This window comes from Eublepharis macularius, chromosome 13 (genome assembly GCF_028583425.1).
Source record: "Eublepharis macularius isolate TG4126 chromosome 13, MPM_Emac_v1.0, whole genome shotgun sequence".
Lineage (NCBI taxonomy): Eukaryota > Metazoa > Chordata > Lepidosauria > Squamata > Eublepharidae > Eublepharis > Eublepharis macularius.
The window spans coordinates 21,725,843-21,797,662 of record NC_072802.1 but is presented as its reverse complement, the minus strand read 5'-3'; the positions used below and the strand labels follow the sequence as shown (position 1 = coordinate 21,797,662).

The window sequence follows — 71,820 nt, the reverse complement described above, 5'->3', positions numbered from 1 at the left end:
CCCATATGTTTATCAGGACCCCTGCTTATATAATTGATGATGATGATTGATGTGGCAACCCAGGTGACAACTGAATTGAGGGAAAAGAGACTGAAAAGATAACAAAATTTTAGGATCTAAGATTTGAAGTTCAGAATCTCTGGGAGAAACATAGAACGGTTATAGTGATAGGAGCGCTAGGGGCGATTCCGAAAAGATTAACTAAACATCTAGGCAATATCGGCGTAGGCAGGATAACTGCAAACAGCCACACTGCTTGGAACATGCCACATACTAAGGCAATACCTCACCGAGTCCTAGATTGTTGGGTAAAATCCAAATTGGTGAAGGACCAAAAAATTCCAGCCCCAAACTGTGGAAAACAGAGATAATAAATGGGGGACTCACAAGGACTTTGGGGAGGGTATCTCACTTTCTCCTCCCCCGCCAGGTCCTCTTTCCCTTCCCTGCCCCCCACATCGGCTTCCCCCCCTTTCCTGCTTTTTTCTCTCCTTCCCACCTACCTTTGCCTACTCCCCTGTCTTCACCTTTCCCCTTTCCCCTTCCCCCTTTGGCAGCCTCTCCCCTAAGGCTCAGTTGCAGGGTGCTGGCCAAGCTGAGCCCAGTTTAGGGTTGCCAGCCTCCAGGTAGTGGCTGGAGATCTCCTGGAGTTACAACTGGTCTCCAGGCCACAGAGATCAGTTCACCTGGAGAAAATAGCTACTTTTGGGGGTGGACTCTATGGAATTATGCCATGTCAAGGTCTTTTCTCTCCCCAAACCCGTCTTTCTCCAGGTTTCACCAGGTTTCACCCCCCCCCCAGAGCTCCAGGAATTTCCCAACCTGGAGCTGGCAACCCTAGCCCAGTTGCATCGTGGGGAACCTACATAGACTTGCAGGGGGTACTTCACGTCCCCTTGTGTCCCCTTTCCCACACTACAGAGCAGCCTCCGTACGCTCATCTTTCCCTGTGTCCTTCTCTCCTTCAAACCCACTAAACAATTTAGCTTTTATCTGCTCCCCATCTTTATTTATATTTACTAATTTGCTTCATTTGTACCCCAACTTTCTCCCCAATGGGGACTCAAAGCAGCTTACATCATTCTCCTTGCCTCTATGTTATTCTCAAACAACCCTGAGAGGTAGCTTAGCCTGAGAATGTGTGGCTGGATCAAAGTCACCCAATGAGCTTCCGTAGCAGAGTGGTGATTTGAACCTGGGTCTCCCAGATCCTACTGTGAAACTCTAATCACTACATTACACAGGCTTTTGTGTATATGCGTGGGGGTGGGGGCTGCTGTTGAATAGTGGCAAGCCAGGCCTAGGTGAGTCAAGCAAGTCTTGCAGTATCAAGTAGTCTGGTGGTTGCTTCTGGGTCCGGCCCCAATGCATCATCTCTCAAAGGCCCAAACAGTCCTGGGAAAGGCCCTGACCCCCTGTCGCTACCTTTAAATGACAAAAACCAACCCTGGAATACTGGCTAAACTGTTATGGTAGCTTAGCAATAGCCACTCAGGGCATCTGGTTAAAGCTTCAGTTGCTCCTCTTATCATTTTTTTAATTGTAGATTTCAGACTTTTCTGCAAACCTGGGGCATTTTCCAGGTATGTAGGAAGATCTATCTTGTCCGTTCATGGCTTCAGTCTCTAGATTTAAGTGTCTTCAGACCAGGGCCACTTGGCAATAAGTATATAACATTATTAAAGGTTTATTCACCAACCCAGTCACAAAGACTAATTTTCTGTACAGAAAAAGGACCAAAATTTCCAGCCCAAACATTTGGGGGACTGTGATAACATATAACAACAACAACAAGTAGTAGTAGTAGTAGCAGCAGCAGCAGCAGTTCATGTGAAGTATCAGTGAGCTCCCCAGACATACAGGCATTCCTGAGGCATAATCATCTATTGACTGAAACACAGAGAGTGGGTAGATGACTAACACCCTCCCTTCCTAAATGGTGCCCCTAGATCTCTCCTCTCTGGAAAAAAAATCATAAGTACTTCTTCCCTGCCCTTATCTGCTCCTCTGCTTCTGAAGAGGCCCCTGCCTTGTATTTATTATTTACGGAGGGTCATAAGCAGCCTGTGCAAGGTGCAACAGCAGGTTAATAAGATGGGAGCATTCCCTGGAGAGGCTGAAATTGCTGTATATTTCAATGCAGTTATGGAGGGAAAGGCTTCCAAAGGGAGATTCAGGTCAATGGCATGGAGAGGCTACTTAGCTCTTGGTCTCAGCAAATGAGGTTCAGAGACTTGGTTCAAATTAAGCCTGCAGAACAAGTTAGTCCAACTCAGTAAAACAGACGCAAAACTCTTGCTGGGCTGGGGGGACTTGGGTTCAAATCCCAGTTAGGGCAAATTAGATATGACGGTGGGGGAAATGCATGTATAGTTTATTTGCTTGATCATCTAGTCATGTCTAAAGCAGGGAGGGGGTGGGGTCTATTCTGTTCTATTAAGCCAAAGGATGTTGGTGACAGGAGCTAAACCCTGCCCCCCTCCTCTCTTTGCTTTGCTGTGTTTTGTCACCCTAAGGGGCATTTTTCTAGCCCAGCTCCCGTACAGGAAATGAACTAGGCTGGAAGAAACTTGCTAAAAGCACCAGAGCACAGCATGATGAACGGGGCTGATTCGCAGCCCAGCAACTTAGCCACTATGCTACAGACAAGGGAATAGCAACTTGGCCACGGTTGTATGGATTGGAACTGAGATTTCCATTAGATCTATGAGATAATCCGTTCATATGTTCACTCATCATGCAGGGAGATAAAGCAGACACGGGCATGCCGGCCCCGCCTCCCCCACCTTTAAGTGATCACCAAATGGTCTGCACAGGGTGCATGTGCAGAATAAGTATGTGTATGCCCCCTCCCCGTGATCAGTGCTGCTGATTTTGGAATGCAGCTGATCATGGAGGAGATGTGTGCCTCTAGGCCTTGTGTCCGCTTGTGCATCTTGTGCAGACCATGTTAAGCGCCTTGCTAACAACAACAACATTCGATTTATATACCGCCCTTCAGGACAACTTAACACTCACTCAGAGCGATTTACAGAGTGTGTTATTATTATCCTCACGACAATCACCCTGTGAGGTGGGTTGGGCTGAGAGAGCTCTGAGAGAGCTGTGAGCGACCCAAGGTCACTCAGCTGGCTTCAAGTGGACAAGTAGGGAATCAAACTCAGTTCTCCAGATTAGAGTCCTGCCGCTCTTAACCACTACACCAAACCAGCTCTCTAAATAGCTATCGTTGCCAAGTCACCAGTATGGTTTGTCTGTAACACTGAACTCTCTCCGAAGGTACAAGATGACTTGATAAAGAACTATTTCATGCTAAACCCAGGTTCAAAATACAAACAGATTTATCATCACAAGCATAAAGAAAGAAGGAAATAGGGACTCCACTTTGGCTCATCTTAGAGCCCACATTGTGAATATTTTGCCATTATCAGTACCAAACCGGGAAACTCCAAATTGTCAAAGGAAATGGATGAAAAACAAAGATGAATGGCCTGCACAAGAAAAGCCCTCTGCACAGATGTTTTATTAACACCACTCCACAGCGGGGGGTGCATTTCAACATTCCTTTCACCAGTGATTAAAGCTACATGGCCTCCAGCATGCCCACAAAACCTCTTGCTTTGACTCTGTGCACATGACTGTTGTTGGTAGGAAAGGGAAGGAGGTTCACCACAGAGGGAGGACCGAGTCAGAGTCCTCCAGCCAAGTGCCCCAAACTTTGCAAGCATCAGAGTTTAGTGGCTAGGACCAGGGAAAGTATTTCCAGCCTATGTTTTAGAAATAAACACCCTGTAATGTATTTAAAATGGGCAGAAAATGACAGGTGCCGAAGTATCTGCAAGGCTTTGTGGTATACTGGCAAAAGTTTCAGCCACACGCATTACTAAGCTTAGTGTATTGGCAAAACAGTGCATGATTTTGAGAAAAAAATGTTCCAATTGCTGGCATCAGGCCCACGTTCCATAGCATTCTTTCTGGGTGCCATAAATTACCATGTGATGAAGAACTGGAGCAAACTCTGCCAAATATTTGGTCGAAGGCTTTCACGGCCGGAGAACGATGGTTGTTGTGGATTTTCCGGGCTGTATAGCTGTGGTCTTGGCATTGTAGTTCCTGACGTTTTGCCAGCAGCTGTGGCTGGCATCTTCAGAGGTGCAGCACCAAAAGACAGAGATCTCTCAGTGTCACAGTGTGGAGAAGATGTTGGCAGGTCATTTATATCTACTCAGGAGGGGTGGGGTTGAGCTGAGTCACCCTGTAAGAGTTTCCCAGGGTGTGGAATGCTAATAGAGGGAGGCTTCCCTCCCTGGGAAACTCTTACAGGATGCTGCTATGCCTCTGAAGATGCCAGTCACAGCTGCTGGCGAAACGTCAGGAACTACAATGCCAAGACCACGGCTATACAGCCCGGAAAATCCACAACAACCATCTGCCAAATATTGTTCCCTTTTGAATTTTGGGCAGAAACTATCCATTTCAGTGTGACAGAAAGTATGGACCAGATCATTGTAATGGTTAGAGCACTGGACTGAGATGTGGCTAACCTGAGTTCAACCCCCCCTCCCCCACCATTCAACTATGAAACTTGTTGATCTTGGACTAATAGTCTCTCTCTCTCTCTCTCAGCAGAACTTACCTCGATGGACTGATGTGAGAACAAAATGAGAGAGCTCTCTTTGAGCTGCCCATTGACAGGAATTACATCCTAGTCTCGACTCTGGCGCAACAGGATAGTGGGTTCCCTTGGGTGAGGATGGACCCATTTCAGTTTGGGTTCAGACATGGTTTTGAGATGAAAACTACTTTGGCAGAAGGTGCATCTTCGCTGATCCTCCCAGATCTCTCAGCAGTTTCGATCCTTATGGACTTCTTGACTCATCTTGGAATGGGAGACACTAGAGGTGGGCACAAACTGAGAAAAATACGAACCGTGCAGTTTGTGGTTCATCATGTTTCACGAAACACAAACCATGGACTTTCACGAACTTGCCCCAGTTCGTGAACCGGTTTGTTTGGTTCATGAAAACATCACTTCCAGGGCGGCAGAAGGTCACTTCTGGGGCTGCAGAAGCCCATTCTCCCCTGTTGCCTAGGAAACTGATTGATCGGCGCCAGGCTGCTTGCCGTGACAAACCGAAAAATGAACCAAACAAACCAACCTAAAGTTCATGGCAGTTCATCAGAAACGGACTCTGATGAACCGCCAGTTCACGAACCACGAACCGGTCTGCTTCATGATGAATTTTGGTTCATATTTCAGTTTGTGCCCACCTCTAGGAGACACTGATCCATTTTGTTCTGTTCCTGCCATCTCAACAGGCTCCAGAAGATGGTGCTGGGGGCTCCGTTTCTGACCCATTGTACGATTCTACAAGGTTCTGTATTTTGTCCTGTGCTTAACAGCACCTCAAACCACCAAGAAGTTGACCACAGATTTGGATTCTGTCATTGGTATGCTGGTGATACTCAATTATATCTTCCCTTCTCCTTAGATCTTAATGGGGTGGTGGAATCCTTAAATCTATAATAGCATGATGGGAACCATTTAACTGAAGTTCAGTTCAGATAAGATAGAGGGAATGGTAGGAGGTGAACCCTTAAACTGCAGGTGAATAACCTATTCTATACAGATTCGTAACCCAAAAGTTCTTCTAGATCTTGATTTGATCTTAGATTCTCAGGTAGCGGATGAGAGACCGTTCCCAGCCTCTTTTGCTATGCCACCTCTACCTTTCATTTGATTATAATGACATTGTCACTAGAATCCACTATGTTGCAATCTCTGGTTTAGACTACTTTAAAGCACTCCATGTGAAACTGCCCCTGAAGACATTTCAAAAATCAAACTACAGACGACCCATAATATAGCAGCCAGAAGAATATACTGCAGAAAGCATATACGTCCTGAAAGATCTTCAGTGTGGTTACTACTTGTGATATTCTGGACCCTATTCCAGTTCTGGTTTTGATCCTTAAAGCCTTTTCATAGTCTAGCTAAGGCTATCCTCCCATCTATGGCTTCCTGTGCTTTGAAACCATTGGAGGATGCTCCTCTGCAAGTGTCCCTGTCATTATGAAGAATAGTGGGTCATGCATAGCAAGCTTCCCAGTGATGGCTCTTTCTTATTGAACTCCTTGTCTTAATGGATTTGTTTATTGTCCTCTTTATGGGATCTTAGAAGCCAGTAAGACCCATACCTGGATGGCCCATGCTAGTCTGATATCCTTACATCTTGGGAGCTAAGTAGAATCAGCCCTCATTAGTACTTGGAAGAGAAACCAGCAAGGAAGCCCAGAGTTGCCATACGGATACAGGCAATGGTCAAACCATTTATGAATGTCTCTTGCCTTGAAAACCCTACAGGGTCACCATAAGTTGCTTGTAAGTAACTTGGCAGCACTTTCCACCACCGCCAGACTATTTTAATTCAGAGCTCCTTTCACTGAAATTGATGTTTATTTTAGGGACTAACAACACATTACTTGCCAAAACACCATTTAATAAATTAAATCATGCTAAGGGGAGGGGAATTTAGAATGGAGAAGCATGTGCACGCACGCACATGCATGCTTGATTCTTCCCCACCTACTCTTTCTCTGTTCCAATCACCCCTCCCCAAAAGTATCTCATATTGAACTGCCCAGACACCTTGCGCCCAGTCTCCTAGATGCAATGTGACTTCATTTGCCTATTTCTTCCAGAGCTCTCTTCAAGGCCCTATCTAACATCAACCCCTTGGATTTGCAGACAGTATGAAGCCTCTGGAATGGATTCAATACCAGGAGGCCAAGCCTCTCCTTTTGCTGAATCAATTGCACCAATAGCTTCTACTTCCTTCTGTTTATTAATCCGTAGAACAATCTTTAGCTTCTTTAGCTTGAGACTGTCTTGTTGCTTATTTGCAGGGTATACAGTGTCACTGTTCATGTTCCCCATCTCTGCTTGATGCACTTTCCCCTCCTCCTTCATCTATGCCAGAGTGAGGGCAGGAACCATTGCCGTCACTCTGATTTGGCTTTGAACATAATCACATAGCCGTATCTAATTGGCTATGTGGTATCATCTGAGTAAGAGTGAAGTTGAAGCCTCCGTACTCTCCATGATTGGCTGTGTGGCATCATCAGAAAGTCAAGTCAGAGTGAAGTTGATGCTTCCTATCCTCTCTCTTCATGACTAGCTACATAACTTCACCATGACGCCAGAACAGAGTGACAGGAATACTTTTACCCTTGCTTCAGTGTACCAGAAGGAAAATCATGAAAGCAAACAGTTGCATGGAACCTGAGCACCACCATCAATGCTTCTGGGAAGATGGATGAATCATTTATCTTGTTCTCAGCCCCCACCCCCGGCAATCACTAAAAAAGTATGTTCAGCACTCCAGCCCTACCTCTGAGCAAACATATAAGTCCAGCTCCAGTTCCCCCATGGCAGTTTCAGCAGTACCATCTCTAGATGAACATAACACAGGGAAGGTACCACCTTGTCATTACAAGAACTTTATAAAGCACAACTGGGAACAGGTGGGTGCAAATGCAGCAACACCCCCCCCCAAGTCACCACTGTCCTGTGTCCATGCTATTAAATATGAATTATTGGAGCTAGGAGAGGCTGTGAACCTGGCTGCAAAGGAAACATCTCTGCTCACCCGGAGGCCTGAAGACGCTAGAAATCCCTGTGCTGGGAAGGTCTTCTTTAAACTCCCTGTATTTGGGGGCAAGAGGTTAATTAGGAAGCCAGGTAATAAGGAGTCATTAAATCTGCCAGCACAATGCTGTTAGCATAACAAGGCCAAGCTGAGAAGGTGAAAGCATGGGCTCTTGTTTGCCCTGGGCCTTCAATTAACCTCTCCATGTTTTCAGGATGCTTGAAACCCCTGAGACGCTTTTCCTGGTCTCTCTCAGAGGTTGCTAATTAGCAGGACACAAGAAGGCTTGGCAAACAAAGCCCCTGCTTTAGACACCATTTGTGATGCCAGCCCTGGAGTAAAAAACGTATTCCCCATCTCTACCTTCTTCCTTTTCTCCTTGAAATCTCTCCTCAAAACTAACTTCTCCTGCAATGTCTTTCTGGGAAAGGTGATGGCACTACTTGCGGGCCAGTGGATGAATTCCAAGAGAGAATTCAGCAAGATTCAGCACCTTGGGGAGCTTGCACTGCCTTGTATTGGAGGAAGAGATGCACCAGTAGAGGAAGAGATGCACTAGTAGAGGGAATAGGGGTATATGGCATTCCTTTCAACTGGCAGGAATTGTGATGTCTCCAGAATAACCTAGGCAGGAGATATACCAAGAAGCCACTTTTGTACCCTTCGTTGGAGTAGGGTTGCCAACCTCCAGGTGGGGGTTGGTGATCTCCTAGAATTACAACAGATCTCCAGGTGACAGAGGTTAGTTCTAGGATTACTAGGTCCCCTTGCCCTCCCAGTGGGAGGGGGGAACCCAGCATTCACCTTTTGCATGAACATGCTCCTGAGCCTGCATAATGACGTCACTTCCGGGAAGTGATGTCATTGTACAGGCCTGGGAGTACGTGAACTTTGCAGCAGTTCTATTTGAGCCCAAACAAACCTGATTCAGACCATTTGGGGCCCAATCAGCCCACTGTGAGCATGGGAGCACTCTTGGAGTGGCACGGTGATGTCACTCCCAGGAGTGATGTCATCGCACCATCCCAGGAGTGCACCCAGGAGGCCTGTTCACCCACCCTTTCTGGAGATTTGGAGGGTGGGAGTAGAGCATCCCCTGCCTGCACCGGGGGACCTGGGATCCCTAATCCCTGGAGAAAATGGCAACCTCGGAAGGTGGACTCTGTGGTATTATACCTAGTTGAGGTTCCTCCTCTCTTCAAACCCTGCCCTCCCCAGGCTCCACCCTCCAAATCACCAGGAATTTCCTAGCCCAGAGCTGGCAACCCTAGACTGGAGGGCAGTACACGATTTTTTTTTTTGCATAACATCATTCTAGCATCAAGTCTCCAGTAGAGATTCTGTGCATGTCTTAGCCTTATCAGGTTGCCCACTGTGGTCAGCAAACTCCCACCCACCCCCATTCTGGACCCTGCTCTTCCAGAGTGGAGCAGTGGGAGCAAAACTGGAAGGGGAATGACTGCACATGTTGCTATGTTGTCACTTCCACATAAGTAACTGGAAGTGACATCATGGCATCCGTGATGTGCTAGGAATTCCCTTCATCTCTATGGTTTTTACTGGGTACTTCCAGATAATCCCAGGTACTCAACTGGAAGTGTTGACTGGGTGTCACATGCTGCCATTTCCCCCAGTCTCTGCTAGCAAATGTTCCCATCTGGCCACCCTAGCATGCCTAGATTTGGACAAGGATACAGCCCCTGCCTGATTCCTGGCACAGAGGTGGAGGGGCTGTGGCTCAGTGACAGAGCATCAGCTTTGCATGCAGAAGATCTCAGCATCTCATTGAAAAGGCCCAGGTAGCAGGCTTCAGTCTGAGGCCCCGGAGAGTGGCTGCCAGTCAGAGTAGGCAATATTGACTTTGATAGACGTGGCCCTACTCAGTATAAGGCAGCTTCATGGGCATTCATGAGTGAGCTGTCTTTTGCTTATCTAGTACACTCTGGCCCTGCTATTTGTCAAAGAGCTCACTGGACATGGTTCTCCCCTTGCCCGTTGTATCTTCAGAACAATCTTGTGAGGTGGATAAAGACAATGACTGGCACAAGGCCACTCAGCAAATGGGTGGGGATTGCAGCCTAGACTGGCATAAGGCCACTCAGCAGATGGGTGGGGATTGCAGCCTAGACTGGCACAAGGTCACTCAGCAGATGGGTGGGGATTGCAGCCTAGACTGGCACAAGGCCACTCAGCAGATGGGTGGGGATTGCAGCCTAGACTGGAACAAGGCCACTCAGCAGATGGGTGGGGATTACAGCCTAGACTGGCACAAGGCCACTCAGCAGATGGGTGGGGATTGCAGCCTAGACTGACACAAGGCCACTTAGCAGATGGGTGGGGATTACAGCCTAGACTGACACAAGGCCACTCAGCAGATGGGTGGGGATTGCAGCATAGACTTACACAAGGCCACTCAGCAGATGAGTGGGGATTGCAGCCTAGACTGACACAAGGCCACTCAGCAGATGGGTGGGGATTGCAGCCTAGACTGGAACAAGGCCACTCAGCAGATGGGTGGGGATTGCAGCCTAGACTGGAACAAGGCCACTCAGCAGATGGGTGGGGATTGCAGCCTAGACTGACACAAGGCCACTCAGCAGATGGGTGGGGATTGCAGCCTAGACTGGAACAAGGCCACTCAGCAGATGGGTGGGGATTGCAGCCTAGACTGGCACAAGGCCACTCAGCAGATGGGTGGGGATTGCAGCATAGACTTACACAAGGCCACTCAGCAGATGAGTGGGGATTGCAGCCTAGACTGACACAAGGCCACTCAGCAGATGGGTGGGGATTGCAGCCTAGACTGGAACAAGGCCGCTCAGCAGATGGGTGGGGATTGCAGCCTAGACTGACACAAGGCCACTCAGCAGATGGGTGGGGATTGCAGCCTAGACTGGCACAAGGCCACTCAGCAGATGGGTGGGGATTGCAGCCTAGACTGGCACAAGGCCACTCAGCAGACAGGTAGGGATTGCAGACTAGATCTCCTCAGTCCTGGTCCAAGTTCTAACCACTATACCCCAATGCTCCTCTTGCATTTTTTTCTACAGTACCATATAAGGTGGGACCTTGACCTAGATAGCCCATGCAAGCCTTATCACATCAGATCTTGGAAACTAAGCAATGTTGGCCTTAATGGGAGACTACCAAGTAAGACCAGGGTTGCTCTGCAGAGGCAGGCAATGGCAAACTACTTCTGTTTGTCTCTTGCCTTGAAAACCCCAGTAGGGGTTGCCATAAGTCAGCTATGACTCAACAGCACTTCCACCACCACCACCAAGTAGAGAGGGAAAAATGAAGGATCAGCCCCACCTGAGAATTTTTTTCATTTAAAAAAAAAGGCCCATGCTTTTTAATTTGTGACATGTCAGTTCTCCTTTAGGAATATTGACATGTTTTTAGAATACAAACATTTTTATTAAAATCAGTAGTTGGTGTTCCCCCAAAACAGTAGCCTATCACCCTGAATTTTCCAAGATTCTGTACTTTCCAAGATTCTTGTCATTCTTGTGTTTTTTAAAAAACAAAACTCTTTGCTTTTATGAATCTGAGTTTGACAGGGTGATCAAAGGGGATGAGGAGCAATTTAAAGAAGTTGTGTTCTTTATAAACAGGTAAAATGACTTTAAAATCAGAACTTGAAAATGTTCTGCAGAGGGGAAAGAAAGGAACATGATGAAAATCAGTATCAGTACAGAATACCACCCAATGTTTCACCAGTTTTTGCTTGTGGAAGGTGCCAGAAAACAGCAGCTGTCTGTTGTTTTCTGGTACCTTCCAGTATGGGTGCAGTACATGGCATCAAAATGAAAGTCGAATCTTTCCAAGGGAATTTCACAATCTATGACAACTAGGGTTGCCAGCCTCCAGGTAGTGGCTGGAGATCTCCCAGAATTACAACTGGTCTCCAGACCACAGAGATCAGTTCACCTGGAGAAAATGGCTACTTTGGGGGGTGGACTCTATGGAATTATGCCATGCCAAGGTCCTTTCCCTCCCCAAACCCCACTTTCTCCAGGTTTCTCCAGGTTTCACCCCCTAGATCTCCAGGAATTTCTCAACTTGGAGCTGGCAACCCTAATGACAGCACCTGTGGATGTGGAATGGCCTGTATTTCCAATGATTCTTCTCTATGTTTTTTTGCAATGCTGTTCCAACTCGAAAACACTTAGCGCTGGCCCCTCTTCACGGTAAGCATGCTGCTGCCCCTGGAACAAGTCCCACAGGAAATCAAATCTCTCAGACGTCCTGACCCTCCAAAAACAATTGTTGCTCATGTTTCTCCCGTTGTAGAGAAAATTCTGACAGGATGTCCGAGCAGATCCTGGTTCTGGTTCCACCACAATCCAGATCTCTAGATACCGTTTCCTCAATAAGAGCCCTCAGGGGGGTTGTGACGGTTCCCCAGTCACATGCCCCACTTGTGACTTGCCAGCTGCTGTTGGGCCTGCTTGAATCCACACAGAGCCCCCTGTCCTCTGAGAAGAAGAGCTCCATTCAGCCGCTTCACATAAAGCCAGTCACCCTTAAGCTGCATGACCAACTTTTACCCACAAATCATGCTTCGTTTACAGACAAGACCTAATGTTTTTTAGAGCTTTTGTGTTCTCTCTGACACAATTAAAAAAAAACCCTCTTGGGGCCTCCTAAGCAATATCTTATCATTTGACTTGCCGTAGGCTGAGGCATCAGCTTCTTTCCTGCAAATCTTAACCCCCCCCCCCGCCCCTGCAGAAAATAGGACCTCTGAGAGCCACCACGGTTTGCCTGTCCCGGACAAAGATCCCTTCTGAACCATCATCACACCAAACAAAGTCGGCCCAAGCATCGGAGAAAAACACAGCACATGATTGCCTGGCTCCAAGGGCCCTTCATGATGAATGGGGCCTTCACCGTTTAGCCCCCCAAGTCCTACCCAAACCATGCTTGAAAGCTCGCTATACAAAATCTATGGATCCTAAACGGAGCAGGCTCAAGTTACATCAGGGAATGGTTCTTCCCAAACAACCTCCCCTCCTAGCAGGGTTGCCAACTTGGCATGGAGTTCTCCTGGAATTACATCTAGGTTACAGAGATCAGTTTCCCTGGAAATGGTAGCTTTGGAAAGTGGACCCTATGGCCTAGCTCACTCAGTTTCCGATTCTTTGTCCTTCCCAGGCATCACACCCAAATCTCTAGGAATCTTCCAAGTCAAAGTTGGCAACCCTGACTGTTAACTGAGAGTCTCTCTACACGAGACGCCTCGGTGTATGTTCATCAAGTGTAGGGAGACACAAGGTTAGCCAGGAAGCGTAGTTTAAAGACAGAGCCAGCAGAGATTGCTCCTCAGAGGGTTTGTTAATTTCATCTTCACCGCCAAAGGTTCTGTCAATTTCACCTCTCCAGTCTAAAACGGTGTGGGATCGCAACCAGAGGGCAGCGAGAAATGGAAATGGATTACAGCTGTTTTCCAAAGCTGGGCTTGAACCTAGAGAGGTTATAATGGGCTGAAATTTCCCTTCTGGCATTTCACAGCCCCTTCACACAGCTCCAGTGTATAGCAAAGCCTTTGCCCTGCTGCTGGCTCTTTTTAAACTACCCTTCCCGGCTAACACTACATCTCGTGACACATGTTCTTCATGTGTCAGATGTTTCGTGTAGAGAGACTCTGAGACAAGATGGTTTTATAAGTAACAACTGAAGTAGCTACTGTATTTGGTAGCTCTTTGCTTATAAAATCTGCTCTTTTCAGAGCCTGCTTGTAAAAACACTATAAATAAGCACCATTCATTGACATGAAGTATAAATCCAAGAGTCCAATTAAGTGACTAAAGTGCAACTTTTTTCTTTTCTCATTTTTAAGAGCTCCGTGTTTTTATCTCCATTAAGAGTATTTATTATGCTCCAATACTTATATTGTTCATGCTGAATTGTGACTCTGTAATTGGATGCAAAACTGAATGAATGTAACTGAATGGTTTCTGTATGATATACACTATTGTATTTATTCTTGTATGAGACCTTACATTTAACTAGTCAGTTACAGTGGGGCTTCCTGTTTTTCTAGCTTATTGCTGTGACTCTCTCCTTTATTTGTAAGATATTGTAGCCGTACAAGAGTTCATTCAATGCATGTACACCAACACACATGAACCAGAACCTGGGTTTTTCCAGGTTCTGGACCTCTATGTGAAATCAGAATGCACATGTGTTCAGATGTTCATACAAACTATTGCACACGCACATACATGAATGTGTGCATGTGTAGTGTAGCATGTGAAAAGCTCGAGGTTTTCCAATGAATGTGTATTTTTTATTTTTATTTTTATTTATTTATAGTCCCCCTTTCTCACTGAGCTGCAAGGCAGATTACAACAGTGCAAGTGAAAATACAATATAATTGACAGCTAGGACATTCACTGAGCAACACTGAACAACAGTTAGGGCATTCAGGGAAACAGATACAAGAAGATATGGTGGCAGAAAAAAATTTAAACAAGCAAAAAAGCCGAGCACAGAGATGAGATCTTGAGGGCAGCTTGAGGGCTGCAACAATCCCACTCCTCGGCCGATTCCAGATGGCCAGAAATTGCGGTTTTTCTGCGGAAATAATCGCTTACCGGCCATGCGTTCACTTTCGTCTCCATCCGCTTTGTCTCGCAGTGTGCCATCCCACTTCCGGATGTTCGCACGGCCAACTGAGGTACCCGGGATTGGTTGTTTCCTCCCCGTCACAGTTGACGTTGGGGGCCTTCATTGGTTCACATTTCGGTTTTTTTAAAAAAAATTTTTTACGTGTTTTGCACAAATGCGCAAATGTGCAAGTATGCGAATATGCAACATTGACTTTTGTGCGCTTTTGTGCATTTGTGCACATTTGCGCAGTTCGATGTGCGCAAATGTGCGACTGCGCAAATGGCGCCCGGTTTTTTTTAAAAAATTAAGGGAATATTGTTGCCGGCTGGCCGGCAAAGGAAGGAGGGAAAGGGGAGGGCCTCTCCGCGGCGACGAAGCATCCAGATGTGTGCAAACCCGCAATACCGCGTTCACACCGTCCGCTTATAGAGCGCAACTGAGCGCCATGGACCGCAGGTAAGCCGGGATGGGAAATTGTGGGTTTTTACGAGTGAGGTCACTGAAAAAGCGAAAGCCCTCGCTCTATTTGTGCCCGTCTGGAATCGGCCCTCTTCTATGCATGTTCTATGAATGTGTGAAAGGGACTGATGAAGTTTCCATTCAGCTGCTACTATGGCCCTTCAAAGTTTTTTATCATTTTTTTATTCCAGCAGCCAGTCACTGTATTATGGCAAATTCACTCACTGTTTGATCAGACCAAAATTCTGAGCAAGTCTGATTATCTCTGCATACATGCGTCTTTTGCACTATGTCAAGTTTTGGCTGGACTTTGCACATTCAAAAGAGATTTTGCTGTTCATCCTAACAGAACCACTGAAGACAACTACTTCTTTCTGCTCCTTTGATTGGACAAAATCATGTCCTACAAGATCTACCACCCTTGTGTGCCGAGTGAACCATGTTCACGGACAATATCTACCCAATTCCTGTTAATGTGGATGCTGTATCAACAATTCTAGCTAATCGCAAACAATGAACTGTTTTAAATTGCTTCTTCTAATTTCTTTATTAGTGAAATGATGTATACCATAATGATGTACACTGTGATGATGTATACTGTGATGGAAAGGTGCTATAGCTGTGTACACATAGTATGGGGAGCTGATAAAGACAATGGCTTAGTAATCTACGGCCATATTGAAAAAAGTCAGTTCAGCGGCCACGCACATTATAAAAATGCATACTTGTTTCTGAAGAAATAAAGCTCTGTGTGGTTAAAAAAATACTAGTATGATGTAATAGACCAAAAACTGCATTTCAGCCAAGGAGAACGGCTTTCAAATTATTGCTCAGTCAATAAAGCTCGTGGCCTGGCCTTGTCCAAGTAACCACCGCTCACAATTTTGCCAGCTTCTTAAAACTATTGAGCAGATAAAAGGGGGTCACCTCATGTGTTCTGCTACAAGCACTTCAGAGGAAGTGTAAGAGGTTGTGTATAAATCACTCGAGAATTTTTTTGCTAGTTGAAAAGAGCAAGAGTCCAGTAGCACCTATAAGACTTAGTGGTAGGGTATGAGCTTTTGTGAGCCACAGCTCACTTTTTCAAATTTTTTACCACTTATGCTAGAGTAGAAAGAGTGTCAGAACAGGGAGACCCAGGTTGAAATCCCCACTCGTCATAAAATTCACTGGACGACTCTAGGCAGGGCTTTTTTTCAGGGGGAACATGGGGGAACGGATTTCCGGAACCTCTTGAAAATGGTCACATGGCTGGTGGCCCCGCCCCCTGATCTCCAGACAGAGGGGAGTTGAGATTGCCCTCTGTGCTGCTTGGCAGCGCGGAGGGCAATTAAACTCCCCTCTGTCTGGAGATCCTGTCTGGAGATCAGGGGGCAGGGCCACCAGCCATGTGACCATTTTCTCCGAGGGCAACCCACTGAGTTCCACCACCTCTTTTCCCAGAAAAAAAGCCCTGACTCTAGGTCAGTCATTCTCTTTCAGCAGAACCTGCCTCAGTTCAGGAAGAAAAAAAATGGGAGGGAGCACAGAAGGCACCATTGGTGGAGGGGCACAGAAGGTGGAGGGGCACAGAAGGCTCATTGATGGAGGGTCAGGATAAAAATGAAATGCATATTTTTTATTCCTCCTGAATTCCTCAGGTATTCCTTCCAACTGGGATCCTTTCAAATTGGCCAGAAACCAGAAACGCAGAAGTGTGTGCTGCCATCCTAAGAAATGTAATTATCTCAATGAAAACATTTTTTCCTTTCTTTGGAATTTCTTGGAGAGTTCTCCTTTGCCTCCAAATATGTTTCAAAAATGTCTCTTCGTGGTGACACGTGGAGGCTGCTGAGAATTTTGTCTATCTCCCTGCGAGAATTTTTGTAAGTCTTGTGGAAACTCTTTCCTTGGGTATTGTGTCCCGGCAGTAATCAGCACAAACATTCATCACAAACTTTTCTCTTTAGCAAACATGTGGCATCCTTAGCACAAGGAAGGAGGATAATAATTCCAGAATGAAAAGAAGCGTGCTAACAGCCCTGTGATTAATAGTTCTTCAAGAAAGTAGGAGATGGGCCATAGCAGTAAATACGTCTCTTTTTTCCTGTTGGCAAACAACGTCAGTTTCAAACATGTGATAAGTACATGGTTACACAGTCAGCTCTTCCGAGAATGCTCCTTCTTATGATGAGTCAACATGTTTGTGCTATGAGCATTTGATAAGCTAGAGTCACTACAAACCATTTGCCTTTTATTACTTCTAGGAATTACCCCCAAACAGCAACAAGTAGAGCAAGAGAGGCACCAAAGTGTTTTTGTCTAATCTAAACTCCCCTCTGTCTGGAGATCAGGGGGCGGGGCCACCAGCCATGTGACCATTTTCAAGAGGTTCCGGAACTCTGTTCCACCGCGTTCCTGCTGAAAAAAAGCCCTGTATCACACAGATTGGGGGGGCTCTTTTTTGTAGACAACCCTTAAGGAATGCCTGGAAGTTTTGAAGCAATGCCTTTCTGTACCCCTCAGTTTTCTCCATAGCTGGGTTCACCACCAATGAATGAGAGACATGGATGGACTGGCCATTTAACTTACAGGGAAATTTTTCCATGAGCCACTGCCCTAGGGGGCCACTGGAGGCCAGGAGCAAGCACAGCCAAACCCTAGCAGCTAGGGATGTGCACCCGAAAAAGATTTGGGTTTCCCTCTTCAGGTTTACCTGAAGTGGGAAAACAGTTCAGAATAACCCGAAGTGGCAAGCCGCTTTGGGATTCAGGTATTTAAACTGCTTCAGTATGATCTGTAAAGATTCAGGAATCTTTATGGAGCACACTGAAGCACAAGGCAACACTTTTCTTGCCACTTGCCATTTTTTCAGCTGATGGCAGGTTCCCTCCCCCTTTTCATCAGGTGAAAGAAAGGGCAGGGTGGGAAGCTCAAAGCTACACTTTTCTTGCCACTTGCACGAGGCAAGAAAAGTGCTGCTGCTGCCTGAAGCTTTCTGAAAGCTCCAAAGCTTTCAGAAATGTTTGCTTCAGTATTTCCGAATCAGCTCAGCAATGTTGGGGCCGATTCAGAAATACCGAATCTACCCAAATCGGGCCCGATTCGGGTTAAAAACCCAAATCAGAAACCTGAAGCACACTCCTGCTAGCAACTCTTCTCAAGCCTCAGGTGCCTCTTGGCCCAGATCGTTCTTCAGTAATGGCAGTTAGTGTCAGTTTATCAATTGTCTTCTCCTGCACTGCTTCCAGTTTGGGGAATGAGGCAGTGGGTGAGCTAATGCACATTGCCAGCCCAGTCCTGCTGAACTGAGTGGACATGCAGTGCTGGCTTTTTATATAGATATATATTTTTAATTTCAATTTCCAAGCATGGAAATATAAATTATACTCTATGGTCCTATAAACCTACAATAAAAACTACGTATATACATTTAAGAGGACCTTACTTAAACCAACTTTTGATATTTCACTTCTATTTAAATATCTTATTTTATCTTTATCTTCTGTCTTCATATCTAAACATTTTCATCAACTTATAACATTTTATTATAAGCATGTATTATCTAACTCTTTCTATCATTCTCTTTGTTAATTTAATTTTGTTCTTAGTTTTCATCTTTATAATTAAAAAAAGCTTCCATTTATCTTGAAATTCTAAAGTTGGTCTATTATGCATAAAAGAAGCTGATTTTGCCATTTTCGAATACTCGTTCAGTTTATTTTCCCATTCCTTCAAATGTGGGCATTTCACGTCTTTCTGTTTTGCTGCAAATATTACGCTTGCCACTGTCACTTCCTGCAGTGCTGGCATGTTGCATAGTCCCGGCCACTCAACTTGCTCTGCTTTTTCACTTCTCGGTCCACTTCTGATGAGACTCCAGGTGCTCTACCAGGAATTCCATGTGCATGATGTTGAGCATGGATGCACATCTTTTGTCGACTATGGATAAGGCAGTATAATTAACGTAAATCTTGAAAAGCTGCTGCTGGCCTCATTGTAAGAATTTTCCAGATCTTGACAACAGATCCCAATACCAGATATTTGCCTCAGGGCACTGCTTTAGTTAAGAAAATATAACTCCCTTCCCCCTGTGCTCTGGTCACATTCTGAATCGGGGCCCTTTGCATTATTTTTTCCGAACATCAAGAAATGCTTGGGAGTTCATATATGGCTCTCCCATTGTCACATCTGCTTTGATTCACCCAGTGCTACAAAACTGTGGTATGTACAGTGATCTAAGAGATGCCTCTACTCATATTGTTCACTGTCTTGAGGTCCCAAGCCCATTGGGCAAAAGAGGTACTGATACTGCGGAAAGAGGGGCCAGTACTGCAGAAACAGGCACTGATACTGTGAGCCCTGTGGCGCAGAGTGGTAAGCCACAGTACTGCAGCCCAAGCTCTGCTCACGACCTGAGTTCGATCCTGGCAGAAGCCAGGTTCAAGTAGCCGGCTCAAGATTGACTCAGCCTTCCATCCTTCTGAGGTCAGTAAAATGAGTACCCAGTTTCCTGGGGGTAAAGTGTAGATGACTGGGGAAGGCAATGGCAAACCACCCTGTAACAAAAAGTCTGCCAAGAAATGTGATGTGACATCCCCCCCTGGGTCAGTAATGACTCGGTGCTTGCACAGGCAAGCTTGCTTTACCTTACTGTGTACCACTGCATAGCACCAGGAAAAAAGGCCTGGGTACACCTGCTGTAATTTTGTAGTGGTGGCACAAAGCATTCTGCTGTACAGCACTGCTATTCCTGTTGGTGCAAAATGTGGTAAAGCACAACAGAAGGTACAAGAATGTTTTATAAACGAAGACTCAGTGTATTACTTGGATAAGCCATGCTCGAACTATTTGGCTGAAACTATTAATAGAAAAAACAGGGAGAAGAATGAAAGAAGATATTAGGAAAGCCGCAACTCACAAGGCATGCCTCGACTGTCACTTGGCTGATTTTGGCTTTCAGCAATGATCATGGGCATGACATTTGGGTGTCAACGCTAACCCCAGAATAGAAACAAAAAAATGCAGCGATTTGCCTTAAGCAACACAAGAACAAAAATGTTCTCTCTTAAGACCCTGGTATTGTGGTGAATTCAGCAGTTGGGGAAAGCACACTGGCTCACCTTGCAGAGGGTGCTTGGTTGAAGCTGAGGGGGCAGGAGGGGCAGAAAGATGAGGAGAAATCAGATAAGTTGAATCTACAGGCAAGGGAGCAGTAGAGGAATAGGTGCAGCATGGCAGAATCCAGCTAATGAGTGGGCACAGCCAAGGCAGTGAGTGACCCATGGACAAAATCTTGCAGGGAATGGCTGGAGCTGGGAATTTTGTTTGTGTTTTGGAACCCAAACTGATTGTCTAAAATAGTGCAGTTTCACTAGTGGGACCTATAAAAGATTGGTGTGGATCTGATGGAGCATTTCCACAGATGGAAGGATTTCCATCCATGGAACATGAGTTTCTCACCAGCCACAGCCTAAAATGCCCCCCACCAAGCTGCTCCCATCCCGTGTTTTGGGCTACAGTGAAAGGGGAAAGCAAGAAAGTTGACATTTATGGGAGGAAATTCATCTGCTCTGCAGAAATGATCCACTGACTGCTAGACCGCCTTAATCTTGGAACATTTGTCCAGCAAAGTAAAGGTCCCAGATGCTGGATTTGGATACATAACTGTCCCCTTTTTTTTTTTGCCCCTGCATTATATTTAGAAGGAACCAGTGCCTCCAAAATACGTGGATTCTACTGCCAGGTCACTCCAACCATAGCCTCCCTTGGCTCTGCCACAGCCTTTGATCTGTTCCACCCAGTGCTGCCCATGCAAGCCCTTCTGATTTTTTTAGTTCAATATTTTAAAATTCTTTTTCAACCTGCTCTCCTCCAATTCTCCTAGCCTACCAATCTCTCCTGGCGCTTCTATTTCTTTTATGGTTTATAAGCTGCAAGGCCTTTTTAAATGGAATTGTTGTACTCAACGCTGTAAGCTACTTTGGGACTTATATTCAAAGTGTCAGGCAGTTCGAACAATTAATAAGTGGAGACGTGAAGTGTTTATTAGGAAAAATCTACTAAATTCTACTGCAATATCATACAGAAATGGAATAAGTTAAAAACTGTATGTTAAAATGGATGAAAAATTTTGGAGAAACTATTTCTATGAATTAATCGGAAAATCTATGGACTAAAGAAATCAAATTTACAGATGATCAACTATTAAGAGAGAATTGGTATAAAATGTTCTTCAGAGGGCATATCACACCTAAAGACATTGCAGGAATCAATTAGGATTACAGTGGACAGTATTAGAATGCCAATGCACGGATGCAACATTTTATCATATGTGGTGGACATGCAAGAAGGTGCAAAGAAATTGGATAAAAATACATGAAAAGATGCAGAAGATTTTCAAGCTTCAGTTTGAGTAAAATCCCAAAAATATGCTATTAAATATTCTACTGAGCAATATTACAAAAGAACATGGCGAACTTTTCAAGTATCTGGTGACAATTACGAGAGTACTATATGCAGCAAAATGGAAGCCAGAATCTTGCCCAGATGGAATAAAGTGTATGAATAAGTATCAATGGCTAAATTAATTTCTTATATCCAAAATAGACCAATATCGGAATTCCAGAAAAAATGGAAAGATTTCTTTGATTACATAGATGGAAGTTAAGAAAAATTAAGAATAGTTAATATGGAAATAGATTAATTACAAAATTAATTTAGTTTAGTGTAGTGGTTAAGAGCATGGGACTCTGATCTGGAGAGCCAGGTTTGATTCCCCACTCCTCCGCTTGAAGCCAGCTGGGTGACCTTGAGTTAGTCACAGCTTCTAGGAGCTCTCTCAGCCCCACCCACCTCACAGGGTGTTTTGTTGTGGGGATAATAATGACATACTTTGTAAACTGCTCTGAGTGGGTGTTAAGTCATCCTGAAGGGCGGTATATAAATTGAATGTTGTTGTTGTTATAAAATATAGACCTTAAAAATGTTGGATACAAAATATGAAATACATAGCTCTTTAAAGATTATTAATATGAAATTTTAGGTATAATAATTAAGGAGAGGGAGAGGAGAAATATTGCAGAAGTTAGTTGTGCTACCATATATTCTAAATATTCTTTTTTGTTGCAGCTTAAATTTAGTATTCTGTATATAAGTATATAAGTATTCTGTATATAGATTTCTATGAACTTTCTATTGTTATTTGTATTTTTCTTTTCAAATAAAGTTCTAACAATTTAAAAAAATATCAAGTATACCAGATTTGAGGCCCAAATGACACATTACATTTTGGAATGTGGCTCAGATGGTTAAAAGATCTTTTGCCCAAGTACGAGACAGCAAGATGGTAATATGCACGAATACAACCAGCACTGCCAGTGCATATGTGCCAACACTGTGAGCTGGGACTGAGAGGTAACTCTCAGAAAACAAACTTTTTCCTAACGCTGGCTCACGAAAGCCCATTCCACTCTGAGCTTCATTCATAACTTACCACATGATCTGTTGTTTGTGTAGACCAGGCCTTAGAATCAACTGGTATGAGTAATGGATCTGGCATACAGGGACTTTTTCATAAGAAATTCATGTTTGCTCCAGTCTTGAAGCTGCAATGGTCAGTTCTCGCCTGCTGGAGTTGCAGCCATAATTGCATTCATCTCTCCCGTCTGGGCCTCCAATGCCAGTTCTCAGGCTTCCTTGCCGGACTGATCTAATGGTCACACATCTCCTTTCCCCCTCCAAAATGCTTACTTTCTGCCTTCATGATTCATTATCAACAAACATTTCTAGTCAAAAGTAAAGAGAGACCAAACGCCATTCGTCTCAGATAATGGAGCCATGACTTCACTTCTCTATGTCTCTTTGTGCTCTCTTTCTGCATCCAAAGTGTTGGCTCTTTCACTGGGGGCTGGTTTCAGCTGGTTAGTTCCTTTTGGAATCAGTCACAGAGTCACTCAGCATTTGCCCAGGGGGAGTCTGCTTCCCCCTTTCTCAGAGACCACGATCCAGGAGCTTTTTTGTGCCAGTTACATCGTATGAAAACTTTTTGAGTGTGTAGCTGAAAGGCCTTTCCAGTGGATTGGTCTACTATGCTGTGACTGTTTGGCACCCTAGGCAAATTGCTTCACGTCTGCCCCGTTTCCCTATGGGGGAGATGCCCCAATCAGGCCTGTCTCACTGGGGCTGGGGCTACAGCTTGCCACCAATCTAGGGTTGCCAGCTCCATGTTGGGAAATTCCTGGAGATCTCGGGGGGGGGGGGGTGAAACCTGGAGAAACTGGGGTTTGGGGAGGGAAAGGACCTTGGCATGGCATAATTCCATAGAGCCCACCCCCCAAAGTAGCCATTTTCTCCAGGTGAACTGATCCCTGTGGCCTGGAGACTAGTTGTACTTCCGGGAGATCTCCAGCCACTACCTGGAGGCTGGCAGCCCTACACCAACCCTGGACCTGGTAACTGGGGAAGGCCTGTGCACCATTCAGGTGCATTGGTGCAATGATAACCAGGACTTCCACTTTCTGTACACTACGCTCCCACTGCTCCTGGGTCCGGTGATGGTAGAAGGCTCCATTTGCCCACCTGCTCCTGGGGTGCATGGGTGCTGCATGGTAGCACCTGGGGCTGTCATTTTCCATGTGCCATGATGTCACCACCTGTCCTGGACTTGGCAATGGGGAAAGGCCCTGAGTGCCTGCTGCCTGAATGCACCGGCATTCATGTGGTGGCTTCCAGCTGATCCTGTAATGCCACAGGAGGTGGTCCTCCATCTGGGGCACAGATAGGCACTCTGGCACGAAGAGGGTGGTCCAGCACTGAATGTGAGTTAGTATAGTGGTGAAGGGAAGATATTTGGGAGGTCCTGGACAAGTGAGATTGGTTAGAACAGTTGAGGAGATAAGTGTAATATAAGTAGATAACAAACTTGCTTTTAAAAAAATGTAGCTGATGTGGCTCTCACTGTATTGTTTTGAATATGTGGGACAATGAGATACTTATGGCTCGCTGTGCATTTGGAAAGGGGGCTATCTAGTGCATGATGGGGAGATGGAAAAGCTGCGGGCGGGGGGGGGGAAGGTCCATGAAAAATTTGCTGAAGTGTGAGAACTGCTCCTGTCCATTAAGTGAGGTGGAAACTATAGAGCATATGTTTTTTAGCTACGCATATTTAGAGCCAGTTTGTTGTAGTGGTTAAGAGCACGGGACTTTAATCTGGAGAGCCGGGTTCGATTCCCCACTCCTCCACTTGAAGCCAGCTGGGTGACCCTGGGTCAGTCACAGCTTCTAGCTCTCAGAGCCCCACCCACCTCACAGGGTGTTTTGTTGTGGGGATAATAATGACATACTTTGTAAACCGCTCTGAGTGGGTGTTAAGTCATCCTGAAGGGCAGTATATAAATCAAATGTTATTATTATTATTAAAGGGAAGCACGTGATGAGATGGCCATACCATTATTAGGTAAAATTTCTGGCATCACTGAAAAAGCTAGACTTGATTACCTTCTGTCTGATAAGAATACCAAGATTACCTATCAAGTAGCCAGATATTGTTTGATGATACTCAGGTCTTGGAAATCATATTGCACTGTAACTAGATCAACTCCAAATTGTTTTATTTGTTCTATTCTAGGCTTTGAACTTTCTTTTTAGTGCAATGGTGTTATATGGTTGGTCAAATGTCCGTAAATAAATAAATGAATGCTATTATATTTTATTTATTTACTTCATTTGTACCCCACATTCTCCCCAATGGACACCCAAAGTGGCTTACAGTATTTTCTCCTTCTCCATTTTATCGTCACAACAACCCTGTGAGGTAGGTTAGGCTGAGAGAGTGTGACTGGCCAAACATCACCCAGGAAGCTTCTATGGCAGAGTGGGGATTTGAACCTGGGTCACCCAGATTCTAGTCCAAGACTGAAGTCACTATGCCGTGCTGGCTCTCTAGAGGATTTATATCCTGCCGTTACAAGGGCATTTGAGATGGTTGCCATCACAAGCATAAATATTACATTATTATAATGCAACTTTAAAAATTGAAAATGGCAGCCAATAGTGGAATAACAACATTTTTTAAAAAAACCCAAAAGAAGCCATAAAACTTGAAAACCGAGTGGGCATCGAACCATGGACTCCACAGAGTGGGACTTCATGGCTTCCTGCTCCTGCTGCAGCTCCTGAATTTTGCTCCTGGGGTCAGTGGACCCACATGGGGAGCGAAGTGAGAGCTTCACAGGGAGAATGGAATCAGCAGAAATTGCTGCCCCCTCTTCCACAAACAGGGGTGCCATTCCATTCAAGGAACGTGGCAATAAAAGCATCAGAGAGTGTGTTTTAAAAAGACAGAGAATAATGAGTATCTAACAGGATTAATAGTTAAGAACAACAAATATTGTGTGTAAAGTGCCATCAAGTGACAGTCAACTATTGGCAACCCCCAGGGTTTTCAAAGCAAGAGACTAACAGAGGTGATTTGATTGCCTGCCTCTGCATAGCAACCCTGGACTTCCTTGGTGGTTTCCCATCTGAGTACTAATTAGGGCAAAACCAGCTTCACTTCCGAGATCTAGATGAGATCAGGCTAGCCTAGATCATCCATGTCCGGGCATGCAAATAATACAGAAGACAAAATTAAGAGAGCCACAAATAATAACATGGAATCTGCTCCTGATTTTGTTCTTCTCAGTGGTACGAAATTGGGGAAGGAGGATAGTCAGGAAATGTTGTCCCAAGTCTTCATATTAGTCTTGCCAGTCATCTGACTGCTACTCCAGCTGTTATTCCATAGGAAATGTATTTTCAGGAGGATAAGTTGGTATTTCACTTTGAAGGAAAGTAACAGGTAGCGTGGTCTGTTCTGATCAGCACAAGAGGGTCGTAAACATAATAGCATCCCTGTTGGGACCAACTGTATAAGGCTATTCCATTTTTGTTGCACTTTCATATATGCGGTGCTCCGGTTCTGGAGGATTTACCCCATGACATTCTTTTCTGTCCTCTCTACACAGAGACTAGAGCCAAATTTATGGCTGCGTTTTTGAAGGGCTTAAACTCTTACATGGAAGCAGTGAAGCTGACTTTCCTTCTTTTGGATGCAACCCATTTGTATCATAGAGAGCGTTGTGAGAGAGTGGCAGCCAGAAGGGGAAAAAACCCAAAGCCACATCCAAGCGATGTCATGTTTTAATGAGAATTTTGAGACTTGATTATTTTAGTGCAATATCTATGGTTTATGTTTTTCTTTTTCTTTCAGTTCACTGTGCTTGATTTTGGCTACACAGAATAAATGCACCTTGTACAAGGTTATTGTAATTCTGGACAAAAAAAAATCAGATGAATGTCGCCAAATGTACACCATTTCAGCAATGAGAATGGCTGTAGAATCTTATTTGCCATACTGCATTTAGGGGTACATTCTTCTCTTAAAGGCTGTGCTCAAGAGAGCCCCTACAAGACTGGCTGTGCATTGCACCAGTTAGCTAGCTGCCCGAATGGCGTGAGCCCATTTCCCCCTCCCTCTCCAGAACAGTTTTCAACTTCTTTAAAAAGTATTTAAAATTAATTTGTTTTTAAAATGGTAAGGAACGAACTTTCCATTGGATGACTGTACAGGGCATACTTTAAAAAATTGAAAAGGTGGGCAACCTACCTGAAGCACCTTAAGAAAGACCACTGAAATAACATCCAGTTTCTTAATCAGCAGGGCTCATCTTGAAGGACAACGTGCAGGAACTCAGTTCCGGTAGTTCTCCAAAAAGGTTACATGTCAGGTGGCCCCGCCCACCTGATTTTTGCCCATTTTGGGCCCATTTTGGCCTGGATTGGGGCCAAAATGGCCCAATTTGGGCCCAAAATGGCCAGGATCAGGGCCCAAACAGCCAGGATTTGTCCCAAAACGGCCAGGATCAGGCCTCTGACAGGTGGTGAATCACTCTCCCGCTCAGCAGTGGCCCAATCCTGACCATTTTGGGTCCCTTTTCGGCCATTTTCAACCCCTTTTTGCCATTTTGGGCCCAATTTCAGCCCTGAATGGCCAGGATTGGGTTCAAAACAGCCAGGATAGGTGATGTCAGGGGGTGGGGCATATGCAAATCAGTTATGCTAATGACACACTTCAGGTGATGGCAAGGGGCATGGTATATGCAAATGAGTTGTGCTAATGAGTTCCTGTAGCTCTCTTTCTACGAAATGACCAGTTAATCAGTATGTCTGCAGTTGATATTCAGAGCATGGTACACGCTCATCTGGAAAAATATATATTGTGCCTCTTGTTTTAGTACAATCCATACACAGCCTGACACCCTTTCCCTTTTTCTACTCCCCAAAATGGCAAGCTACAGAGTTCCCTTCTATTCACTTTTAACTGTTCCCACTCGCCTCCCTTGATTACCAGTGAAATGGTTACAGCTGACCATCTGTTGGCCTGAACCTGCCACTACAGGATAATCCATCTGCCACCCTTCCTAAATCAGAACTGGAAGCACCAAAAATCTAACAAAGGAAGGTCATTTATTAGAGCAGCAAGCTTCAAATCAGTTTTCTCACTGGATAATCCATTTAAAGCAGTAATTACAGTTTTATACTTTGTGGAACATTTTGACTGATGCTTTGAAGAGTTCTTGTTTGAGGAAGAAAATACGGCTTGGTTCTCTGCCACATTTGCAGTCTTTGGAAGCATCCCCACATGGTTCTGATCGCATTGTAAAGTAGATCTCTTCTTGACTATTAATGCTAAGAAACTGGCTCCATCATACGGAGGTTAAGGGTGGCTTTCATAGGTGGAAAGATTTAGGCTGGAGTGGGGTTCATTAAAGGGTAGTGAGTTGTAAACTGTTTAATGTTTGTATCCTTTTTACTGTGGGGGATCATTGTTTGGATTTATTGCCTTAAACACCAAAATACCTCCTGGCCAAACCAGCTCTGATGCAGAGTTCCATGAACGGAACTCTGAAAAGTTTTTTCATTTAAATGGCAGGCATGTGTGGCAACTCTATTCAGATGGGGGCCTTAATGCAGGAGGAGAGACTATTTTCTGAACCTGATATGGACTTGCTATTTGCTTCATTGGGAAAGCATGGGGGTTAATACAGGGAGTGGCAAGAATGAACCTTTTCCCTTCTCCAGCATTGTGGGCCAGACTAAGAGCATCTTTCTACACAAGACATTTTACATGGACGTTCAAGTGTAGGGAGATGCAATGTTAGCTGGGAAGCATAGTTTTAAAAGACAAAGCTAGCAGAGATGGCTCCTCAGAGGGTTTGTTAATTTCATCTTCACCTCCCAGAAGGCTCTGTAAATTTCATCTTCACCTCCCAGAAGGCTCTGTAAATTTCACCTCCCCTTAGGGGCGGCTAAGATGAAATTAACAAACCCTCTGAGGCATGATCTCCACTGGCTGTGTCTTTTTAAACTTTGCTTCCCAGCTAACATTGCATCTCCCTGCACTTGAGAGTCCTTGTGTTAAGATGTCTTATGTAGAGAGACCATGAGTGCCACTAAAGCTGCTTTTTTGAGCTCAGTTGTATTCTAGGTCTGTTTCCCCACAATGGACTTGCTCCACCCCAGCTCTTAAACTAGGTCGGGGTTCTTTGGAGCATCCACACAACATTATCTTCCATCTCTATCACCTTCCGCAGTTTCCCCTAATGAGCTCCATAACTTCCGGAATGTGTTTTGGTCCACGATATTTCCTCAATCATCAAAGTCAAAATGGGTTTGCCCACATTGTGGAAAGGAAGATGTAGATTTCTGCACCTTCCCACACAATGTCCCCTCTCAATCGCCGCTGAAAAGCTTTTTGCCAACTTTTAAAAAAAAAGTAGGAATAGAGTTGGATCGAGACAAAATTGGCAATTTCCACCAATTCCTCATTTCCATTGCAGATGTCCCTCCTCATGTTATTCCTCAGGGTCAAATATTGACCAGGAACAACATTTTACGACTCTCCGCAGGCTGCAGTGAGGGAGGGAGGAGGCAGGAAAGTTCCATTCTGCCCCTGGAAAGTTTACAGTGAAATCCTAAGCAAAGTTACTCCAGTCTAAGCCCACTGAAATCAATGGGCTTAGACTGAAGTAACTCTGCTCAGGATTTCACTGTTAGTCTGACTCCAATTCAAATCGATATAACACAATAGCAATATACCTACTATCATTTTTTTTTTAAGCCGGGCAAAAAACCTACCAGTGGCAGAGGGCGGGGAATGGTGGGAGAAAGGGGGTAGGGAAGCAGGAACTGAGGACCATCCAGTGTGACTGCTCTGTTGTGGCATTCACTGGGACAGAGGGTTCATAATAGGGCATCATCCTTTCGTGAAAGTAGTCCCCCCTTGCAGGCCATCATTTGTAGTGGTGGGTCGTAGCCTTGATGTCCAGACATACATCTATGCTACATGTATATTTCTATTCACGATGTGGCAGAGGACAGTGAATACCATCTTTAAAAATTGCAACACTCCATTTGGAAGCATATAGTACAACGTTGCTTTGTGGCTGCTTCATAAACCATTCATGATGTCCCCGCATGTTTCTCTGAAATGTTGTCTGATCAGCCTGTCGTTTGATCTACAGCAACCATGCAAGGACTTTCTTAAGCTCAGGATAGTTCTTGACTTGGGCTTAACAGGGTTGGTATTCCTGCTTCCTGAAATCACCAGCTTTCTCAGTGAGCTTTCCATTTTATTCGCTTTAAGTTTGGGTGGGAAGGGTGAAGGCAAAAGGGTAACACCGTTGTTGGCAGAGCACCGGAGGAAGTCACCACAGACTAGTTCTCATAGAGGCAGTAAACCTTAAAGCCAACATGATTGGATGCTCCTCCCTACAACAAATTCCCTGCTTGTAGAAAAGGAGCATGTCAGGGAGATTCCTAAGCTAGAATCCTTTCCCTGGCATCTAAGGTGCTGTGTGGAGGGAGCCTTGTAATGGAAGAATATGCAATCACATGAATTCCAAGAGGCAAGCTTAACTGGTACAGTCCGGACAAAGTTTCAGCACCTCAGAGAAAACCAGCATGAGAGCATGAAACTGGCCATTTTTAGGTGAAGGTATGATTTTTTCCCTTCTTCTAGCAGTAGTTTGAAAAGGACCTGATTAAATATCTGGAAAGGATAGTTTACACTAGCAATGAAGCAAACTATTGAGCCTCTCTGTGGTTGTTTCCGCTGGGGCAAGTAAGGTTCCCTTTGCCTGTTCTCCATATGAAAACCTATAGGCTTCTCCAGCACCCAGACCTGGGCCGTTTCTACACGGCGTACCTTATTCTGCAAAACAGCGAAATCTCGCATGAAATCCCACGAGAAGATGCTGTTATCGCGTCTTCTCGCACGATAACAGCGTCTTCTCGCGAGATTTTGCTATTTTGCAGAATAAGGTAAGCTGTGTGGAAACAGCCCTGGATAGCCCTACTAAGCCTGATCTTGTCAGATCTCAGAAGCTAAGTAGGGTTTGCCTTGGTCAGTAATTGGATGGGAGACCTCCAACAAAGAACAGGGTTAGAATTGTAGAGTTGAAAGGGACCTCTAGTCCAACCCCCTGCCCAATGCAGGAAATTCACAACTACCTCCCCCCCCACCCCGACTGCCCCAGTGACCCCTGCTGCATGCCCAGAAGATGGCAGAACACTTTCAGGATCACTAGCCAAACTGGCCTGTGGAAAATTGCTACCTGACCCCAAGGTGGCGATTGGCATTACCTTGAGCATGTAAGAAGGGTCACAAGAACTAAGTACTGATGTAACCCTTCCTGCCCTCCCCCTCATGATCTGCCCAGGTTCACAGAATCAGCATTGCTGTTAGACGGCCATCTAGCCTCTTCTTAAAAACCTCTAAAGAAAGAGAGCCCATCACGTCCTGAGGAAGCCTGTTCCACTGAGGGACCGCTCTGTCAGGAAATTCTTCCTAATATTTAGCCAAAAACTGTTTTGATTTAATTTCAAGCTATTGGTTCTGGTATGACCTTCTGGGGCAGTGGAAAACAACTCCGCACCATCCTCTATATGACAGCCCTTCAAGTATTTGAAGATGATTATCATCTCACCTCTCAGTCATCTCCTCTCCAGACTAAACATTCCAAGCTCCTTCAACCTTTCCTCATAGGACTTGGTCTCCAGACCCCTCACCATCTTTGTTGCCCTCCTCGGGACATGTTCCACCTTGTCTATATGGGCACGAACCACATAATGAACCAAAGAAACCCATGAACCACCCAATCATCCATTCACGATCTGGTGGTTTGTGAGCGTCCATGGCCAACGAACCAGCATTCGTTACAGGCGTGGTTCGGTGCATTCTTCCACGCCAGACAGTCAGGCACCATCAATCAATTCCCTTGGAAATGGAGCTGGGGGAATGCCTGAACTCTGTCTGTGCTCCTTCTGTTGCCCTGGAAACCCGAATGGAAGCCCAGCTTACCTTGATCGTCAGGTCTTCCTTCCAACCATGAAGCTGCAAAGTGGTTACAACCTGGGAGAAGACACCCAGGGGAGGGAGGAGGGAGGGGGTGTTCTGTAGCCATGGGCACTCCGATCTCATCCCTGCAAACCCTGATAGGCAGCTCTGAGAGCCAACCACAGACCTCCTGTGTTGCTCAATGGGACCTCAGCTTATAAAAAGCACTGGGCACCCAGGCGAGCAGTGGAGTGTGACAGAGCTGTTGCTTGCTACTTGCTAGCCTTTGGGGAGAGAGACAGAGAGAGTTTAATTGGAGCTTGGATCCCTATTGCAATCTTGACCAAACTTGGGTAATGGCTGGAGGAGAGCTTGTTAAACAGTCCCCAGGAATATGGGCTCTCTAATTCCAACAGGGACCGTTCTGACGCCCACGAACCATGAACCTTGAAGCGGTTCGGCAACAGGAAAAGTTTGTTGCGGTTCGCTGGTTCGGGTTCGTCATCAGCACTGAACCATGAACTGCCGATTCATTACATTTTTTCAGTTTGTGCCCATGTCTAGTCTATATCCTTCTTAAATTGTGGTGCCCAAAACAACACAATACTCTAGGTGAGGGTTGCAGAGGCAGGCAATGGCAAACCACCTCTGTTATTCTCTTACCATGAAAACCCTTCCAGGAGTCGTCATAAGTCAGCTATGACTTGAGGGCACTCTCCACACCACAGGTGTCCCCAACAGGACAATAAATAAGGATCAGGGAGATGTGAGTTCAAAAACCCCATTCAGCCATGAAGCTTACTGAGTGACCTTGGGCCAGTAATTCAGGCTAACCCATCTTGCAGGATTGTTGTGAGGACAAAATGAAGGTGGGACTAACTATGCATGTCACCCCAAACTCCTTAGAGGAAGAATGGGGTGAGAATTAAATCACTAGGGGCAAAAACGTTCAACAACCACTCCTCTATGTTGGTTCAACACTAGTTAAAAAGTGCCTAGCAAGACACATTCAGCCACAGGATCAAACTAATGACCTTCTGGTGGAATTTGCTCTTGGAGTCTCCCTTCCTCCGCATGGGTCTTTCTGCCGTTACCTCCTCCCTCCCCACTCCTTTCTGCCTGAAGCACACAACTTGTTTATGATTTTCCACTCTCTCATGACATCTTTTCAATGTCTGTCCTTTCTGTCTGCTCCTTTCTGTTTTGATGCCCATTGGCTGCAGTGCCTGAAGCCAGAGGAGGGGCAGGCCCATGGAGTCATCTATAATAACTGCTCTCTCTGTTTAGAAACACTTCAGCAAACTCCATCAGGACATGCATGACAACTGCCACTCCTCTCCTTTGCTGTACCCGCGGTTGGATCTAAAGTCAGCTGATCTCCAGAGCTGCCCGGATCAGTGTGGGGAAGAACCGTCCCAGGTGCGAAAGATCCTTCTTGTGAATGAGACCAGCGTACAAAGCCTCCACCTTTCACTCGGACTAGAAAGGTACCAGAACAGTCTCGAGGCAGGGAATTGTCCTAGGGTTGCCACCCCGTCGGGATTTATATAGACTATTCATGTTTCGGGCACTTGGTCCTTCAAAAAATACCTGTTATTACGAATGGCGGGTTGTTCATATTTGGGGCAGAGTCAAAATAGTGTGTGCCTGAGATAAGCTGGTCACTCTAACATCTGATATTTTATTTGAGGATAAAGGTTGCTTGTGGTGGCAAAGGGGAAAAAAGCTAAAATGCTTTAAAAATGGAGATGAATAGATTATTTGTAGAAATATGTTTATGTTTATATATCTGTGTTTATATATCTGTTGCTCAGTTGATTACTTGAGAGATCTGATTAGAAGCTAGTGAAAACTATGAGCCATTTTTGCCGTGCTTTCTCTGAAACATTAGATTGCTGTGTAGGAGATAATGAGGTATAGCATGGCTCTACCTAAAGAATGGAGTCCAGGCACATGAGGCAGGTGTACTATTGAAGCTAAGAGGGTCAAGCCCGGTAATGTTCCTAGTTGGAAGACTGCCTGGGAAATGCAAATAAGATATTCTGATTCATTTGGAGGAAAACTTGCGCATCAATGCTAAAAATCGTTAGTAAAAGGAAAAAGATTTATACAATCTGAAGAGAAACCAGAGTATTTCGTATCATTTGTATGTTTATTTCGTATGCAATAAACATGACAAAAATTAAGAATTAATTTTATCAGTTCTCTTTTTTACATAATTTGTCATAGAGGAAACTGACTTTTTAAACTGGCTTCCAATCCAGTGTGAGAAACAAAATAGCTTAATTATCCTGTTGGGTGATCTATGCCAGGAGACAGACGGAGAGTAACCCAATTCTCCTAGACTAGTCAGCAGCTCCTGATACCACAGACCATAATATCTTTCTGGATTGTGTGTGTCGGGTACTGCATTCTGGAAATTTTGCTCTTTTTAGTAGCTGGTTTCTAGATGCTGACGCAGGGAGACTGGTTTTCATCTCTACAGTAGTCATACTACAAGGTTGCATGGAGTTCCATTTTGTCCCCATGCTATTCAGTGTTGGAATGAAGTTGCTAGAAGAGGTTGGCCAGAGTTTTTGAGGAAAGGCACCCTTCGTATTGATGCCACTTTTCATCTGTCTCAGGTGTAACTGTGGGTATCCACAAATAGGTGCTGTTGGTTAAGATTTTAATAAAGCATGGGAATGGTGTTCAACGTGAGCTGGACGGACTGCATTTCTTCTGAAAGACCAAGTTTGCAGCTTGAGGTATGCTTTAGATCAATCACTGTGCAAAGACAGTACAAGCAACATCCAATGCTTGTTATACCTTCCATCAGCTTCAGCTGGTTATGCTAGTTGGAAGAGAGATGACAAGTTATCCATGTTCTAGTAATATCCCATCTAGTTTATTACAATGTGGGGCTACCTCTGAAAAGGATTCAGAACCGGTACAGAATGAAGTAGCCAGATTGTTAACTAGTATTGCCTATCCAGGGATAGAATTATAACTCAAGAAGATGGTTGACTCTCACAGATGACAAGAGATGCTATCAATCTCCCATAACCTAATGTACCAGGAGTACAAAACAAGAACTGGAAATGTTTGCTGAGTCAATACCTCTGTAGTCTAGGAGTCCCCAACCTTGTTGAACCTGTGAGCAGTTCAGTTTGGAATCTTGGCAGCAGCAGGCAGTGAGTGACTGCCACCACAAATTGGTTGCCATGGAAGCTGGGTCCAATCATAAAAATCTGGGAAGTTTCCCAAAATCTTGGAAGGTTCCAAGCCAAGTAGCCTTCTATGATGGGCAGTTGTAACCAAAATGGTACTCCCTGAAGACACAAAGGAGGTGCCCTCCTGGGCTTTTCTGAAGCACCTCCTGTTCCAGTGAAGGAAAGTCCAGATTGGCTCAATGTTGTGAGAAGCAAGTGGCCACCAAGAAACACATTGGCAGGTGCCATGGTGCCTACAGGTACAACACTGAGGACCACTGCTATGGTCTTCTTTTTGTGTGCATGCATAGGGTTGCCCACTCAGGTTTGGGAAATTCCTGGAGATCTGGGGTGAAGCCTGAAGAGATACTTCAGTGAGGTATAATGGAATGCAGTTGACCCTCTAAAGCTGCCATTTTCTCCAGAACTGGTATTTGTAATCTGGAGATCAGTTGTGAATCCGAGTGATTTCTAGGTCCCACTTGGAGCCAAACCTTGTGCATATAAATATTTTGATTAATTTTTTATAAAAATGGAAATGTCATTTTCTAAACATTTTTATGGTTTTCTTAAGGCAATGCAAGTACAAGGTTTAAGATTAAAATTGTAAATAGCCTGGTTATGTAAAGCGCTAGATTCTCCACTGCTATTGTGCCAGTTAATTTTCATTTGATGCTATTCTCTGCATGCCTCTGCTTGGAGGTTAGGTAGCAATCAATAAGAAGCCTTTTTCTATGGTGGCAACCAGGGCTTTTTTTCAGGGGGAATGCGGGGGAACGGAGTTCCGGAACCTTTTGAAAATGGTCACATGGCTGGTGGCCCCGCCCCCTGATCTCCAGGCAGAGGGGAGCTGAGATTGCCCTCTGCGCCGCTGAGCGGCGCGGAGGGCAATCTCAACTCCCCTCTGTCTGGAGATCAGGGGGCGGGGCCACCAGCCATGTGACCATTTTCTCTGAGGGCAACCCACTGAGTTCCACCACCTCTTTTCCCAGAAAAAAAGCCCTGGTGGCAACCAATCTATGGCACTTTCTCTCTGGACATATTTGCCTCGGGTCAGTCACAGCTCTCTCAGCACTTTCTTAGCTCCACCTACCTCACAGGGTGTCTGTTGTGAGAATAATGACACTTGTTAACCGCTCTGAGTGTGGCACTAATCTGTCCTGAAAAGCGGTATATAAGCACAAGGTTGTTGTTATTTCTGTCAGCAACTCTGGAAGTTTATTCAAGCTGCAATCCCTGTCTCTGGTTAGACATTATCAATCTGTAAGAAAGTCTCTTTGAATCAAGGGGTTAGACTGATTACAACTGGGCTGGGGCCTTTTAAGTCGTGGCCCTACAGAATCAGTAAAGGTTGCCAACACTGGGTTGGGAAATTGCTGGAGATTTGGGAGTGAAACCTGGGAAAGGAGGAGTTTCGGAAGGAGAGGAACTTAGCAGGGATAGTACCAAAGTATTCACCCTAAAGGATTCACTCAACAAAGTGGCAATTTTCTCCAGGGGAACTGATCTCTATAGTGTGGAGATCAGTTGTAATGCCAGAAGATTTCCATGTCCTACCTGGAGTTTGGCAACCCTGAAAATCAGCTATCCTCTGAGATCTGACATTGTAGGCCATGTACGAATAATAGAAAGCTACTGAAGACTTGCTGCTGATATAGATCCTGGTAACATCGTGATGTGATGTCCCCCCATGGGTCAGTAATGACTCAATGCTTGCACAGGGGACTTCCTTTACCTTTTTATCTTGAGGGTACAAGAAGAGGGAGGCTTCCACTGAGCAAGCTCAGTTTGACATATGCACTATGAACAGGGCTCATTTCAAGGGAGAATGTGCAGGAACGCACTTTCAGCAGTTCCCCAAAGAGGTCACATGTCAGGTGGCCCCGCCCACCTGACTCTCAGCCATTTTACGCCCGTTTCAGCCTGGATTTGGGCTGAAATGGCCCGGATTGGGCCTCTAACGGGTGGTGGATCACGCTCCCACTCAGCAGCGGACCAATCCTGACCATTTTGGGCCCCTTTTTGGCCATTTTCAGCCCCTTTTTGCCATTTTGGGCCCAGTTTCAGCCCTGAATGTCCAGGATTGGGTCCAAAACAGCCAGGATAGGTGATGTCAGGGGGTGTGGCATATGCAAACCAGTTATGCTAATAACACACTTCAGGTGATGGCAAGGGGCATGGCACATGATAATGAGCTATGCTAATGAGTTATGCTAATGAGTTCCTCCAGCTCCTTTTCTACGAAATGACCCCTGACAATGAAAAGGGGTAGTTCAGCACGTAATTGATGCTAATCTAAACTCCCCTCTGTCTGGAGATCAGGGGTGGGGCCACCAGCCATGTGACCATTTTCAAGAGGTTCCGGAACTCCGTTCCACCACATTCCAGCTGAAAAAAAGCCCTGATCAGAGCCAAGGGAATTAATAGAGAGTTGAAATGTGCTCAGTTTCATTCTACAGTCTTTTAACCCAGACTCTCTTAACCTCCTCCTTTGTCTTCTACAGGAGAGATCAGGACCTGTCAGGAGACGTTCTTAGCACTGCATCCCTCAAGCACTCTGGCTGGGTCTCGATCTTTGGTTTCCAATGGGCACCCTTCTGCCTCCTCTTGTGTTTACCTCTTGCTTGGTGTGCCTCATTCTACGTGCCTGTGGCCAGACAGCCAACAGTTTAAGGGACAGCACCATCTCTGTTGAGGTCTTTGGCCAAGATAAAGCTTACAGCCTCATTCAGCCGGGTCTCTTCCTAGACTCCAAAGTCCCCTCCAACCAGTCAGGAATCTTCCTCAGAGATGCCATCACTCAGGGCCCACAGCTTTCAGTCATGTGTGCAAAGCGGACGGAAATCAGGCGAGCCTTTAAGTACATCAACACCTTTGTGTCCTGCACAATCTTCATAGTTGGCATCATCGGCAACTCCACCCTGCTGAGGATCATCTACAAGAACAAATGCATGAGGAATGGGCCAAATGTTCTCATTGCCAGCCTGGCTCTGGGGGACCTTCTCTACATCCTTATTGCCCTGCCCGTCAATGTTTATAAGGTAGGCATTCTTGACAGTGATGGAGAAAGGGAAAAGAGCAAGAGTCCAGTAGCACCTATAAGACTGACAACATTTGTGGTAGGGTATGAGCTTTTGTGAGCCACAGCTCACTTCTTCAGATACAACTAGAATGTGAGACCATCTGTCCTTATATCTCAGAGAGTGGAGTGATTACAGAAGCCAAATGGTAATAGCTGGTGAATGACAAAGGCAGGCGTGATTGAATAGGGTGGGGTATGCAAAGGGGTAGTGGCTGTGGAGAAATCAGCATTGGTAATGAGACGCCTAGGTCTCATTCAGTCCAGGTGGCTGCATTGTCTTGATCTTCATTATCAGTTGCAATTCAGCAGTCTCTCTGGAAAGGGAAGCAAGCAATACACCCCGGAATAGGGGAGCTTATTGCTTCTACAATGCCCTCTTTTGGAAATCAAGTCTATTGCAAGACCATATCACAGCGGGGTCAGTGGTTGTACTTTCTTATCTGGAGCACTGATTTGCCCCACTTAAGATTTTTTTTAAAAAAAATAGATTGATTCATTTTTAGTCGGTCAGTCCGTTCGTCCATCCCTCCCTCCCTCTGTCTGTCCGTCCCTCTGTTCATTCTACTCCAGTCTTATCCCCAGTGGGAGAAAATTTATGTCACGATAGCTTCTACTTGAACAATTGTTTTAGAATTCAAACATTTTTGGTTCTAAAAAAATAACTTGAAGATGGTAAACCCTCCCCTCTGCCCCCCGCAAGTGGTAGTGGTCTATACTCCAGCCATCTGACCCATCCCACTGTGAATGGGTTCTACCAGCTCCAGATGGCTTTTTCGTGATTACTCTGATCATTGCTTTTTGAGTTATCTATCTGCAGTGACTGTAAGCATGGCAGGGCGTTTGAAAAAGGTAATTGATAAGTTATACGAGCCAGTGTTGTATAATTGTTAAAATGTTGGACTAGGATCTATGAGAATCAGGTTCAAATCCCCATTCTGCCATGAAGCTTACTGGGTGATCTTGGGCCAACTAGGGCCGGATCCAGGGCTCCCGGCGCTTGGGAAAACCCAAGTCCGGCTGCCCACCTGCGCACTCCCAGCGCTGTGTGATGACGGCCATTTGCCTGCCCCCACAGGACAGGGAGCGTGCGGCAAGCCGGCCGCCCCCTCAGCAGGGCAGGCGAGTGATGCAGGCGGCCTCCCAGCCCTCCGTGCCATTCGCCTGTCCGGCTGAGAGGGCGACCAGCTTGCTGCGCGCTCCCTGTCCTGCTGGGCAGGCGAATGGTGCGGGCTGGCTCCCAGCTGCCCGTGCTGCCGCCGGCGTGCTCCCAGTGGCTGGCAGCTGTGCCCGGCGCCCCCTTTTTGGCAGTGGCAGGGGCAGACTACCCCTCTGCCTTTCCTCGATCCGGCCCTGGGGCCAACTGCACTTTCTCAGCCTAACCTACCTCACAGATTTGTTGTGAGGATAAAATAGAGGAGAGGGGAATTGGTAGCAGTGCCTCTTGATTATGAAATCCCTGGCGCTTCACTGGGAAATGAAGCAGCCCCATCTAGTGAGGAAGAGTGGCTAGATGCATAAAAGCTTATGGATAGGGGATGCCCGATAGTTCTTAAATGCTGGAAACAGGGCAGGGTAAAAATATTAATCTGTTCCTAAGAATGTCTGGGAAATGGTCTTGAGAAGTATCAGTACTGGGATCCATTCCAGTTAATGAAAATATAAAGTGGTTTAGATTAAAAGAGCAGCAGTTGCTTTAAAGGTAGTTGCTTTAAAAAGATAAAACTGAGCTGGACGTACTTTCCTAGATGTTACACATTTGTGGACCTAGCAGGCCAGGAAGAAGCTAAACATAAAAACTGAGGACCGCGAGAGCTGCAGGAAGTAATTCTGTGCACGTATATTTGTTGTAAAAAGGTTTTTGAGCATCATATAGTAAATACGATCAGTAGCCACGTTGGTCCATAGAAAAATTGCAAAAAAAAGAGTTGTGTCATAGGAGCAATGGAAACAGATTCACAAAGCAGTGGGTGTGCAAAAAGATGCCGAGGTCACCAGATCTCTTCATCCGCTGGATGTTCGGAATGAAAACTTTAAAAGGGGAGCAGGAAAGAAAAAAGACGTTTCAAGTCAGGATGGAGGAAAAGGACCAATCTACAGATTCAGGACATCCTGCAGACTCAACAGGTTTTGGTTGGATGCAAAACAAGTTGTGAAATAAACCAAGGGCTCTTCAGGGCCAGAGCAGCAACAAAAGGCCCCTCTCCATTTGAGTATCAAAACCAATTGCTGTGGATTGTCCTCCCAGCACTTTGGTTTCCTGTAACCCCCTGTTGTGGAAATTATTGGGGGACCCCTCCTCCTTTCTCTCTCCGTGGGTCCCCGTTAGCAGCCCTCGGTTCTTTGTTCTGGGGGGCCACTTACCAAGGCCTGGATAGACGTAACTCCCCTTTTCTTCCCCTCTTCCCTTTTTTTAACCACCATCTTTATTTTGTTTTATTTCTCTCTTGCAGACTTTCCTGCTTCTTTGATTTGGGGGAGGGGGTGAGAACAGGTCGCTGGTCTCTTCTGTGACTTGACAATAAAATAGTTTTGTTGGTTAAGTACCAGCAACATTCTGGCAAAACTTAGAACATGTCAAGGACAATATGAGCTTGATTCAGCGCTAGAGACAGCTGTAGCAGAACTGGTTGAAACAGAAGGCAGGTAACAGTCTCTGCTCCCCTGCAGTGTTGCAAACTGACACAACGCTGCTGTAAAGCAACTGTTGACAAAGCAATAAAACACAACCTATTGTGCCAGTAAAGGTTACTGGAACTGGAACTGGAAAACACAACCTTATCTTTGTTGTGCCTGTGAAGGTATGAATGGTGGTTAAAGTATAAAACACTCCCCCAAAGTCCCATCATTTTTAATTGTGAGAAATGTTTAGGGAAGATGTTGAAGTGAAAGGTCTGTGCTGGAATTAAAATGCAATTATATGGGGATAAAAATCTACATAGCAGTTGTTTAAAATTAATTTTGTTTGTAGCTCTATATGATGAAATTAATACAATGTCTTTTTTTAATGGACAAGAGTAAGCTGAGTGCCAAAAACAGAGGCTTGCAGATGATGCTTGTTGTACATCGCTGTTGGGCATAAGTAAAATTGGCCACATCACAGTGGCTGGGCGCATGGTTTGTGTGCATGCAAGTTCAGTCTCCAGCATCTCCATTTAAATGATTTCAAGCAGCAGATGGTGGGAAAGTCCTTTCTTTCCCCCAAACACTGCAGAGCCACTGCCAATTACGAAGACAATGTGAAGGTGGACAGATCAGTCATGGTATAAAGTAGCTCATGTGCTGGGGAAGAGCTGTGGCTCAGAGACAGAGCATGGGGAAAGCCCCAGGATTCATACCCGTCTTCTCTTAGGAGGAGGGTAGCAGGACAAATTGCTACTGCTGTTGCCTCATTGGGGGAATGGACAGAAACATTCTTGTTCCACCAGTCCAGATACCTGAGACAAAGATCTTTGTTTATTCAACCGATCATAAATTAAGCTGTCTGCAGCTTTGAAAATTGACATTGAAAAGTGACGTGTATAGTACTGGGCCATTAACTTTGTACATTCAAAAGGAAGTATTCAGTCGAGAAAGTGTACGCGAATTTAATCCAGTGGCACAATGTCGTTTTTACCAGCTGAAGAACTTGGAATTTCATCTGATATCTGTAGTATAGATCAGGGATTTGCTTTCATTGCAAATTCAGAACTACAACAATAGGAACGGACCGAAGGCCTATCAGTTCCAGCACTTGGGCTTAAGGCCGGCAAGAGTTCTCCATGGCTCCTCTTTTTCGATAGGGATTGAATATGGGGTTTTCTGGATGCAAAACACATCACCTGCCATTGGCTTGGATCCAGCAGAGAATTACTACTGTGCAGTCCTCTTGATGGGAGATGTTTGCCAATCCCTCTCTCCTATGGCACACTTCTAACTTCCCCAGCTGTTTTTGCAGAGATTACCATTGAGGGACATTTTGGACTGAAGTAGGAGGGGGCGGGGAGAGGAAGGGAACTCCACCAATGAAAATCCTTTCCATCTATAACGGATCCAAGCCACTGAGTGATGAGTCCCTCCTTGAGACTAACCTCTTGGAAACCACCGTCAAAGTCTGATTTACAGTATCTTCCCTCCATTCCTCTGAGCATATGTCAGGACTAAAAACTGAAAAGATCTTTAATTCTCTCTCTGTTTCAGAATTAACGTTGTCACTTGATCAAAGAATGAATGATATGGCTGTGTTATAATTCAATCAATTAATTACATGATCGAGATCTGTACTTACAGGAAGGAATCAATGTTAATCAATTCACTGAGTCCATCGTTGATCAGATCTGCCAAAAGTGGTTTGGAAGGTTTGCAATTGGAAGTGTTCAGAACTCCAAGTGTCCTTCTTACAATTGGGGAAGTTCTCTTTGATCCCCTCCCCTCCCCCCTCCCTCATTCTTGTGCAAAGGAGCAATACAAGAGCCCCTGCGGGATGGCCAAGAGCCAGAGGCTGGTCAGATGGCGGAAAGGCAGCCAAACGCGGCCTTTGCTTGTGCTTGATTGGGAGGCCTGTAGGGCAAAATATTTCTAGGAGATACCTCTGTTGCATGCAGCCTGGCTCGTAGTTCCCGTTGTTTGGCGCGCCGGCCAAGACACCTCCTGATTAAAACGAATCAGGAGGCATTTGGGCTAGGATCCAAAATAGCCGTGGTAAGGGGGGAGGTCTTAGATCTTAATTTCTGGCTGGAATGGAGTTTGCAGTGAAGACCTCTCTCCCCCTACTCCTGCCCCGTCTCTGACCATACTTTGCTTTACAAAGAGGGGGAGGGGATCCTTGAAATTCAACAAAGCCCTTTTTATTTTAAAGAAAGTACAAAAAAGGGTGCGCAAGAGACACCAGATGTTTGATTAGCACATGATGCCAACTTCAGAGATGTTTTTCTCTATTTTTGTATTGTATAAAATCTCAATGAAGTCCGGGTAGGCTGTGTCTGGAAGAGGAAGGGATGGCTGGATGTAGTGGCCTAATCCCCTCTTGTTATTTTTCTAGCTAAGACCTTTTCATCCACATGACAAGGAAGCTAGACTTCATCTCTTTGTGTAATTTCTACTTAATACGAACTCAGAGGGATCTCAAAAGAAATCCTTCTTCAATTAAAAAATGGAGAGCTTACATCTTTGGGCAGTGTGGTCCCACGTTGTGATCCTACATTAATAAATCAATAATAAGCAATTTCAAACCTCTTCTTTTTTCCTACATAAAGCACATATATATAACAATGATTAAAGTACATATAATAATAATAATAATAACATTCGATTTATATACCAACCTTCAGAACAACATAATGCCCACTCAGAGTGGTTTACAAAGTGTGTTGTTATTATCCTCAAGAGAATCACCCTGTGAGGTGGGTGGGGCTGAGAGAGCTCCAAATAGAGTTGCCAGGTTTCCCGACCTCCCAGGCAGGAAGTTGGAGGCCCAGCACCTACCTTCATCTTGCCCCTCATGCAAGCGCAGAAAGCGCATGCACCCATGGCCTGTATGATGACGTCACTTCGGGGAAGTGATGTCATCACACAGGTAACATGCTGCTCTGGGATTCGGGCTTAATTCGGCCTGAATTTGGCCGCTGCAGCAAGCCGGAGCACACCACGCTTCCTGGAAGCACGCCCTGGGAGGCATGTTCCCTTCCCCTCCACCGGCCAGGTAAGCAGGGTGGGGGATGGAGGGCAGGAGCGGGGCATCTCCCGCCCCCAGCGGGGGACTGGCAACCCTAGCTCCAAAGAGTTGTGATTGACCCAAGGTCACCCAGCTGGCTTCAAGTGGAGGAGTGGGTAATCAAACCTGGCTCTCCAGATTACAATCCTGCCACTCTTAACCATTACACCAAACTGGCTCAAAACAATAAAGAATAAGTAACATGAAGCAGTTCAGGCCTGTTGAGCCTAACCAGATTGGGGAGTCTTGCAGTCACTTCCAACTTTGATCAAGCCAGTTCCTTGAAGTTGGATGGATCTGCAGCTCTGCTCTGCCTTGATGTATTGTCCATGCTCTTTCTTTCCTAGAGTTCTAGCAATAGTAATATATAACTTAATCAGCAAGTTGGAGTCCTCTTTAGGCAAGCTCCCTGCTACTCCAGGCCTCCAAGCATTCTAGAAAGATTGCACCTTTTCCCCCCTTAAGTGGAATAACTCTGTCTTAACCCCCCTAGTGAGGGTCAGAGTATTTGCTCCTGTGGGGAAAAGCACCTTGAGGAGCATGATTCTTTGCCGGGAAAAAGATGGGGGAGGAAACGACTCAGCAGCTTCTCCTCACCAGCCTTTTCTCAGCTCTGAAGAACCAGGAAAATTCCCTGGGCTGGGAAATGTAACCAGAAACAGTAAGGGAACGTAATGAAGCTCTGTGTAATGTCTAGTTGGATGGTCAGTAATGAAAGCAGATTTTTGTTGGCACCAGGGTTGCCTACTCTGAGCTGGGAAATTCCTGGAGATTTGAGGGCTGAACCTTCAGAAGTTAAGAGTTTTTGCGCGGAAGGAAGCTCAGTGGTTGGATTGCCACCCCTTTACCTTCAAAGCAGGTGGTGGGAGTGCTGGTGGGTTGGTGGTGCTTCTTCTCCTTCCTCCTGCACATGAAATTGCTTTGGGCCAATTGGGCCCCGCTGAGCCCCTGTCGCTTCTGTTTTAAACCAGAAGTAACATCAGCAGGAGGCTTCCGGAGCATGTGTGCACCATTTTTTTTTCATGCTCTGGGGGCTTCCACCAGCCTCCAGACACTCCTCCCCCAGTGCCCAGGTGATCAGGGGTGGGGGCAGCATGTTGAGGAGGGGGATTCCCCACCCCCAAGTGGGGGGCTGGCAACCTTACTCAGCAGGGCTGTGATTCTATAGAGTCTGCCCTCTGAAGCCTCCATTTCCTCCAGGGGAACTGATCTCTATACTCTGGAGATCACTTGTAGTTCCAGGAGAATTCCTGGCCCACCAAGAGCTCAGCAAACTTCATCTATGTATAGAACAAGGCCCAGACATTCAAGTCAATCGAACCCAGGGGTTTAATTTTGGTGTAAAATGACTGCAGCAAATCTTGGACAAGATGTTCAGGACATAAAGGAAGAAGATAAATCGTTCCAGTTATTTGACAGTGAGTCCATTTATGAATTATCCTCCTCTTACAGTGCAATCTTAAGAAGAGTTACACCAGTCTAAGCCAATTGAAATCAATAGGCTTAGACTGGAGTAACTTTGCTTAGGATTGCCCTGTTAATGTACTATCAACCCAGATTTTATTTATTTTTTTACATATGCATATAATCAAATTTTCAGCATGAATGGAGATAAAACTAATCCAAAGTAAACCAGTGTACTAATTAGATTTCCAACAGAGATGCTTCATTAGGAAAATGGAGAAATCTTGTCCCAAAAAAGGGGCCACGCCTTCATAAATTTCATGCACAGCTTTATAATGCTTTGGTCTTATGACTTCTGTTATTGAGATTCAGTCTTCTGACACTTGGAAGTGAATCATTAATCTCTTAATGGAAAATGTACATGTCTGGATTGATATTTTGGGGTATTTTTTGTGTTTGCTCAAATAGTAGAACTTTGCATATGAGAGGTGGTACAGTGTTCTTCAGCCCAATAGCTGAGCACATGGGTGGTTTGAATACATTAACACGTGTTGCTTTTAGGGATCCTTCACACCACCTACAAACTTTTTCCTTTAATTGCAGAAGCCAGGGACTGAACCTGGGACCTTCTGCATTCTAAGCAGAGGTTCTCCCACTGAACCACGGCCCCTCCCTATTCAAGCATAAAGTCCGAACTCCCACATGATGCTGAAGTCCTATGATTGGAACTTACCTGGATCTCAAATGCGGTTGAGAAGGTGGAGGCAGGCCAATGTGGATTGGAGCTCGGGAGCCTATTTATTTATTTAATGTATTTTTACCCTGCCCTTCCTTCAAGGAGCACCAGGCTGCTTATATCATTCTCCCCTCCATTTTATCCTCACAATAACCCTGCGAAGTAGGCAGGGGACAGTCCCAGTCAGTGGGCAGCAGAGGCAGCTGCCCCAGGCCCCAAACTAAGGGGGAGCAACTGCCCATGGGCCAACTCCCTCAAAGGAGGAGGGGAAAGAAGATGCGTAGCAGCTCCTGCCGCCACTTGCATTTACTCTGTCTGGAGCTCGGGGAGCTGGCTTCTGGTGGCAGAAGTAGTTCCTGCCTACCTTCCACAGGACAAGGACCAGCCTTTGCTTGGCTCCAATGGGAGGGGGCAGCAGTCCTCATCCTGGACTTTTGCCCAGGGCCCCAAAATACTAAGACTGCTGCTGGAGGTAACTGAGGCTGAAAGAATGACTGGCCCAAGGTTACCCATATGGCTTCATGGCCATATGGGGATTTAAATCTATGTCTCCCCAGGCCTAGGCACCAGCTATTTGCATCAGGCCTGAGTCGTAGTGTAGGCCTGAGTTGTAGTTTGGACTAGGGCCCTCACAGATCACAGAATCAGCTCAGCTCTTCAGTCATCTGTCAGGGACTAACCCAAAGCTCCTAGCATTTTCTGTTCCATTCAAGGCTTTTTTTTAAAAAAATTATCCCCAAGACTCCAGAAGCCAAAGAGCAGGGCTTTTTTTCAGCTGGAACGCAGGGGAACAGAGTTTCGGAACCTCTTGAAAATGGTCACATGGGCTGGTGGCCCCGCCCCCTGATCTCCTGACAGAGGGGAGTTTAGATTGCCCTCTGTCTGGAGATCAGGGGGGAGGCCACCAGCCATGTGACCATTTTTTCCGAGGGCAACGCACTGAGTTCCACCACCTCTTTTCCCAGAAACAAAGCCCTGCCAAAGAGTATGAGGAAACATCAGTGGGCATCATTGTCCCCATGGGCACCATGCTGGGGGTTACTGCAGGAATTACATTGGAAGAGTGCTTGGGTTTGCGCTGGAATAACACTAAGAGCAACAGCACGTAACAGTATCCTAGGGGTTTCCCCTTCCATGTTACTGCGGCAAACATGTGCTGCGAAAAAAGCCAACCAGTCATACATACGATTGCATGAAGATTCTTTTTGTGTGATGTTTACCAAATGCACACTTATTCTTTCACACATGGGTGCCATAGCAGATGAAAATAATCAGTCCCATCGAAATTGTTTTTTGCATTGTTGTAATCGATGTGTATGTGCCTTACCAGCAGCAGAGGAGATGGCAAGGCAAATGAAAGGGACCAGAAACAGCAGGAAACTGCAAGTGCACAGCACTCAGTCCAAAATTTGGAAGTGACCCCCACCCACACAGAGAACAATGCATGTGTGTTATGTGCCATCAAGTCACTGCCTCCTTATGGAGTCCCTATGAATCATGACCTACAAAATATCCTAGCATTAACAGCCTTGCTCATGTCATGCAGACTTGAAAGCTGTGGCTTCTTTTATTGAGTCAAGCCATCTCATGTTGACAGTGGCGTAGCGAGGGGGGGCAAGAGGGGCGGTTGCCCCAGGTGCATAATTTGGGAGGGGGTGCTGCAGGACGCTGCACCAAGGACAGCCTGCGCTCTGTGGAAGGCTACCCGTGGAGCCCTGGCCACCTGCCGCGCCGACGGGGTGGCCGTCCTGCAGCTGAGGAGCACGCTGAGTTGGTGGTGGCATGGGTGGCTCCCATGGAAGACTGCCTGATGGGCTCAGGGAGGCGAGCGGTCCTAATCACAGGAGTGTTCCCATGTCCTGTGCGATGATGTCACTTCCAGTGATGTCATCAGACAGTCCCGGGGACGCGCACAAAGCGAGCACGTATGTGGAATTGTTGCCAAGTAGGCCCCCTCCCCTGCTTTAAGGCCTGCCATGAACTGTGCTAAAGTTTCCTGCATTACTGTTTCACTGCTGCACAAAGATTGCTGTGCACGTGTGTGCTCTGATACACGTGTCAGTTTCCTGCCTGCGTGTCAATTACCCTGCTGCTGTAATAGACTGTGTAGTTTACTGACTCCATGTGTGGTTAACTGCACAAAGGACTCTTTTTCTGGGCAGCCCTGCCCTGACCTGTATCTGGACTTCCCAGTGTGTGTTTGGACTGTGTTACAAGTGTGCCCCGTGCCTGCACTGCCATCTACCACGGACCGTGCCTGTTCCCTGCTTTGGACTGTGTTTTAAAGTGTTGCTCCCCTGCCTCCATGGAAGCCTGCCTCACATGGGCCCAAGCCGCTGCTAGCAGCCGGGCGCCTGCCGGGGAAACCTCCAGCGAGCCTGGCTAGGCGCTCCCTGGTCAGTTCCCGCCTGGAGCCTCCCGCGGGCCGGTCCCCGAGCTTGCCCTCGCTACCGGGCAGCCTGCTATCCAGCCCCAGCTATGCCCAGCCGGCATCCATGTTCTCAGGCAGCCAGAAGACCCTGGGAAGAAGACTGCTTTGAGAAGCCATTTCGGCGAAGCGGGCACACCACGTCCGCAGCGAGAGTACCTCGCCCCGCTCTGCATATCTTAGGAGCCGCCCCGGAGAAGAACTAAGTGCTGACCATCCCAAGCACTTAGAGAATGCATCTCAAAGAAACCTCCGCATTCCAGAAGCTGATGACATCAGGACAAGCCCTGTCCGCTGGAACATCCTTTCAGCCCACTTGGATTTCCCCCTCCCTCTTTTGTCCCCTCTTCCTGAGGTGTCACTTATCACAATCTGATTACCAAAGTGGCCCATCCAAGCCATTCAGTAGCCCATTAGACCCTTTGTTTTAATCTGTGAGAACCACCAAGTACAGCACCAGCCCCAGGGTACGTTTTGGGGTATTTAAGCTGGTCTCCCAGACCACTCGGTGCCTCGGCCATTCCCTATCCAGACCTCCTTGCTGTCCGTCTGTGGTTCCAGTGCTGGCATTGGGCCACCCTCGCTGTCGTGTCTCTGCTTCGCTCCAGGATTGTGAGTATTTCCCTTACCATCGTTGGGAACCCGCTAATGCGAACGTCCCTGTATTTCCTACGCTATATTTCTTAGACCTTGTATGTTCTTTGTATGATTGTGCAAGCTAGGCTTACGCTACACTCAATACACGTGTTTGGACCTTACTCCTTGTCTGCCTCTTTTTCACTAGAGTGTCTGGGATCGGGACCTCCGTAAACATAGGTTATGATCCTCGCTTAATATTAATAGTTACAGACTGCTGCAGCTAATTCCCCATTATAATAAAGAGCAGTTCTGGTAACAGTTTACTGGTGGAGAATGCGGGCATAACCCAGTTCGTGTGAATACACGTGAGTCGACACGCGTGTCTTCGGCGAACTGACTTAGAGGAAAATTTTCCAGACCTCTGTGTAAAGAGCGCAATTTAGCTTAGGGAATTAAAAGTGTGAGCGTGTGTGGCTCTAGTGAGCATTTCTATCTTGTGGGTTGGCTTTTCCCCCATTTCCTCCTTCAGCCAGCTTTGGACTACTTGCCTTTTGTGGTGCACCGCGAGGCCCTCCAGCCGTTATAACCGGTGTACTGTGGGTGAGGACCTCTGAACTGGTGAAGTTCCTGGCCACCTTCCGGGCCGCCTAAACGCGTCTATGTGGGTGGGATCCCAGAAGTAGGCTCTAGATATATACGCATATATACTTCCTGAAGCAGCACATATAAAACTCTTTTCCGCCCTCCCCCGTCTCTCCTAAGTCCGTCCAAACCCCGTTCCTGCCAGCACTTAGGCTTCAATCCCCGCTCCGGAGGAAACGTGAAGGGATCGATAGTCAGTTTGTTCAGTCAGTTAGCTTTGGGAATCTAAAGCCAGGTTCCTGAAGCCCCGCGGCAGCCGGCCGCACCGTGCTTGAGAGTTTTAAGTTAGACTCTTGAGCGCTTTTCGCCTGAGAGTTTTAAGGTAGACTCTTGGGCGCTTTTCCGCTTGCGAGTTTTAGGTCAGACTCGTGGGCGCACCTCGCTTGGGAGTCAGTGGGACTCTTGGGCACACTTTTGCTTGGGAGTTGTTAGGACTCTTGAGCGCTCTTCCGCTTGGGAGTACAGTAAATTTACTCCTGGGCACTTTTGCTTGGGGACTTGCAGAGGCAGTCCTTGAGCGCTTTTGGTCTTTTGGTCTTGGCTTGGAGACAGTTTAACCGTTTGTCTCTGAGCACGAGGCCTGGGGACACTTTTGAGTATAGTTCTTGGGCAGAGAGCTTGAGAGCATTTGCAGCTTCTGAGCAGAGGCTTGGGAGCATTTCTGGTTGCCTGAGCAGAGGCTTGGGAGACCCCTTAATTGCAGTTTCTAAGCAGAGGCTTGGGGACACTTTTTGGTTTTCTGAGCGCATAGGCTTGGGAGACCCCTGAGCTTTGGTTTTCCGAGTATAGGCTTGGGAGACCCCTGAGCTTTAGCTTCTAGGCAGAGGCTTGGAAGCACTGAGAAGTTTTTGTTCTTGGGCTTAGAGAGCTTGAGAGCACCCTCTGAGCCAGTAAACTTTTCCTGGTCCCGTGGCTTGTAGGCAAGCTTAAAACGGGAATAGGAATTTTCCTTCTCCTCCGGTGGAGAAGAGCCGAGTGTAGAACCCTTAAAAGTACCCTTGTGAACCTAAAAGTAGGACCTTAAAACCCCCTGGTAAAAACCCTTGAGGACCTGAGGGAAGGATAAACCTCCCAAAAGGAACATAGAGAGGAAGAAGTTGTTAAAACCCTTGAGCAGCTTTAATCGCCCCACCCCTGGTGTCGCTGATCCACTCTTTAACCTCCCCCGTGATCAGCCTTAAACGAAAGCAAGATGTACCGGGCAAACCCCACCGTGCCCCGCCTGGAGAAGTGGCTAGTTAAGAAGGGAGATTGCCCTTGGGAAGCCGGTTCCTTCAAGGGACCCGACCCACTCCAGATAGTTAGAAGCGCCTTCCAGGACTTCTGTGACAAGGAGAAACCTAGGTCTAGCAAGAAGGACAGATATGGAGCCTGGGCACTTTTCACTGCCCTGCAGGACAGCGTGTCCCTAATTAGTAAGTTACAAACCACACAGGAGGAGTTAGAGGAGAGGTCCAAACGAGAACAGGACGCCTTGCGCCTAGAAATCCAGACTCTCAGGACCAAGCTAACCGAACAGGAGAAAGAACATGAGGAAAAGGCAGTTGAGTGGCGCGCCGAACGCGTCAATTTCATACTAGAGAAACAGGGATTAACTACCACCCTCCAGGACGCCCAGCACAAGGCTGAAGCGGCCACCGCTCGTGCCGATATGGCTGAGCACGCATTAACGGAGGGACAAGAGGAGATTACTAAGCTCACCCATGCCGCCCGGTTCATGGCGGACCACAATCAGTCTAAAACCGCAGCCGCGGACCATTCAGCTTGTAAGAGGGAGCTAGAGGCCCTGAAGCGACACTTGGGGATGCAACAGGCCGTAATTTCCGCCGTGCACCCCTCAGCCCTCTTGGCCCTCCCAGAAGATAGTAAGGATAGCTGGACATCTCAGTCGCCCCAGCCCGAGGAAGCTCCACAGCCCCTCCATCCGATAGCTACCAAGGAAATTGTCTCCACAGACGAGGATGGCAGGAAGACAGACCGAATAGTTAAAGAGACCCGCAATTGGAGGCCCGATGAGCTCCAAGCCATAGCAGACCGCATGGGACCCCTGAACCGAGACTCAGCTATACAATGGTTTGCACACGTGACCATGTCCCAGCCCTCTGCCAGTGGCTCCGATGTAGCTCAGCTGGCCCGCCATTGTGCCAGCCCCGAAATAGTCACCTCTCTTAATGCATACATTTCTAACAGGAGACTAGCCACTCGCAGTCAGTATGGTGCCATGAAAGAGTTGTGTGCCTTCCTGTGGCCCACCAAGAGTTTAAAAGCCCTGTATATTGCAGAGTCTCAAAAACCCGGAGAGGATCCAGAGGCATATTTAGCCAGGAAACAGCTCCTAGCCGAACTAGCAGACGAGGTAGATTTAGATTTGAGCGACATGCCGGACTTCGACGACTTAGAATTCAGGAGGGCAGTCATAGATGGGCTCAACAGCACCACTCGCCTAGCCCTAGCAGGAGTCGAGCCCGGGAGCATTACATGGGGAGAGCTGGAATCCCGCATCAGGAGCATTGCTGGCCTGTTGCGAGAGACCGGCGCCATCCGCCATGTGAAGTCCCCGGCCTCTCGTAGAAAGGAGAGCGAGCCGATAAGTGCAGTCACCTATGCCAATCATGGCCCCCACTCTCAATACCGACCGCAGGGACGCAGCCCGTACCCGGAGGCAAGGGGAGGGATCCTGAGGGGAAGGAGCAGTAGCTTTAACCGGGGAAGAGGACCAAGGGACTACCGCCCGGGAGTTTCCTTTGCGCCCACCCCGAGTTACAGTTCCTCCTCCCAGCAGGGACCCCACGAGCCCCGATTACAGGAGGCGCCCCTAGCCCCTTCTCACTCGCGAGCATCACACCCGTACAATCATCAGGTCTACCCGCCTCCAGATCAGTCTAACGCTTGGGGAGCATCGCAGGGCGACCACGAGGGCTACCGGGACCGTGGCAGCACGCCCCAGTCCAGGGACTCCCTCCGTTGGGAGCTATGGATGCGCCTCAAAAACATTGGAGCGAACATGGAGCTATTCGATGGGAAGCCCACGTCCGTTCTAATGAAGGCGATCATGGAGTGGGAAGACCAGCAACAGCCCCCAGTACCTCCGTCAGCGCCCCCTTTACCGCCGGACCCTCCCTTCTCGAGTCCCCCGATAGCTGCGGTCCGGGAACGACCGAGCCCCAACAACCCCTTTAGAGGAAGCACCGCTTCCACCGACCAGTGTGCAGGATCAGAATAGGGTTGCCCCGAGTCCCAGTCTCCCTCCGTGGGCATAGTTGCCAAACTAAAGCCGGACACATGGGGGAGACCGACAGTGAAGGCAGGGATCGGGACTCCCGGGGAAAAGAAGAAGCCTGCCACTCTCCTCATAGATACCGGAGCTTCACTTAACATACTCCGGCCCACCTTAGTCACGAAGGGCACCCAGACCCCCACAACCATGCAACTCGCCGGTTTTGGAGGCGGCATGCAGGAATCCTCGGTCTGGCAGGATATTCCCCTCTCCGTTGGGAACCTGGCCACCCGGATTTCGGCATGCGCAAACCGGGGAGAAGACGATGGACTTTTGGGCATGCCATTTTTCCGTGCCGAGGGACTGACCATCGACCTAGCAAATGGGCTCCTGTGGCGCATCCCAGGAGGCCCAGACTTCGTCAATGCAATCCATCGGTGCGCAGCCCTTAAGGCCCCCCTCCCTCTCGCCCCCATCACAGGAGACCCCTGGGTTCAGGACTTTCCCGAAGTGTGGGTGACAGACAAGGCCGAGTGTGGGATAGTGAAGGGCGCCTGCGTCCTGATTGAAGGAAAGGACCCCCCTCCCCAACGACAGTACAAGTACCCAGCGGAAGCTGAGGCAGGGATAGCCAAAACTATAGAAGGACTCCTTGAGTGGGACGTCATACTCCCGATGCAGTCCATCTGCAACGCCCCATTGTGGCCAGTTCTAAAAGCAGATGGAGTGACCTGGAGAATGACGGTCGACTTCCGTGCCCTGAATGCCACCACCCCTCCAGTTGCCCCGGTTGTGGCCAAGTACAATGAGATCCTAACGGCCATTGCCGCTGGGTCCCGGTTCTACTCGGTCATAGACCTGGCCAATGCTTTCCACTCCATCCGGTTGCATGAGTCTTGCTGGTACAAGTTCGCGTTCACTTTCCGCGGCCAGCAATACGCATTCAAGCGGACACCCCAGGGATTCCACTCCAGCCCCAGCATTTGTCATGCCCATGTGGTTCAGATGTGGGAACGCCTCCAACCCTCCTCGAGGCCCCACGTACTGAGCTACGTGGATGACATTTTAGTCCACGCCCCCACGGAAGAATTAGCCCACCAGATCACTAGGGAAGTCCTGGAACTCCTCCGCGAGACTGGGTTCAAGGCAAGCAGGGAAAAGGCCCAATTGGTTCAGACCAGCGTCAAGTACCTGGGTCTGACCCTGGGACCCGAGGGTCGCACCCCGGACGCCCAGCGAATGGAGGTCATTTCCAAGCTGCCTGCACCCACCGATGTCCCCTCCCTCAGAGCCCTTCTAGGAACTTTTAACTTTTCCCGAGACTTCATCGAGTCCTTTGCAGACAAAGCTCGCCCCCTTTATGCTCTCCTCAAGAAGAACACTCCCTGGGAGTGGGGACCGGAGCAACAGACAGCCTTAGCCGAGCTAAAGCGTAGCCTGGCCGCGGCCCCGGCCCTAGCCCATCCAGATGTAACTCAGCCATTCTTTATTCAGCTGGCAGTATCAGACAAGAGCATAGGAGCCACGCTCACCCAGCAGCAAGCGGGGACCGCTAGAGTAGTAGCCTATGCCTCTCGCAACCTAACCGCAGTAGAGACCAAGTTCAGCCCATGCGAAAAGACTTGCCTTGCTCTAGTTTGGAGTCTGACCCATTGGGAATTTATCATAGGAGGTTCACGTACAATAGTTCAAACCACTCACACGCCTCTCAAATATATCCTGTCGGGAAAAATACAAGATGGACAAGTCTCAAACGCCCGCATAGCGCAGTGGACCCTGGCCCTAGTTAACCGCGGAGTGGAATTTAAAAAGGAGACCACCGAGCCTCCAGCCCCCTATGGCCTATTGGTAACCGGGACCGAGCACGAGTGCCCCCTGGACCCGCCACCGCAGGTTGTCTGGCCAGTCACTTGGGGAGTCCCGCTAGAGGAAGCCCGACAGAACGGCTTCACATGCTGGTTCTGTGACGGCTCCTCCTTTCACGTTGGAGGCTCTCCTCGGACAGGCTACGGCGCCGTGCGAGTGAGCGACGCCCATACTCTCAAAGGTCCAGCCCGCCCCCATTCCAGCCAAGCGGCTGAGGTGCAAGCGCTTCTGGCAGTGCTTGAGTTTGAGCCCCCAGAAAGCCCACTTGCCATTTACACAGACTCGGATTGGACGGCCAAAGCCGCCACGGTCTGGCTCCCGGTATGGCAGAATCAGGGGTGGAGAGCTAGTGATGGGAAACCCGTAGCCCACCTACAGCTATGGCAGCAAGTAGCAGCACTCCTCCAGTCCCGCTCAGGCCCAACGCAGGTGACCCATGTCAAGGGACACCAGAAGACGAACTCTGAGACCGCTTATTGGAATGACCAGGCAGACCTCGCAGCCAAGGCAGCCGCCACTGAAAATGCTCCCCTACCGGAACCAGCCACCGATTGCCCCTTACACCCTGTCACCACTCGCGCACAAGCCCGCAGCCAGGCTCGGGGAACTACGGGAACACTAGACCTAGCACAACTGCAGCAATCAGACCCAGAAATAACTGACCTCCTAGCCGCAGGAAGGGATCAGACAGGGAGACTCATGATCAGAGAAGAGGAAGGCATAGTTTGGGCAGTGGATGCAGCCGGCGAACGCCATTGGGTAGTGCCATTGGAAGTTAGGGCTGACTTAATTCAGTTTGTCCACGAGCAGGGACACCGAGGCAAGGATCTGACTCTGGAAAGGGTAAAAGAGGTTGGTTGGTGGCCTGGCATGCGCACCGAAGTAGCGCAATGGGTAGACAACTGTCTGTCCTGCGCTATGGTCAATGCAGACCCCACCGGACCTAGGGCCCCCCTCCAGCATCAGAGAATTGACGGACCCTGGGCTCGCATACAGATTGACTTTATCGGCCCCCTTCCCCCCACTGCTCGTGGCAATCGCTACTGCCTCACTGTCATAGACCCCTTTAGCAAATGGGTCGAAGCGTTTCCGTGCAAGCGCAACAATGCAGCCACCACGGCCAAACTACTGTTCAACAATGTCTTTTCAAGATGGGGCATTGTGCGAGTCATGGACTCCGATTTAGGCTCACACTTTATCGGAGAAGTTACACAGGAGCTTTGTAAAGCACTGGGCATCCAGCAGCGGTTCCACATAGCCGGCCACCCTCAAGCCTCGGGCGCCATAGAAAGAACCAACCGGACCCTCAAGGAGGCTCTCCGCAAAATGGTTCGCTCCTCCGGGAGAGACTGGGATGAAAAACTCCCCATAATCCTAATGGCCATCAGAGGCACCACCGCAGTTCACGGGCTCACCCCCCATATGGTAATGACAGGGCGAAGAATGCAGCTCCCGGAAGCCTTCTGGCTAGATACGCAGCTCCCTTCTGATATGCAGCCCGTAGTGATTAATGACGCTTGGGTTCAAGACCTGCTCTCATCTATACACGCCGTCCACATGCAAGTGGCCCAGAAGTTGGGCACCGCTCAGAAAGAGATGGACCGCAAATTAGGATGGGTCAGGAACCCCAGGCAGTGGGAGGAAGGACAGCTCGTTCTGTACAGGAAGTTCTCGCAAAAGGCGCATTCACTAGCAGCCAAATGGCAGGGCCCAGTCCCCATCACGAAAAGAGTCTCCCCAGCTGTCTATCAGGTAGCTATCCAGAGAAAGACAGGAGGCACTTGGTTAAAATACTTTCACGCCTCTCAGTTAAAAGAATGGAAAGGGAAGCCGCTGCAAACTGCCCCTCCTGTGTACGACCCTGGGGGAGCCGCCACCAGCCCAGCCCCCCTCTGCCCAGTGATTCGCCAGATATCCCTTCACCCTGGGCCAGAGATACCCTGTGTTCCCTTAGACCAGACCTTTGTAGCCTTAGTATAAAAGAAACAGTAGAATACGTAGATATAGGTGTGAATGTCCAAAGTTTTTCCAATTCTATTCTTTAACTTCATTAGGCGGGCCCCACAGTTGGGACCCTTGGGGAAGACACGGCAACCAAAGCCAAATAGGACCACCACCGAGGGTGATTCTTAATTGGACTGTAAGCCGCATGTTCGGGAAAAAATTGCACAGGCAAAAGAGATTTGCTGTGTGTGAAAGTGTTTGGAGAGGCTTTAGCCCAAGAGTGAATGCATTTCCAATATTGGAGACACACCAATAAAGGTGATCTCTGTATTTGAAAACATTTCACCCGCCGTGCTGGTGCAGATCCCGCATCTACGTAGATTCGGGGTCTCACCTGCCAGACCCACGCTTTCGCATGATGGTCGGCTTTGGCTTTGAGGGCCGTGCCTCCCCTGGAAAAGGACCCCCAAATAACCCAACATCCCTCTTTTACTAATGTTCATATTCGTCATGGTGAGTTGCTATATGGCGCCACCATCTAGTACGCTTTAGTGCAAAGGTAAAAGACCCGCCAGTATTTTGTAAATATGTTACCCCTGGAATGTGTTATTGGGGTGCGTTCACCACGCACAAGGGGCAGCGTGCCTCATTTACATAGCCAGGATCCCCTGCGCCAAGATGACCCCCGAATAACCCAGACCCAGTGGCGCCGGCAGATCTCGGCCGTCTCCGCCGCTTTTCGATAAACGCCGCCGAGCGCCCTCGGCTCCACTTCGGCCCTTTCCGCCAGCAGCCGCCCGCCCCACGTAATCTTTTCCCTTGCCCGTACCGCACAAGGGAAAAGAAGGGGGGGAGACATATTGAAGTTATAATGAAGCCCTGCCAGGCCTTCCAAACCCGAAAGTACCCCACACCCGTATGCTTCTTGCTCAGTGTATTTTTCTTTTTGTGCTCAGTGCATTTTTCTTTTTGCCCGGTGTACCTTTTTTTAAACCAGAAGATGGGGCCTCCCGAGGGAGTCCCTCCAAAAATTGGTTGTCCTGCAAATATATGACGAAGGCCTATTTTTGAAAATTAAAACAAGGGCCCCCGTCTGCAGCAACCCTTATAGTTAATGGAAACCGCTCTCTAGTTTTTTTTTCTTTTTTAAAACGGCAAGGCCAGGCCAAGCCGGACCGATAGCTCTCAGCCCGCAAAATAAAAGCAGCCCACCACCGAGCAAGGGGCACCTGAAGGCCACATAGTCTAGGCACCCAGGGACCCCTGGGGCGAGTTTGCATAATCCCGCCTAACGCACAGCCGACCCTTGCTCGACGTAAAGACGTTCCCCTCTGAAATATACATGCTTTAGGAAGAAGCCCCCGCACAGGAGTTCCCCAGAGCAACAAGCTGGAAGGCTCGCTTAGTGCTCTGGGACTTCTCGTTCGAACCCCACTTAACATACAGTGCTGGCAGAAAAACACCCTCCTTTTCCCCCCGCTTTACTTCACTTATTTTGCTGCAACAAACTCAGGGAACCTGTACTTATATTCGCAGGTCTCCCCAGGATATTTTCACCAAAAGGAAAGGAAGGCCAGGAGATGAGGCACCTGGCCACTCTGTGTTTGCTCGTGCTGGCAGGCACCCTAATAGAGGGACGCCCGTCCAAATTAATGCCCTACCCCCACTGGAGATGTATTAATACACTAGCAGGAAACGAAATGATGGTCTGCAAGGTTGTACAGCAGAGCAATATGACCACCCCCACGGATCGCACAAACTTCCGCAGTTGCGAAGAGCAGTGGATCCGACCCCCAGAGCTTGTTATTTTATGTGTGGGAGTGAAAACCATGTCCCAAGAATTAGTATGCTATTCACCTACTGATACGGTTTCACCTCTTGCTCCAATTCCATGTATGTTTCTTCCCCGTATCAGGCCAGCCCCCACCGCAGTCCCGGTGGTAGACAAATATACCACCCCTGCCAACTTCGAAACCTCGCCATTTGTCACTGAGGCTTTCGGACCATACTGTGAAGTTATTTTAGTGTCGGCCGCAGTATGGAAGGCAGGAGACCCCTTTAGAATGACCATCCTACTAGGCACTACTACCATTGAACCTGCATCAGTCACTATCACGCCCCCTTCAGGCGCAGTTCTCTCCTTTGCTATAGAACGCTGGGAGAACTTGACCTGGATTGTAAAGGAGGAAGACCTAGCCAAACATGGCCCACCTGATTGGATACTGGTTCAACAGACGCCCGATTGCCAAACCAAGCCCCTAGTAGAGAAATTTCACCGGCTTGGGCTGCTCTTTGTAAATTTGACTCACGAACCAGGCAATTATTCCCTGCTGATCCGGACCCAGGAGACCCACACCATCCAAATTGACCCTTTGATTGTTAGCAATAAGCAATTAAGCCAAGGCGGCACGCATATAGTGGGCTCCCATGTTTTGAAAACTGACATTCGAGAGAGAGTTCTAGTCCGCCCGCAAATGTCTTTAAAAGAGATCCGCATAGACTTAGCTGAGCTAAATGTAACCCAGAGGCTGCCGCAGTGCGCTCCCTATCTGGAGGCCGGTAGCAAGGGTTGGAATGCATGGCTACAACTGTGGATCGATCCCTCCCCCTCTCTCTCGCGTGCCAGACGAAGCATTGCCGACTGGACTGCTCCTGCAGCCGGAGGCTTAGCAATCATGGATTCGGTCAATATTGAGACTCTCGCTAATAAGTTTGCCCATGTCACGACTAGCATCTCCGACTTAGGTAAACCGGTGGTGCAGTCCCTAAATTCCATTTCAAATGGGCAACACGAGATCAGCTCCATTTTAGTTAACTGGGAGAGTCAAATTGAAAGAGATTTTTCTCTGCTGCTCAAAGGGACACAGTCTTTTGAACGCAACGTGTCAATAGCCATGGCATGTATGCAAGCCCAACAATTAAACCAGGCTGTGGCCATGGGGCTAATTCGGCAAGCCACGGATGGGCACTTGCCCCTGGAAATTAAAAGATTGATTACGCCCAAATTGTCACCTATAGAACTGGAGCTTGAATCCTGGTGGTCTCTTGTAAATTCCTCATTCTCACCGACCACCCAGGAGCTTAAATTATTTTTATTAACGGCCAGTGCGCATGAGTCATTCCACGTGTATCCAGTCGTGCCTCTGGGACTCCAAGTCAGTGACACCGAAGTCCTCTACGCTCGCCACCCCGACCATTGGGCCCGCTTCACCCCGACCGGATGGCAGCTCGTCAGCCTCCAAGGGTGCCAGCATCGAGACCAGACCGGCTTCATTTGCCAGGACCAAGCCTTTGCACCTCATCACCCCTGTGTAGCCCCGCAAGTCGACGCCCTCAACGAGTGCTCCTTTGAGGTCGTCCGGGAGAACAGCTCCGCTGTGGTCTACATTGGGAAAGGATGTGCCTGCGTGCGAACGGCCTGCGATTTTGTGATCCTGAACTCGTTCCAGCTCAAGCCCGTGATCCCGGGAGTCAACCGCTGCTTTTGCAACCTGTCTTCGGTGGCAGCCTGCGACTTCACTTACACGGTACCGGTCTGGACCCAAGAAGAGATCCTGGTGGCACCCTCCATCTATCGACATGTGAAGCCCATCTCCCTTGGCATCGGTCTGGAGCTAATCCACGAGCTCCTGGCACACCCGCAGCTCCACCGCACCCTCCAGAGCATCCAGAGGGACGGGGATACCACTGCTTTGGTTGTGTCCCACAACGGCAAGGAGATCCTGGACCTGGTCCAACGAATTAAGACCACCGGAGAGCATTCGTGGTGGGAGACCCTCTTTGGCTGGAGCCCCACTGCCACTGGAATTTACAATTTGGCGTTGCACCCGATCGTTGTGATTTTGGCCTTTCAAGTTTTGTTGTGTGCCTCACTGCTTTATTTGGGCTGTTGGAGCCGCCGACAGCTCCAGCGACTCCAGCTGTCTTATCGATTGGATCATTACAATCCAGACCTCCTCTTGCCCTAATGGTTATTCCTGGCGCCCCGTTTTCAGCCCTTGTTTGTTTTATTGCTTGTGCCGGTATGGACTATGATTATGTTTATTATGTGTATGAATCCTGCACCGGCCCCATGGACGCTCTGCTGCCAGACACCGCTCCGAGGCCCTCTTGTGGACTAGGGGGGGACATATCCCTCTGCCTCCCAGCCCACGGCCTGCCTACGAACGACCGCCAGCAGCGCCACCTCCATGAGGACTAGAACTGTGTGCCCGAAGCCCTTCTTGCCGCCAGCCGACCCTGCTCTGCGGATTGACGCAGACAGCAAGGGGGGTGGAAGTGTGTTTTGGAACACATGGACTAAGTTTGCTTGTTCTTGTAAATATGCAACCCAGTCCAGCAGCTGTACTGCGGACTGAGCCGTCTGTGATCTTTGTTGCTCTATGGTTTTATGAATTTCTTTCCATTACTTTTATGAATTTTACTCCCATGAATTTAGCCCCGAACTAGTCCCTCCCTCTATCTACTGCAAGTGCGCCCATGAACTTTATCCCTATGAATTTGATTTTAACCTTTTGAATTGCCTTTTAACCTGACTCCCTCCGCCGAGGCAGTTCTAGTCTATGAATTTGATTTTAATCCAGCCATATTGATTTGGTTTTTAAATTGCAGAGTGTATTTTTCTGCCCCCATGAGCCCTTCCGCCGCCTACCCCTCATGAATTGTTTCCACGCACTTGCTTTTATTCTTGCTGCTTTTGACTTCATGAACTATTGCTTTTAATCACATATATGTATTTATGATTTTAGCCATTTATGAATTACTCTACCCTTGATGAATTATGCCATGCTTGCACATTCCACTTTACCCTGTATGAATTGCTTTTAATTGTCCCTGCTTTTAATCCTATGTGTCTATTTATGATTTTAACTATCCATGAATTGATCCATGTATATTAATTGCTCCTGGTTTTTAGTGCTTTTAACCCATCATGAATTCCGTATGAATTACCTTCAATCATGAATTAATCAATGTACACAATTATGAATTATTGCTATTTATATGCATGAATTGATCATTGTTGCCTATTACTATGAATTACTATTGCTATGAATTATTACTATTTATTCTGACAATTGCACTTAGCACACCCCCTGGTGTGAACCCAGAGACCTGCAGCCCATTGGCTGATCTAAATTGCACTTATTCGGTTAGGTGGTTCTCCAAACTAAATTTTTGAGTGACGCCTCCTCCCCCTTCCCTTCCCACTCCTTCTTCGCTCGAAGCTCGACCACCGGACATTGCCGACCACCTCGCCTTTGAAGTCAAGTTCGGAGACCCGCGCGCCTGACGTCCCGGGGTCTCCGAGGGGGGGGAATTGTTGCCAAGTAGGCCCCCTCCCCTGCTTTAAGGCCTGCCATGAACTGTGCTAAAGTTTCCTGCATTACTGTTTCACTGCTGCACAAAGATTGCTGTGCACGTGTGTGCTCTGATACACGTGTCAGTTTCCTGCCTGCGTGTCAATTACCCTGCTGCTGTAATAGACTGTGTAGTTTACTGACTCCATGTGTGGTTAACTGCACAAAGGACTCTTTTTCTGGGCAGCCCTGCCCTGACCTGTATCTGGACTTCCCAGTGTGTGTTTGGACTGTGTTACAAGTGTGCCCCGTGCCTGCACTGCCATCTACCACGGACCGTGCCTGTTCCCTGCTTTGGACTGTGTTTTAAAGTGTTGCTCCCCTGCCTCCATGGAAGCCTGCCTCACATGGGCCCAAGCCGCTGCTAGCAGCCGGGCGCCTGCCGGGGAAACCTCCAGCGAGCCTGGCTAGGCGCTCCCTGGTCAGTTCCCGCCTGGAGCCTCCCGCGGGCCGGTCCCCGAGCTTGCCCTCGCTACCGGGCAGCCTGCTATCCAGCCCCAGCTATGCCCAGCCGGCATCCATGTTCTCAGGCAGCCAGAAGACCCTGGGAAGAAGACTGCTTTGAGAAGCCATTTCGGCGAAGCGGGCACACCACGTCCGCAGCGAGAGTACCTCGCCCCGCTCTGCATATCTTAGGAGCCGCCCCGGAGAAGAACTAAGTGCTGACCATCCCAAGCACTTAGAGAATGCATCTCAAAGAAACCTCCGCATTCCAGAAGCTGATGACATCAGGACAAGCCCTGTCCGCTGGAACATCCTTTCAGCCCACTTGGATTTCCCCCTCCCTCTTTTGTCCCCTCTTCCTGAGGTGTCACTTATCACAATCTGATTACCAAAGTGGCCCATCCAAGCCATTCAGTAGCCCATTAGACCCTTTGTTTTAATCTGTGAGAACCACCAAGTACAGCACCAGCCCCAGGGTACGTTTTGGGGTATTTAAGCTGGTCTCCCAGACCACTCGGTGCCTCGGCCATTCCCTATCCAGACCTCCTTGCTGTCCGTCTGTGGTTCCAGTGCTGGCATTGGGCCACCCTCGCTGTCGTGTCTCTGCTTCGCTCCAGGATTGTGAGTATTTCCCTTACCATCGTTGGGAACCCGCTAATGCGAACGTCCCTGTATTTCCTACGCTATATTTCTTAGACCTTGTATGTTCTTTGTATGATTGTGCAAGCTAGGCTTACGCTACACTCAATACACGTGTTTGGACCTTACTCCTTGTCTGCCTCTTTTTCACTAGAGTGTCTGGGATCGGGACCTCCGTAAACATAGGTTATGATCCTCGCTTAATATTAATAGTTACAGACTGCTGCAGCTAATTCCCCATTATAATAAAGAGCAGTTCTGGTAACAGAGCCCAGGAAGTGCCCCGGGCACTCCAAACTCATGCTACGCTGCTGCATGTTGGGCCTTCCTCTTTGCTTATTGCCTTCCACTTTTCCCAGCATTATTGTCTGTTCCAGTGAGTCTTGTCTTCTCATGGTGTGACCAAAGTACGATAGCCTCAGTTTAGATATTTACAGAGAATAACAGGGAATTCTTAATGCATCAGTTTGACTTCAGAGACAAGATCAATTAATTTGAAATTTCAGTATCCATGAAGTTATGGGGTTGAGAAGAATTTTGGACTCGCCTATATCTTTGCTCAAACTCATTTCTCAGCAGAGATGGCCTGCTAATGGGTTGCTTCCTCTCCTGCAGCTGCTTGCGGAAGACTGGCCCTTTGGTGTTCATGTTTGCAAGTTGGTACCCTTCATCCAGAAAGCCTCCGTTGGCATCACTGTCCTCAGCCTCTGTGCTCTCAGCATAGACAGGTAACAAAACTGCCGGATGCATTCTCTCAAGCCTGGTTAGTTCATTTAGCAAGTCATACGAGCCGCACAATACAAGTGATTGGCCTTTCCTTTATCATACAAGGATGCATACTTTGGTATTTTAAGGGGTTGGGATCCAATGCAGAAATGATGCACTTTAGTTTCTGACATCAGTAAAATGGCTGAATGTTGAGAATTGACTTGAGAAGGTCTCATCTTCATTGGAGAAGCAGCTCTTGAAAGGAGCTAAATAGTCACGCTCGCATATTCCGTTTTTTGCAGAATAGAATCAAAGGGTTGGATTCTGTGGATCTATTATGCTAGCAGAACTAACTGGATGCATGTCGATATGGTCCGAGGATTAATTTCCCAAATCCACCAATTCACTCACCCACCAACCCCAGCCTAAGGAAGACTGCATGGGGTCCTTGTGTAAAGCCTCCTACCAGCCAATCCTCCTGCAATGTGTTGATTATCCATTGGGTGTTAGGTGGCTGACTGTCAATGACTTCATTTCTTGTGCTTGTTCTGGTGGGATGGCAGGTACAGAGCTGTGGCCTCCTGGAACCGGATCCAAGGGATTGGCATCCCCATGTGGAAAGCAGTCGAGGTGACTCTCATCTGGGCACTGGCCATCATCCTCGCCATCCCTGAAGCTATTGCCTTCGACCTGGTGGATCTGGATTACCGGGAAGAGACCCACTGGGTTTGCATGCTGGCCCCACACCAGATGTCCAGTTTCATGACGGTGCGTCCTCACTCTCGAACCTGAACGACCAATGAACTTGTATTAGCGCTTACCCTTTTCATCTTGGCCACCTGAGTAGTTGCAGTCAGGTTGATGCACTTCGAGGCACTGGCCTTTGCTCAGCTTTAGCACTCTTTGAGAGCCTCTCTACACGAGATATCTAATATGTGAAGAACATGTGTCGGGAGATGCAATGGTAGCCGGGAAGGGAAGTTTAAAAAGACAGCGCCGGCTGCAGGGCAAAGGCTTTGCTATGCAATGGAGCTGTGTGAAGGGGCTGGGAAATGCCAGAAGGGAAATTTCAGCCCATTATAACCTCTCCAGGTCCAAGCTTGGCTCTGGAAGGCAGCTCCAGCCCATTTCCATTCCTGGCTGCCCTCTGGTTGTGATTCCACACAGTTTTAGACTGAGAGGTGAAATTGACAGAGCATTCAGGAAGTGAAGATGAAATTAACAAAGCCTCTGATGAACGATCTTTGCCGGCTCTATCTTTTAAAATACGCTTCCTGGCTAACATTGTGTCTCTCTATACTTGACGAACGTGCGCCAAGGTGTCACATGTAGAGATACTCTGATCTGTCATCCATCCCTGTCACACTACTCAGAAGGTATGTCCCACCTCTGCTCATTCTTTATCATTGATTCCTACAACACGGAGATTCAGAGTAGGGAGGGACCCAGTGTGAGTACAGGGGTTAATTAAAGTGTGGAGTTGAACTCCAGCAGCAAAGCTCAAGGGTCAGGTTGGGTTTGGATGCAGAAAGCAGTACCAGGAGGTGAGAGGTAGCAGTAGAGTGACATCTACGTTTGAATCTGGTTAAGACCATAAATCCAGTTGGATTGGACCAAAGTCTATGTAGTCTAGCATCATGCGTTCAACAGTAGTCGACTGATGGTCAGAGGCATAATGCCTCTGAACATGGAAGCTCCATTTGGCTATTATAGACATGAATTTGCTGAACCTTCTTTTAAGGCTGCATCTTCTTTTAAAGCTATATAAGCCAGTATCCAAGAATAAAAAAGTGGTAGAAGTGGTCTTCTACCACTCAGTTTCATGGGATCATCATGGTGTTATGGGAGCAGGAGATTTTTTTCCACATCATGCACAATTTTATAAACTTCCATAATTTCCTTGGTTTACTCCCTGGTGCTTTTTCATCCCTTCCCTTTTCTCTCTGCAGTTCTACAAGAACGCGAAGGACTGGTGGCTTTTTGGCTTCTATTTCTGCCTGCCTCTGGCCTGCACTGGTGTCTTCTATACTCTCATGTCATGTGAGATGCTGAGCAAGAGGAATGGCATGAGGATAGCACTCAATGACCACATGAAGCGGGTGAGGGCCTCCAGTTAGGGTCTGAGGCGCAATCCTTCTTCCTTGGCCAGGGCGGAAAGAACACAACCTACTCAACACTGCCCTCAGCTCACTTTTGTCTACTCTGACTGGCAGCTTTACTCTAGGGCAGGGGTCCCCAACAGGGTGCCCTTGGGCACCATGGCATTCACCAACACCTTTCCTGACACTCTCCTCTTTCTTCCTTTTCTTTCCTCAGTGCTATGCAGATCACATAGCTCCTTTAGGCTACTACCCATATTTTATTAGTACAGTTTCCTTGATGAGGCCTGATATGTGAATGACGAGCTGCCATTATAGGCCGTCGTCACACGGGCCCTTATTTCGTCAGTTTTACACTAGAAATCGTTTCTTGTTATCGTTATTAGAACGGTTTCTCCCATCTTTTGATGACTGCTTGCGCTTCCAGTCAGTCACATTAAAAGGGAAAAGCACAATTCGACGGTCAGTCAAAGTGCCTCCGGAAACGGGGCTGTAAAAATCCCGCCCCCTTAAAAAAAATTTTTTTTGTATATTTGCGCTATATCACTCTTCTATTATACCAATGTTGTGCTGGGCCAACCCAAAAGCCAACCATGATAGGTAGCAGAGGTTTCCCGCCCATGGCAGAATAGCGCTATAGTGCTATACAGCTGACTTCAAAAAAAAATTACTTTGAGGCTTAATTGTGGGTCATGCTGGGGCTTGTGGGAATGTAGGGCAGGAGAATCAGTGTTAGGTGAGATAGATGATTGGGGAGAGTGAGCGTTTTGGTGTTGCAAAGCGTTCATAGTCGATCCAGGGCATTCACACGGAAGTGGATAAAGATGACATAAAGAGTCACAAAGCGTGAATTGGGGAGAATGGCAAAATCGCAAGAGAGCCGGAATAAGGTGAGCATTCAGCGGGAGATGGCGCTAGTTTGGCGCTAAATTTATGGCCATGTGAAAACCAGGGCGTTTTTTCTGGGGAAAGAGGTGGTGGAACTCAGTGGTGGAACTCAGGACAGCACAATGATGTCACTTTGGGTCAGCTAGAACAAGGGGGGAGTTTTTTAAACATTAAATTGCCCTCGGCAAAAATGGTCACATGGCCAGTGGCCCTGCCCCCTGATCTCCCAATAGAGGGGAGTTTAGATTGCCCTCTGTCTGGAGATCAGGGGGTGGGGCCACCAGCCATGTGACCATTTTCAAGAGGTGCCAGAACTCCATTCCACCACATTCCAGCTGAAAAAAAGCCCTGGTGAAAACTGATGTTTCTAGTGCTGAACCCATGCTTTCTCCTGTGTGCCTTGTTCTGCTTCTTCTTGGTATATCTTTCCAGGGAGTCAACACATTTGTTAGGCCATTTTATGAGAAAGAGACTGACTCCCATGAATGTAACAAAGCGATTCAAAGCATTGCTTGATCTAACCCAGAGACGGCACACACGATGCTCTGATTAAGGCCAGAGTGTCAAATGAGAACACATGGCAAAACGGGCTTTTCCTCACTCATTTGTGGCCTGCAGTCCCCCATGTTCCCATCCCTAAGTCAAACCAATACCTAATTCAGAATCTCATGTAAAAAGGCTGAGTAGAACCATGTACCTGATGCTCTTGTTAGCATCTAGTACCCCAAATCCCAGCCAGCATATTCTTTATGATGCCTCTCATGTGTTCAGTGCCTCATGAACAAGTTAAATGTGCAACAGAAATGGGAAGTTATAGAAATCTGCCTTCTACTGAATCAGATCATGGTTTTATTGGGGTCAATATTGTCTACTCTACCTGGCAGAGTTCCCCAACATGGTGCCTGCGGGCACCATTGTGCCTGCTGACACCTTTCCTGGTGCCTACCAAGTGCTTTTGGAAAGTGGGTGAGGCCTTTGCCAAACATAGTTTCTGATTGGCTGTGCAGATTTTCTAAAGCACTGCTTTGGAACAAGCTACTTCCAAAGCAGAAGGCTCTTCACTGTGTAACTGAAGGGAAGCTGTAGCAGCCATTTTGTGGCTGACTGCATCTTCTGCAGCAGCCATTTTGTGGCAGTGCCCACCACACTGTGCCAGAGTTCCAGATGTGCCTACAGTCTCAAAAAGATTGGAGGCCTAAAATCTCATAAGGAGATATTTCACATCACCTCCTACTCTTTCCTTTTATTTGGAGATGCCAGAGATTGAACCTAGGACCTTCTGTATGAAAAACAGGTACTCTACAACTGAGCCACAGATCCTTTTCAAAAGGGATGACTCTGAGGCTTGGAAATCCTGCTGCCAAGAATAGGGATTTAAAGGTCTGCCCCCTCCACACACCATCCGACTGTTGTGTTCTGCTTTCTTCTGCTTTCTTCATCAACCTCCACTCTTGTCCTTGCAACTTCCAGCGCCGAGAAGTGGCCAAGACGGTGTTCTGCCTGGTGGTGATCTTTGCTCTGTGCTGGCTGCCTCTTCACCTCAGCAGGATCCTCAAGAAGACCATCTACAACCCCCAGGATGCCGATCGATGTGAGCTTCTGAGGTAGGAAGACAAGCAGTCACCTGGGGGTTTCTTCCTAGTGCCGACAGAGGCCCCCAAGGACAATGAAACTGAAGAACTGAAGGTGAAATAATGACTCCTTGAAGCAGACTCTTTCTATAATTCATGATTAGTGTATTTAATTGAAGCAAGGAAGAGGGAAGGTACAGATCAGTTGGGGGAGGGTGCACCAAGTTATCTAACTTTTGTATTTGTTCAGTCCATAAAATGGTCACCAACAGGGCTTTTTTTCTGGGAAAAGAGGTGGCGGAACTCAGTGGGTTGCCCTTGGAGAAAATGGTTACATGGCCGGTGGCCCCGCCCCCTGATCTCCAGACAGAGGGGAGTTTAGATTGCCCTCCATGCCACTCAACGGCGCAGAGGGCAATCTAAACCTCCCCACTGTCTGGAGATCAGGGGGCGGGGCCACCAGCCATGTGACCATTTTCAAGAGGTTCCGGAACTCCGTTCCCCGGCGTTCCCCCTGAAAAAAAGCCCTGGTCACCAATATACAAAATTTAATTATTATTTATTACCAAAGATCAATGCCAGCTGTTATATACATCCCGAAAGTCTTCACTGAGAGTCAGCTGCTGCCAAGATGTAGAGATATAGGATATGGGTTCTACCTTTTAAACTTGTCTCTTTAATGTCGGTTGAGCTGAAGGAAGCTTATCAGGTGATGACGTTTAATTTTTTGTCAAGAAAACTGCCCATTCCCACTTATTAAACTTCTGCTAAAGAGTCATTTTTTTCCTTTCCAGTTGGCAACCATACTAAGGTAAGAATTTCCCGACTGGGGCCGTTTCCACACTACTCACCTTAATCCGGAACGGCGCGGAACATTGCAAAAAAACGCGGAAGAGAATGTTTTCTCGCGCAATGTTCTGCTCCGTTCCGGATGAAGGTGAGTAGTGTGGAAACGGCCTGGATCAGACTGCCCAGTTTCTATACTGAACTCCCCATCCTCCTCCCTCCCAGCCATAAGCAACATCAATGCCTGGAGCATCTTCTCTAGCATTTGTGCTTGACTCCCCTTCTGGCCTAATTCACTTCCTTTTCTCTTCAGCTTCCTCCTGGTCATGGATTACTTTGGCATCAACATGGCCTCGCTGAATTCCTGCATTAATCCTGTGGCGCTCTACTTCGTCAGTCGGAAATTTAAGAACTGTTTTCAGGTAGGAGAACGTCTGCACCCATCAGGGATAAAGGGGTGCTCTGTACAGCGTGGGGGGGGGGGGCTGTGCATGCCAGCCAAGCTCTTACTGGGTTAAAGGAGAACGTGCTTTCTTGAGATTGCCTCTCCTTGTCAGTTAGAGCCAAGCTACAAGTGACGCCTGACACAGGTTGGACACTTGTCAGCTTCCCTCAAGTTTTGATGGGAAATGTAGGCGTCCTGGTCTTGCAGCTGTAATGGAGAGCCAAGCTGTAAAACCAGGATGCCTACATTTCCCATCAAAACTTGAGGGAAGCTGACAAGTGTCCAACCTGTGTCAGGCGTCACTTGTAGCTTGGCTCTTAGTCAGGCCCCTCTTTGTTGCCATTTGTTCCCCTCCTGCCCTTTGTGCATGCACAAAGATGCACATGAGCAGAAAGCACTTTGGGAATCAAATATTCCCAATAAAACATTGAAACAGATTCCCTTGTATAGTAATGTTTACTCTTTGAATAGTGCTCTTAAGGGTTCAAAGTTCTTCATATATTTATTTATTTAGGACACTTATATGCAACTTTTCTATGCACATGGGCTCTCTAGAAGGCTAAAAATATTTTTTAATTAAAATTAAATATATTTAATTTTTAATATAATTTATATATAATAATATAATTTAATATAATATATTTAATATACTTTATTAATTAAACTATATTTAAATACATTTAATTTTGACTAAAAGCCAACGATCATGAAACTACCATATAAACATCTTGTGTAATCCTTACAACAACCCTATCAGGTAGGCAAGCATTGTTATCTCCATATTGCAGATGTAGGGGGAGGCTAACACTTGCCTAGCGCCACTTACAGTGCAATCCTAAGCAGAGTTACACTCTTCTAGGGCCGCTGACTCAATGGATTTATAAGGATGTAAAAGTGATTAGGACAACAGTTAGTGAGCTCATGGTAGAAATGAGATTGAGGAGCTTTCTTGACTTGTAACCTCAGTCGCTTAGCTACTGAGTTACACCTCCATCACACATGGGTTGTGTGTCCCATCTTGGATGCTATTGCAGATGCAGAGTTTATTGTCTACAGCCATAGGCTGTCACACATTTTCCAAACATCACATCAACTAATAAACAGTTAACTTCCAATATCAGGATGGTATTGGGAAGCAGGTACTTCCCTCACAGTAGCATGGTGCATTCATGCATCTCCCAGTTTCCCCCCAGTCTTTTCTGCAATCTCTCTGAAACTTGATTTACTATATTGGGGCAGGGAGGGGGGTTGTAGTAATGCTTGGTGGCACCCATGTAGATGAGAAAGTCTGGCTCTTGCTGGTCCCATCCACATTGTGGCTATTTTTCCTGCCTCACTCCCCATAGGGGTCATTTCCCCTCTACACAGAAGGGCCTTTTTAAAAAAATCAGCAATGAATGTAGTATTGTTAGTTCTAACAATCTGTCTATTAGGTTCTGTTTATAAAAAACAAGAGGTCCCCTTTTGTGGCAGAAATATGACTTTCCTCTTAGATTTCCACAATGAAAAAGGCTAGACTTTTTTAAAAAATGAAAACTGGAATTTTAGAGAACCTGGTATACAGATTATAACATTACAGCTCTATAACAATGTCCTTTGTCAATCTTCTGGCACAAGGAAAGGGCCACCAGCAGTGGAATGGGTCCCTGGGATCCAACCCATCAGCTATCACCAGTATCCACTGGCACCATATTTTAGTGATTGTTATGGATTGTGTACTCTGAGCATTTTAAGGAGTTTTGGACACTGCTGCAAACTTTGGAAAAGTAGCATATCAAGTTTGAAAGAAGAGCCCTTCCAGGGCAGCATCCCTCGAGATGCTCTAAACCAGTGGAACTCACACCACACTTTGTGGAGAGCCACAGTCACAATGACCATCAACCAAAAGAGCCACATTTACTTCCATCCCTCGCCAGCCACCACTTGGAGGTTGGTAACTCTACGCTGGCTTGAGGCCTGCACCTCAGGCAAGCTCATAGCTTAGCATCCCTTGCTTTGGCTTTGACGTTTTCTATGAGGAAATAACCTGCCAACCACAAGCCCCATCGGGCAAGGGGCTTGAGCTTTTCCTGAAACTCTGTTCTCAACTCTCTCTGCTTTGTGTCTCACAGTCGTGTCTGTGCTGCTGGTGCCAGAGACCGGCCCTTGGCATCGTGCCGACGGATGACAAGGGCTCCGTTGGGAAGTGGAAGGCCAATGGGCAAGAACTGGGCCTCGACCGGAGCAGCTCCCACTTGAGTAACAAGTACAGTTCATCTTAGGTAGGCAAAAGACCAAGAGGGGGAAGGTCCTCCAGTACAGTGGAGTTGACTGCCTGGCCAGGACCTTCTTTCTTGGTGTCTCTCTTCAGTTCCTCTGCTTTCTTCATCTTCCTTCCACAGAAACTATGATACCAACCAGCTCCAAAGGAAGCCATATTGGAAGTGGCCTTGGTCATCACTTATTCTCCTGGAGTTCTCCCTATGAAGTATTCTTTTCTCCCTAAATATCAGAAGAACTGCCTGGGTGGGACAAACTAAAGGGCCAGCAAAGTTGCTACCTTTGTCTCTAGGTTTTTTTTCAGGCACCAATCTTAAAACAACTGGACATGATCCGGAATCTTCTTCATGCCATGTCAAGAGGGAAAGAACGGAAGGATAAGAAACCTGAAGCACAGGGCTGGCTCAAGAGGGCTGGAAACTAAAGGAAATGTTGAATGCAGACAACTCCCTTCTCATTTCCAAGGCCATGTACATAGAGCAGTGGAAAGGGTCACTGTGGGAACATAAGCCCTGGATCTCAACCATTATCCTCTCATCTTTCCCCCGGGGAGCTCAGAGTGGGGACAAAGACCTCTTCTGCATTCTAGTCTCACACAGAGAGAGAAGGTGGCTGATCCATAGTCATTTACTGAGCTCCATAGAAAATGTGGATTTGAACTTGGCTCTCTCCAGTCCTAGCCCTGTCAGTGTAAGCATGGCCGGGTCCCTTGAGAGGGGAAACTGGGGCGGGGGGGGGGACAAAATTCCAGGAGGGTCCTAATGGA

The 71,820-nt window shown here is 47.3% G+C and overlaps 1 protein-coding gene across 1 annotated transcript; it reads left to right on the top strand.

Moving 5' to 3' along the window:
* Window positions 1-34,518: 34,518 nt before the first annotated feature.
* Window positions 34,519-71,246, top strand: LOC129340918 (endothelin receptor type B-like). The gene is made up of 9 exons (XM_054995815.1): window positions 34,519-34,531; window positions 36,825-37,312; window positions 62,914-63,026; window positions 63,570-63,774; window positions 64,956-65,105; window positions 67,464-67,597; window positions 68,664-68,772; window positions 70,907-71,056; window positions 71,177-71,246. Exons 1-8 carry the CDS (start codon window positions 34,519-34,521, stop codon window positions 71,054-71,056), a joined length of 1,362 nt encoding a protein of 453 aa, XP_054851790.1. The 3' UTR covers window positions 71,177-71,246.
* The last annotated feature ends 574 nt before the right edge of the window (window positions 71,247-71,820 follow it).

What these genes read in the sequence shown, in the direction of transcription:
- LOC129340918 (XM_054995815.1), top strand. An exon ending in TGCCCGTCAATGTTTATAAG is followed by an intron (nt 37,313 to 62,913) that starts GTAGGCATTCTT and finishes CCTCTCCTGCAG; the next exon opens with CTGCTTGCGGAAGACTGGCC. An exon ending in TGTGCTCTCAGCATAGACAG is followed by an intron (nt 63,027 to 63,569) that starts GTAACAAAACTG and finishes GTGGGATGGCAG; the next exon opens with GTACAGAGCTGTGGCCTCCT.